The following is a 72089-nucleotide window of genomic DNA, read 5'->3' as shown; positions in this document are numbered from 1 at the left end:
AATTTGGGCTGCACCCAACAATATATAACAACCATTTATGGATGTCCCTTCTCATTTAATATATTTATATGTATAATTGTAAAACAATGTGAAAAAAGTATGTAAATGTTTGGACTAAGAAGAGGACATGGATTCAGAGTGTGTGGAGGAGAAGCTTCTTGGGGAAATAACTAAAATCAACAGTGGCATTTAATTTTCCACCCATATCTATGTTGAATCAAAGGAAAATTTGGTATATACATTAAAAATACATATGCGAGACAGGATTATAGAATTCCTACTCAAGTGGGACATGTTGGCTCTGGTCAATAAACAAGAAGAAATTAGGAAAGAAAAATGAGGAAAAAATCTCGCAAGGGAGGAGGGCAAGAAGAATTATAGTGTGGAAGTAGATAGAGAAAAATAGAGAAAAAAAGAGAGGTAGTGTGTAGGTGTGCTCAAGAACACATAATAATACCCAAGCATGATGATAGTGTTGTAGCAAGAAAAATTGTGCATTAGTAGTGACTGTGAAGAACTAGAAAAAGTTGAGGCTTGAAAGTTGGATGAGTAACATTGAAGAAAGGAGAAGTTGTGGTGTTAAAAATGTATAGAAACAGTGGACTTTGTACTCATCCTTAGTAGGTGGAGACACCAGGAACTCTAGGACTTCTCTTGATGTTCAACAAGTTGAGACCATGTACTTTGGACCCTTGTGGTGAATATCAAGAGGGGACATGGTGTGCTATGCATTCCTATGGATGTAACCGGTGAAGGCACCATAGGCCCTGGAATCTTGAAGGGTGAAGTGGGTGGAGATACACTATTCTCTATATTGTTGTAATGATTGTTGGTTGGAGCAATCTATGCTCTAGATTCCTTGAAGTGTTGTTTCGGTGGAGACATTGGGCATTCTTGAATCTTGGGTGTCATGTGGAGGTTGTTCGGATGAGGTCCCCTGGGTCAGTTTTGGGGTTAAAAACCAAAGTTTTGATGTAAATTTTGGTAAAATATGTAAATTCTACATGATTTGTGGATGCGAAGCACATAGTTAATTAGGATTAAATGGGGTTTTTATCCCCTTGTCTGTGTAAAGTTGATTCAGTTTTGAGATCCACCCTTGGTCCCCATACCATGGGATTGTATTTAAAAATCTATAAATAGATGTGTCTTAGAGAGTCTAAGGCATGTTTATGTTTGAAAGAGGAAAAAGGGCAAGTAAGAAGCGGGTAGATAGAAGGAGAAAGGCTCCACGCTAAGTGCACGGAGGCCTAGAGTAGAATCCGTAGCTGAGTGTGTAGGGCAGTTTTGAGTCTGTAACCCCATATTGAAGATCAATAAAGCAGATTGTTGAAGAATTCTTGTGTTTATCTATTTACTTATGTTTAATTATGAATGTGATATATATTGTGATTTAATAATTTCTTTATGAGATACTGATCCATTGATGCGTGAATCTATGGGATACATCTTGATAACTATACGCAATGCGTGTTAAGTACTTTCATGAAGATTATAATACATTCTATCATGTTTATTAAATTCTTAAGTAGATCTGTGTGAGCCCAGATCTAAGGTTAATTTAAGGTGTTTGTAAGTGGATGATTCATCTATTAAGGGTCCACAAAGACCCATCATAGGCCTTCATGAAGGTCTAGAAGCCGCTTAAAGGAAGTTGCAGTACCAAGCCCTATGGGCTTATAGATCTACGCAAAGGTAGATCTAGGGAAATAAGAGACATCACACTGATCTCTTGATGTGGAAACTCGGTTCTAGCATCCCCCCATACTACTTCGGGTGAGACTTCAGCCTAAGCTATGTGGGTTGATGCCAAAAGGGCTAGTAGTGTAAGGTTTTGTTTGGCTCAATTAACTTTGAACGTGGGTCAGAACGCCCTAATCCAACAAATTGTTCTGTTTTTGAGACCAAGATCTGCTTAAGGAGATGTGTGATGTCGCATCATTGGAATCTGGCCAAGAAGGAAATTAAGAAGTGGTTGGATAGAAAAATTCATGAATTCTTGGCACAGGAGAACATGAATCCACACTTGTCAAAGGAGCAGCAGTTGGAAATATATTTGTATACAGAAATACATGAAATTTTCTTCTACACCTTCCCAATCAAACTATATGAGTGGATAGCTATGTTGGTAGTTGGCCAAGGAAGGTGGAGGCTTGACAATCCAATAGTGTGGACTCTAGAGTTGGTGCGACACTTAAAATCCTCTGAAGACAAGATCACATGCGCTGTCAACCACTGGCTTGATCGGATGATACGAGGATTTGTTACAGAGTTCGTGGTTGATACCTTGGCCAGCTACAACGAAGTAGAGCGACACTTCTTCAAGGAACCGGGAGGTAAGTACCTGAGATCTTTATACCTGGATTAAGATGCTCTTGTTTGAGAAATGGGTTATGCCATTGCCTCGATGTTTGGAGCTATGCGAAGTGGAAAACTCTTTAGAAATCGAGAGAAAGTAGGTATTGAATATAACCCGTTGATTGCACCTCCTTCGAGTGAGGACGAGGGAACGGTACATGCCTCACCGTGGAGTGTTGTCTAGCTGATAAAATAAGGTTTTCCATGGATACATGATCCATCCACTCCACCTCAAACTTCACCTCCACAACATACACCTTCACGCACACCTCCGCCACCACCATCGCCATTCAACATGTCAAAATCAATAAAGCTATTGATTTTCAAGGGTATAGGGAGCGAACATATAGATTAGTTCTGGTTTGCTCCAAATGTTGTGTGGACCATGCAGCAGATCATTGATGATAACATAAAGAAGGCATAGTTAATTATTGCTCTGCAAGATCATGCATTGACGTGGTATATTAAGTATTGTGCTGAGCATCCTATAGCAACGCTAACAGAGACTAAGGATGCTTTAAACAAAGAGTTTAGTAAGCCTAAGTCTGGCTCATAGTCAGTAGTTGGATTTAAGGAAATCACGATGAGGGTTGATGAAATTACTTGGGAGTTAGATCAAAGGTTTAAGTGTGTGATCCGTGAAGTTAATATGTAGCTCACAAATGGTCAGCACCGCGAGTTGTTCATAGCCTCGCTTCTGTCCAACCTAAGGATTGCTTTGTCACAACAAAAGATAGGAAATTAGGTAGAAGCCTTGGAAATCGCGATGAGATTGCATGCGGCACCTATTCAGTATGTGACCTTGGGAGTCCAACGAATTCACTCGCAATTGTAGAACATCCGCTTGGAATTGTAGAGCTTGAAGAAAGAGAAGGCGACTAAACCAGAGGTGCACGAGGAATTTTGGTGCCTAAAATGTAAAAGCAAGGGGCATCATAAACACCACTACCCTGTCTTCACAAATTATATTACAGGAGGAGGACCATTTCCCCTGAGGCCAGAAGATCCAGCAGGACCAAGTGCAGGGGCCACGCTATGGTGCGCTATTTGTTAGGTGTCTTGAAAACATGCAACAGATAATTTCCATTTACTTCAAAATTTCAATTAGATGCCACAACAGCTGTTCTGTAACTTCTGCAAATTAGCAGGCCATGATGAGCGCCATTGTCACAGATATGAACTAATGATGGAAAGAACGCCTACCTACCGAATGCAAGCAGAAACTCGGCCTCTGGATCAGGGTGTAGGAGGAGTACGTGGGGGTTATCAATGAAGAGGAAAAGGCCAAGGAGGAGGAGGGCTTGGTAGAGGTCGTAGACAGGTTATTTGCTATAACTTTGGGAAACTAGGGCACTACGCACGGGAGTGTCAGAATGAGACAGGCGCATCCTGTCAATATTGTAGCTAGTTTGACCGCACTATAGAAGAATTCCCTGTGTTGATAGCCAAGATGCAAGAGAAGAAGGCGTAGCCTTAGCAACATACGCAGAACTTACAAATGATGAGAATAGAGCCTCGCAAGGAAGATCCGAATGTGAATATTGTACTCAGAAGTGGGATAACAACTAGGGACGATAAGGAAAAATAGTCTGAAGAGAACAAATGGGTCCATAAGGCCCTGAAAAAGGAAGTTGGGTTTGATCTGGAGCACATGAAGGAGACATTTATGGAAGCCAGGAAAGGCTTCGTTGAGGCCTCCACCTCAAGAATCTAGAACAAGGTACCAGAAACCAGTGTGCCTATAGAAGTTGATTCCTCTATGCTTACCATGTTCTTAGAGACCTGCATGAAACTTCTGCGTGATAGTAAGGTTGTGAAAGGCTTGCAGGAATTGATATACAAATGTGCTGGTAAAGAAAACACCCCTAATGGACACTGCGTGGGTCAAAAAATTGGCAACAATGTGACAAGAACAGGGCGTGAGATGAGGCTCACCGTGCAGATAGGAGAATATGAGATGGACCAAGCCATTCTGGACCTAGGGTTTGACACGAATGTTTTCTGAAACAGACATGGGAGAGAATGGGGAGACCCGTGCTGTAGTGGTATCTGATCTAGCTTAGAATGGAAAACCAATAGAATATCATCCCTATGGGACAACTACATGGAGTGATAGTTGATATAGAAGGAGCAAGTGCACTGGCTAATTTTGAAGTAACAGAGATCATTAACGACATCAATCCATATCCTGCGCTCCTTGGAATTGACTAGGCCATAGATATGAATGGAGTCATCAACTTGAAGAAGAGGACAATGCCATTTGAAAGGAAATTGCTTCGAGTTGTAGTACCATTGGACCCTGTAGAAGGACCGCACTATACTGAACTAGTGCACTATACTGAACTAGTGCATGACTATGAAGAAATTGATGATGACTTGGATCAGATCTACAAAATAACAATGTGAGATCTAGACTAGATTAATACAACAGATGATGGACAGATTGCATGGGACCGGGAAAGTTATTGTACTTCAAATTAAGATGAAAAGTTGGAGAATTGGTAGAATATAGTACATGAAGTATCTACATTGTGTTGTGTGCCATCGAAGGTAAGAAATGTACCCTATTATGATGGTTTAACTGACATATATAAGTTTTTGGATGCCTTTGAATGAGAAGCCCCTCAGGATCATCGCTTCCAAGCACTAGATTTAGCATTGTATGCTACACCCGCATGATGGTGGGGTACGCACAAGGATAGATTCGATGAATTGTGGGATTACAAAAGGATGATGAGGTTGAAATTTGGTCATCCTAGAATTTGATTGACTGAGAAATATGATGGGAGAAATGATCCACGTGATCATTTAGTGGATTGGGTTAACACTTGTGGAACAAAGCCAAAACTAGAGTGGGCACACTTATTCTGTTCTACTTTGGATACAATTCCTATCAATTGGTATCTAGAAATGGAGCTCTACCATGGCACCGTGGAGTGGGATATATTAAGGGAAGGATTCTTATTGACGTTCAGTTTTCAAGATGGGTTCTAGAGCATCAATGAAGCTCTGTAGGAGGCTAAGGTGATGATATTCATAATCTGCCAAGAACCTTTGGAGTGGGTTCAACTAGATTGGGGCACTAGCTGCACCATGTGCTAGAATGCTACCATGTGACTGCGGAGAGGGAGGATGAGGTTCCAAGAAATATTAATATTCCAGAGGCTGATGGGCATCGCAAAGTTGAAGGTCCAAAAATAGAGAACCCAAACATCATTGTGCCATTGAAAACCAAGCATGTGAATAGTGGTACTAAAGCAGAGCCAAAATTTGCAAAGATTCGGGATTACTGGGATGATACCATAGTGGATAAAGTTACTGAGATACTCTGTGGGTACCAGGATATTTTTCTTACCAAGTTTTTGGACCTGAAGGGCATCATAGGAAACTTGGGTGTGATGAAAATCACTTTGAAACTGGATGCAAACCCTATTAAGAAGAGGTCATATCACCTTAATCCCAAATACAAGGAAAAGGTTCACTTGGAGTTGGATAAGATGCTAGAAGCAGGAATCATCCAACCTATGGAAGAATTTGATTGGGTGAGCCCAATGGTGGTTCAGGAGAGGAAACAGAAGGAAGAAATAAAGATTTTCATAGATCTAAGGAAGCTTAATGATGCTTGCGTCCATGATCCTTTTCTAACACCATTTACTGATGAGGTACTGGACAACGTTGGAGGGAAGGAGGCATACTCATTCATTGATGGGTTTTCAAGGTACCATCAGATCAAGATCGAACTAGAGGATAAGAGAAAAACAACCTTCGTGTCGAAATGGGGTTGTTTCCAATACACTATGATGCCATTTGGGCTTAAGAATTCACTTGTGATATTTTCTCACGTGGTCATCGAAACATTTAAGGATTTCATTCATAAGTTCTTGGAAGTGTACTTTTATGATTGGACAGTCGTTGGGTTAGTGAAGTGCCATATAGAAAGCTTGCGCTTGATTTTGGATACATGTCGTAGGTACCAGTTCATGTTGAATCTGAAGAATTGTGTATTCTTTGTCCCCTTTGGGATCTTGCTGGGTCATGTGGTGTGCAACCAAGGGCTAATGGTAGACCCATCCAATATCATGGTTATAGTGAATTTGGAAGCCCCAAGAAGTGTCAAACAGTTGCGTGCAATGCCCGGTCATACAGGATATTATAGGAAGTTCATCAAGGATTATGCTAAAATTACCATGCCCATGGAGAAACTGCTGAGGAAGGATGCTACACTCTGTTGGTATGAATAATGCCAACGTAGTTTGGATGTATTAAAGGAGAATATGGTCACCAGATCGATTTTGGTCTTCCACGATTAGAAGAAGGAATTCCATGTACATGTCGATGCCTCTTGCATTGTGTTGGGAGCAGTGCTAATACAGGCCGGGGAAGGAGAGATGGACCACCCTATATCCTTCACAAGCAGGAAATTATCAAAGGTCGAGAAGAATTACTCAACGATAGATCGCAAAGGATTGGATATGGTGTACGCACTTCAAAACTTCAGGCACTATCTATTGGGTGGACATTTCAAAATGTACACATATCATTCTACCTTGAAATACTTGGTCAATAAGCCTGTGTTGGGGGGGAATATCTACCGATGGTTTCTGCTATTCCAGGAGTATGACTTTGAGGTGATTGTGAAGCTAGGAAGGTTGAATGTAGGACCTGACCATATGTCACGGATCTAAAGAGGATAGGAGCCTCTAATTTGGAGGAAGGGTTGCCTGATATGAAGCTCTTCGTGGTGCACATAGCAGATAACCACTTTGCATATATTATTTAGTTTTTGACTACAGGGACAGCCTTGGAAGGGTATACAAGTCAGCAAAAAAAGGAACTAGTAGTACATGTGGTGTATCTCTTAGTTACTGCAAGACATTTATATAAGATGCATGCAGAAGAGGTATTGCGACAATATGTGCCATATTTTGAGTTGAATAACATCCTCGCCGAAGCTCATGGAGGGGATGCGGGAGGATATTATGTAGGAAAGGTGACAGAATAGAAGATTTTGTGTGCAGGTTTATGGTGGCCTACGCTACATAAATATTCTAAAGTGTATTGTTGGGCATACAATGCATGTCAAAGAATGGGCAAACCATCGTGGCGAGACGAGTTTCCACTAAATCCTCAAATATCATTGCAGCTATTTGAAAAATGGGAAGTTGATTTCATTGGGCCAATTCAGCCCTAGGAAAGAAAAATGGTGCGCGCTACATCATCACCACGATGGAGTATCTAACCAGATGGGCAGAGGTACAATCGGTTAAGGATTGCACAGGGGCTATATCAACAAATTCTTTGTTTGAATATTTGTTAACTAGATTTAGCTACCCAAAAGTGTTGATGAGTGATCAAGGAACACACTTCCTAAATGAGAGAATCAACGTGTTGACTGAGGGGTTCCAGGTCTATCATTAGAAGAGCACACCATATCATCCCCAAGCTAATGGAAAAGTTCAGGATTTGAATAAGATTTTGGAGAGCGTGTTAATGAAGATTTGTAACTTGCAATGGAATGACTGGGATATGCACGTATGTGTAGTGCTATGGGCATACAGGACTACTTGTAAAAATTTGACAAGACAGACACCTTTTAGATTGCTCTATGGTGTAAAATCTCTGATGCCTATGGAATACATCATGCTTAGTCCATGCATAGCAGCTTTCATGGGTATGGAAGATCGGGAAGCCTTGGAAGAACAGCTCACGCAACTGATGGAGATTGAAGAAGACAGATGCTTAACTAGATTCCATCAGCAAGTATAGAAGGAATGTGAAAAATCATGGCACAATCGACACATGAAGTTGCACAAGTTTAAGGTAAATGATCTAGTATTGTTGTATGATAGTAATTTCACTAAGTTTTGGGGGAAATTTTAGATGCATTGGCTGCGCCCATATATTATCAAAGAAATTATAGATGGAGGCGCAGTTTAGCCTGGAAAGTTGAATGGAGAGCCATTTCCAGGAAGGGTGAATAGAAGCCAATTGAAGCCATATATAGGGGATTCTACACAATGAGTATATGACGGCAGGACAATCTTAGTGCTTCAGGTAGTTGTAAGGGAGAGTGGGATAACAAACTACATTATCAAGGTTGGAGGACTATGTAGTAGGTGGGCTATGTGGAAAATGGTGAAGTTTCAGTATAAGAAGTTGTGCGCAAATAGTTGTGCTATAGAGGGAGGTGTCACAGAGCACAACATGAAAGTGACCATTGTAGTCACTGTTCACAATTTGACAATCATAAGAGGGTTAAAAGGAGTGGTCTGGTAGCATTTAAGGCCAAAATATTTGAATATCTTCCGCCAAAACAACATTAATGATCAAATTTGGGGGGGAACAGTCAGATTTGATTTCAAAAACCCTTATAAATTACACATGTCGATCCAATAGAGAACACTTTGCACCCTTAGAGTTTTTGAGTTGTGCTATCTGTTGCTTATGAGCCACTCATTTTTTGAGGATTTGGTTGGAGCCCTGCATTTACCAATTTACCGGAGTTGAATCAGAAATTCATCCTTGAAACCATGTTAGGACCAAACCCTGCTGAGACTATGAGCATTGGGGGAGATTTCATGTCTGAAGGAGCTGCTTTAGAGGTAGTGAGTATGGAAGCTTCGACTCCCGTGCTTATGGCGTCAAGGTCACCTAGGCCAAAGCCTACCCCTATTAGAGAAACCCACAAACCGAAGAAGTATAAACAGAAGAAGTCAGTGTCAGTGTGTGAAGCGCCCAAAAAACACTCTGCAACTCAAAAACAAAAGAAAGACAAGCAACGTGAGAGGGTTTTCGATTTGGAGGCTGAGGAAGGACATGGCATTGAGGACATAGAGGTTGAGGGAATGAAGCCCCTTACCAAGTTTCTTAACTATATCCCTCCACACAAGGGGAAGGTGAAGGTCACCAAGGACCCAGACTTAGACAAATTTGTCATTTCTATGCTCCTACTGCCGAAGCAGGTTCCCTTCGAAGGTCTATGCCTTGCATGGATCCCGTGGATGAAGATGGAATATTGGGACCTGGAAAATCATGAGTGTTTCCCTCACCTACCAACAACCAACTATATGAAGTGAATCTACTACCTAGACTCAAGTGTTGCCAAGCTAGAGATGGTGGAATGGATCCATCGTGTAGAGAATTCAAGATTGTTAAACCTGTTATGGGTGCTCCACTATCACCACACCACTATCAACACCACCTGTGTGCATCAATTACTTACTCTAGTTCATGATGGGTTCTTATGGATAGGAGGTCCTATACCCATCACTGACATGCTCATCCATAGGATCAATCAAGCCAAGGATTTTGGTGGAAAAATAGGGGAAAAGGATTTGGTGGACAAGATGAGGAAGGAATTTTCCCTCATGAAAAAGTCATGTAGATACTCATTCACTTCCATAACCACCCCCGCGTTGAAAATTTCCACACAAATCTTAGACAGGAAGGTAATAAGGAAGTGTCACAGGGATGAAGTTTCGGTGCCCCTGGTTTCTGTAGCTGCAAAATGCACGAAGGGTGTGTAGTTCAATTGGTCTAGGTACCTGTGCAGTGAATTCCTCATGAGTTTCCATGAGGTCTAGGATGAGACCAAGACATTCCATTATGGTTGGTTGCTTCTCTCCATCATGTTGGTCGCATGGGAGCTATAGGAGGATAGCCAGTTTCCTCTGTTGAAAGAAGGATTACCAGAGGCTGCGCAATTTACCTCCCTATTGGCCACAAAGGATCACACGCGGGGTCACAGAAACAAAAATATTCTCGGCTTTGATGGAAGCAAGCATCCACATGGCCATCAACCAATGCCCATGGTTGTCCCTGACTTTGTATGAGTAGTTGTCCACTTATGCCGGATTCAAGGCTGACTTCCACCAAATTTACATTCGGGTATAGAAGGATCTACAGCAGAAGTGGCATGACTTGCCATATTTGATCATAGATACAAATATATAGGAGGTAATCAAGTGATGGCTAGTAGAGTGGTTTACCCCCTTAGACTTGGATGCCAGAACCTGTAAGGGCACAAAAAGCTCATCAGTAAAGAAAAGGGAGGATGCAGTCAAGAAGGTTACACAAAATTTAACCATGCAATGGAAAAAGGAAGCTCCAAAGAAGGCTCATATGGAGAAGGAGCACATTGCTAAGGATCAGGTTGAGCAAAAGCAATGTGAATTAGAGCGAAGTGGTGAATCACCTTTGCCTGTGACCGAGGAGGAAGAGAAGTGTGAACAGGGCGATGGAGGCGAGGAGGGGAATAACACCCCATTTCAGATAAAGAAGCACGGACAGGAGTAGCGGGAAGGTCCCCGGAAAAAAGAAAACATCAGAAAAGTCACAGTGTGATCCCATGATATTGACGGAGGGTGATCTCGATAAGATTGGCGAAAAAATATGGGACACTACCAGTGAAGTGCTGCAATAGTTCAAGCAATAGTATCTGTAGATGTTGGGGAGCATCCAAAAGGATTTGCATAAGTTGCAGATCCAGGCTAATAGAATACATTTGGGTGCAGGTCAAGCGAGCGCAACACAAGTGAGCCTGGCACTGAGGACGATTCAGGCTACAGAATTAGTAAGGACCTTGGACCTTCACACTATTTCTTTACTAGAAGGGTCCCTATGGACAGAGTCAGCTGATGATAATATAATCTTAAGTACCCTCAAGAACATCGGGATGAACATTGCAGCACTCCCCAGTAAGCTTCTTCATGTGCTGCAGATAGTGGTGACAGAAGAATTGAAAGCTCGGGAGCAACGTGCTCTCAATTTGATCAATGAATATAGGGTGAACAATGAGCAGATGTTCGCTGAGAAAACACAAGCCTTAAAGGAAACTAAAATGTTGCAGGCACATAATTCCAAGCTCTAGCTCACAATTACAGAGGCATGTAGAACAATGGCGAAGCTTCACATTCCAGAAGATACACAACCAGAAGCTAAGATCTGAACGTTAGCTACTGGTATCCACGATATAAAGGTAGAAGTTGGATGAGTTCAATTCAAAATCAACAAGAAAATAATGGAGATGTAGCTCAAATTACAACCTACGACTCTGCCCGAGGTCAGGGAGTACTGTGGAGCTACCATTAAAGAAGGGATGGTCACTTTGGATGCCACAGTTACAAACTACTCTGCCTTATTTGAGTAGGAAATGGAAGTGGTGATGACTCTACAGGAAGACCAAAACCTACAGATATTGAATACAAAGGTTCACGAGTTGTAAAAGTAGTACGATGAGGTCAGGGCGTCGATGTGCTCAATTGCTCGAGTACAGTGCCTAGCCAAGTTGTAGGAGGGGAAGCAACTTCTCACACAGGTAGAAGCAACCCAGAATAAGGATGTCATCCTTAAGGCTAGGTTGGGGCCTTGGTTATAAGAATATTACCAAGTCCCAACCAACATTCAAAAGAAGATGACGAGCTTACAGCAGATCCAAAAAATGATAAAGCTGGTTGCGGAAGGACCCACTACCGAGTAGCTAGTGGAAGAAGTCAAGCATTTAGCTACGCAGGGTGTTGTCGAGGTTGCAGTAGTATAGGTGGAGCTAGGGGATATTCACAGCAATATCATCGCACTAGTCGAGTGACTCGAGGGTGAGTCACGATGTTTGTGTTGGGGGCCTATTGGGATGAGGTCCCCTAGGTCAGTTTTGGGGTTAAAAACACAAGATTTGATGTAAAGTTTCCGTGATTTGGGGATGTGGAGTGCGTCGGTAATTAGGAATAAAAGGGGTTTTCAGCCCCTTGTGTATGTAAATTTGAGTTGGTTTAGAGATCCACCCTTGGTCCGCGGACCATGGGATTGTATGTAAAAAGCTATAAATAGTTATGTCTTAGAGAGTCTAAGGCATGTCTATGTCTAAAAGAGGAAAAACAACAAGTAGGAATCAGGTAGATAGAAGTTGAAAGGCTCAACAACTAAGTGCACAGAGGCCTGGAGTAGAATCCGTAGTTGAGTGTGTGGATCCCTGTAGCTGAGTGTGCATGACAATTTTGAGTTTGTAACCCCATATTGAAGATCAAGAAATCATATTGTTGAAGAATTCTTGTGTTTATCTATTTAATTCTGTTTAATTATGATTGTGATATATGTTGTGATTTAATAATGTATTGATGAAATATTGTCCCATTGATGTGCGACTCTATGGGATATGTCTTGATAACTATACGCAATGCATGTTATGTACTTTCACGAAGATTACAATACATTTTATTATGTCTATTAAATACTTAAGTAGATCTGCACGAGCGAAGATCTAAGGTTATTTTATGGTGCACATAAGTGGATGATTCATCTGTAAAGGGTCCCAAAGACCCATCGTAGACCCTCACGAAGTTCTAGAATCCGCTTAAAGGAAGTTGCAATACCAAGCCCTAGCGGCTTATAGATCTATGTGAAGGCATATCTAGAGGAATAAGAGATATCACACTGATCTCTGGATGTCGAAACTTGGTTCCAGCATCCCCCCATACTGTTTTGGGTGAGACATCAGCTGGTGCCATGTGGGTTGATGCCGAAAGGGCTAGTATTGTAGGGTTTTGTTTGGTGCAATTAAGTCTGAACCTGGGTTAGGACCCCCTAAGCCAATAGGGGCAGTATGTGATCTAGATTCCCATGTTCTTTTAAATTGAATGGTGTGAATTTCCATTGAAGAATTTGCTCCATAGGCTCCAAATCTAGTTGAGGGGTGTTTAATTACAAGAAAGAATAATAGTGTGCTTTTCATATAGTTTGGAGTAGAGTTGAAGCCCTTCTCTTAGTTTCTAGTTAGTTAATTAATAACATAACTTGCTTAATTGTATATCTATGCATAGTTGTATAGTGTAAATGATAAATAACATTTTGTATTAAAACAAATGTATTAGCACCAATTATTAATGAATATGTATCACTACGTATTTGAGATGGGATGGTTTGTGTGATTATTCTCATGGTGTGAGGGACTGCAGATCCCTGTAGTTGTTGATCTACCTCTTGTTTTGTAGAGATACTTGCATGGTTAATGTTGACTATTAAATAATTGAGTTAAATTGCTATATTTTTTCTAATTTCCATGGTTTGGGAGCCATAACTATCAAATGATCTTTGTGTTTGAGAATTAAATATTTTTTCTATTTAAAGTGTTGTATATGGCTTTCTAATCATTATCATGGATTTATTTTGTGCATGGTCGATTGTTGTTTTGTTTAATCATGGAGCAATAAACGAATCAATACATCATATCTATATCTGGGGAGATGGTATAAATGTTTATATTCACTCTGTAGAAGAATTTGGTATTGTTTTGGCTAACATGACAAAGTGTTGCTGGCCATGGATTGGATTTTTATAATGTTAATTAATAGTTGGATTCATATTTCTATGAAATACATTCCATCATTGGATAGCGCTTCAAATGAGTTAAATTATTTACTTAAGGATGTATTCCTCTTATTGTTCCTAAAAAATATTCTGAGCTAACAAGGAAAGAATTCGCTTTTTATTTAGGTTGGATTCAGGCTATTCAGATATATCTGGACATCTAGGAGAAATGGGAAGCAATATGTCACCACGAGACCAAATATAGATGTGTCAGATACCACTGGATAAGGGACAGGGTAGATATATCTGAGGTGGGGTCTAGTTTGGGTAACCCCATGAGGCCGGATCAGTGGGACAAGTCATATATACCGAAGGTGGTATATATGGTTTGGAGCTGGATACGACAAATTAGTTGTCGAACAAGATATTTGGGGGTGTTAGAGATTGTTAGGCACTAGATGTATGGCATATCTAGAGATTAGTTGGTGGAATGGATGCATCTAGGAGTCCAGACTCTTTTGCTAAGTGATAATTTATGTGATTTCTAAATTTCCCCTATAAGCTATATATAATGTAAGTTAATGGATTTACATGCTATGGGATAGAATTTTGAGGCCATAGGTTAGGTTATGTGGTAGGTACCATGTGGACCTATCCATGGCCACGTTCACAACTGGGGTTATGTGGAACCACCTATGAGAGGTGAGGTTGCCATGTTTGTGCAACGCGAATTTCACATGGATGCCATGTGTTAGGTCCTTACCTATGTGGTAGGGATTAAGTGACTAAACTTCAAATAAGAATAAATTTTGATATGAGCATCGGATCGAGATAAATTTGTATAACAAGAAATCTCTTCACTAGATGAACATGATGGTTTTATACAAAGATAATTTTGCTAACTTTGGGAAAGGAGAAATTTTGTAACCCAATTTCCGTAATGAGACCATAGAGGTTGGAATAATAGAAATAAACACCTCCCATTCATCGAATAAGACTCTAAGGGGATGTGTGGGATAGTTACTCAAGGTCGGTCATTATTGTAGTATACTCTAAAATATACATGCCAATCTAGTTGGCTAGAATTTATGTTCCCTCAATACTACCAGTTTCCTTGTGCTCATCAAGTCAGTACTCCAAGCGCTTCCCATCTATATTTTCTCCACCTTAGTAGTCCCTAAAAATTTTCTTTGTTTTATTCACAACCATCAAAGAAGTTTCCTATGGGGGGAGTCAAAAATGATAGCAATTTTTCTTTGATGGCTTGGGACAACTTATGTCTACCCAAGATGAGAGGAAGATTATCACTATAGGATCTTGAGACATTCAACATGGTCCTATGTTTCAATATGTACTGGAGATTGATTTAGGGTGGTAAAAATCCATGGAGACAAATATGGAATAAGAAATATTGAATTGGAGTAAGCCCCAACAAACGATTCACACATAAATGATACAAGTTGGTTTTTCAAATGGAATTTAGATAACAAGGGTACTAATCTAATATACTATCATTGTTTATGGGAAATAAGGAATGGAAAATAGGCTCTACTTTGGGAGGATTCATAACAATAAATCTTGAATCTTGGCATTTAGATAAAGTTAAGGGAACTCAAAGACTTCATGAAAACAACTAAATAACACTTTATTTTAAGCTTGTGGACTACTAACAAAAGTGAAAATCAATGGAGATGTTAGTTCCTTAAAGCCAATTGGGATTATCAGCTCAAAGGAGAAAATTGGAAGGGCTTTCAGATGAATTCTCAACAATCACTCATTCCACAAGAGACTAGCCAAGACATACTATGATGGGGATACATATCACATGGCTCTTTCATAGTTAAACATGCTTATGTTTGGGAAGAAATACATGGGAATTACCTAACAAATGACATCTAAATCATTATATGGACATAAAATCTATGTCGAAAGGTCTTTAACTCCTTATGGATTTTGGCACATGGGAAAACAAAAAATTGCAATAATCTTATCATATGAGGATACCATGGGCCCTCACTCCACCACATATGCAGGGAATTGATGGAGGATGTTATGCATCTATCAAGTGCTTTCCATTTTATGGATTACATATGGTCATAGGAAGATATCACCATGCAATAATATGATAGAAGAAGGGACATTGTTCTACTAATTCTAGTGAATTGGAGGAAAGGTATATTTTCAAACCTCATCCCCAATGGAATTTTTGGACTATTCTTCCACATTTTGTGCTACAAGAAATTTGTAAGGAGTGAATTTGCCACATTTTCCATAGAAGAAGTCAAGGCATGGAAAAAATTTGGACAAAAATTAAATAATATTTGCAAATTAGTCATTGCACATCCATGGAAAGAAAAATATTGGAAATCCCAAGTAATGAAGCGATCATCCTCCAAAATTTGGTGATATTCCCCTCATTGATCCCCCTGTGCCCTATCAGAATAGAAACCTCCACCATAACACTATTTCAAGTTCAACGTTAAAGTGGCATCCAAAGGAAACATAAGATTTATTAGATACAACAATTTTTTTAGAGACCATATAGGTTGTATCCTCCACCACTTTCTAAGATCCCTTCATCGCAACAAAAATAATGCCACTAAACTCCTTGCACTATAATTTGATATGTGAATGGACATCACTCTCAATTTTCTAACTCGATGGTGGAAGGACACTGATAGTTAATTTCTAAAATGATACGAAAAATCCTTCATGGTACAACCACTAGAAGAGTCTCCAAAAATTATAGACTAAATGTTGGTGTCTCCAAATTTGTTGATATTCTTCCCAACATCCTAGTGATAATTATATTGCACATTAGTTGCTCCATAAAAAAATTGGTAGAAAACAATTCCAAGGATGGATATGAATAGTCATTAGTAAGACTCTAAGTTTATTGGGATGATCTTCTAGCCTTAGCTCTAAAAACCAATTTTGAAAATGTTAGACAAGAAGATATGTTCTCCTAGCCAATTGAGTTCAATCCTTCCAACTCATCCTAACATTTATGTATAATTTTAGTTTTTATAGTGTTTATTCCTAGTCTTTTAATTATAAGCATGTCATAAATATATGAGTGGTTAGCCTTGGTCACGAGACTGAAACTATTATAAATTTTGATTTTGAAGGTTTTAAAATTATACAGAAATGACCTACAAACAAATTCTTAAAAAATAGAAAATATACAATGGAAAAAATAGAAAATATACACGAAGATTTTTCTCATGGAACCCAAAACCATGAAAAACAGATTTATTTTTTATTATATTCTATTACAATACATTATATACATATATAAGAATTCATAAAACCCCAATCCATTAACCTACTACCCCCCTACAACCCCCCCCCCCGACTACCTACTGCAAGTCGTGAAAACAATGTAACACATACCAAATAGATTTTGATTTTGGATGTCATACTCACATGGTTACAATTATGGTTTTTCCATTGGTGTGCATTACCTAGTATCAAACCAAAGTATAAGAAATCAATGAAATCTATATAACTTTGGGAGAAAAAATAACTAACTACTGCCAATACCAATATATTTTTTAAAATAGAAAAACCCACCTCTAATAAGTAATATAAAAATGTTATTGATTAATAATAAAAACATTAGTGAGCCCCAAGGGTTATCTCAACTGGACGAGTTCCCATTGCTAAGTACCTCACCAATTGGGAGGTCACAAAGTCAATTCTCCTCAATGCCCTTGGGGTTAGGCCCTGCTAGTTTGGTTGGTGGCATTTGATTCCATTTGGGGTTAATCTACCCAAATTTTCACGTGGATGTAGCGGCCACCCAGTGTCCATGAGCCACCATAAAAGAATAATAATAAAAACATTAGATAACATAATCTAAAACCAATTGACATCTAACATGTATCTTACAATTCTTGTACTTCGCTTTGAAATACATTAGTGTCACTTATTTTTTTTAAATGCATCAAATGCATTAAATATAATGTAACAAGATAACAACACATCATGTTACATATAAAAGTGGTTCTTTTTTTTTTAATCACAAGGATCATTAGTGGGTTTCATACAATATTTTTTGAAATAAAATAATGTAAATATTTCTTTCATAATATGGTTTAACTTTCTACATTAATATATTTATTGTGTCTACAGATGTTACATTCTCGAAAGATGTTGTAGTATTTATAAATGAGTGTAAATATTTAAATATTAAACTAATATGGAATAGGTGTTATAGTGTATATAAAATAAAGTATTAAATCAAAAAATAATAATTAAAAACATAATGTAAGTTCAATTTAAATATTAATAAAAAAATAAAAAGATAAAAATAATAAATTGATTCAATTTAATTTGCTGTATTGTAATTTTGATTTTATTAATAAGGTTATAAATAATTATTTCCGAAAAAACATTATAATATACATTTCAGGTTAAAATAAGTTTAAATAATAATAATTTATATTTATTCATAATTTATAACATATAAATAATAAGCATATAAAAACTTAATAAATTTAATTAATAAAATTATAATTAAAATATACATATATTTCTAAATATGAAAATGTAACATATATAAAGCAGTTATAAAGTAAGATTAGTTTGACCATATAAATTAAAAGAATGATTCATAGTCATCTGATTATTATATTTCATAATATGATATTTAAATTTAATTAAGAAACATATGAAAGTTCAATATGTATTGCACCTAGAGGCACTCTACAACCCAATATAAGGGAGATGTGTAGTTGTAATGTAAGAAAGTATGTAAATAATTTTAGATGTCAACTCAATATATCTGTAATAATTAAAAAAATGTTAGCTCAACATATTTATAATAATCAAATCAATATACAGGTATGTATATGTCAGTGGAACATTCAAAAAATCACAAATGGAATGACAATAAGGATAAAGGAAGACCAAGATTTTTTCAAGGAAACTGGAACTTACATCTTGACTATAGCCAGGTTAGCAGATTCTTGAAGGTGGGTATTGGTACAACGCTAAGAAAAACACCAATCAAGAGTTATGTAGTAGCTATGCAAGGGTCACCAAGAAAATCCAATGATCCCATGGTGTGCCCAACACTTCCTCCTTAAAGAAATTAAAGGTACATAAAGGTACATAAGCATGGACACCTCTACTTAAAGAGAAGACTCAAGAGATAACATATCAATAAAATCTAGTTGACGGATAAGAAAAACTGAAGGAAAATGTTTGAATTAATCTTTGATCCTTTCCATTAAACAAAGTCCCGTGTAATTGTTGTGGGTCTAAAGAGACATCGGGAAGTTTATAGTGCCCTTTTCCCTCTTCACATTGGAATTTGTGCAAGAAAATTCCTAGAATGATAATACTTAAAAGTTGTGGATCCCTCGTGAGTTATCAAATACATTCTTGAATTCCTTAAGCCCACCAATGAAAAAAAAGCTTATGGGTTGTATTTTTTCAGTTATGCTATTAGATGGGAATATTTTTATGTGTAAGAAGAGCCAAAATAAAGCCATGAACCTCTATGGATATCAATTTGGTGTCTTGTAAACCCTCAAATATTACTAGGTACCACTACTTCAGTGAGTTAACCATTTGTTGAATGTAATTAATCATGCTCTAAGTTGAACCCTATGTGTGACAAAGAGTCGAAGCTCAGCTATGAGTGTTTTTGGTGCACAAGATACTGACAGACACAAGATTTTCGACATGGTGGCAAATAAAGGCCCCCTTAGCATTGACCGTTTTGGAAACACCCATAGAGTGAGTGAAGTCTCATCCGAGATGCTAATGGGTAACTCTTAGAACCTGGTTTTCGCATTCTAACAGGATTGTATTGCAGCTGAGATGTGTTTTTCTTAACTGACACATAATAGAAAGTTATATCATTATTACATACCGAGTAGAGTTTCAAACATCGATTATTCCATCTAAAATACAATCTCATAATGATCATGAGTGGTGTGTGACCTTTGACATGGAATAAATATGATAGGACCTAGTCAATCCTAAACACTGACATGCCCATTACTATTACACAACTACAAGTAACACATGAGACCAACCAACACTTCATACTTTAACAGTCAAGTAATACTTGAATTCATTTGGCAAGGTTTAAAAGCATAATACTAAAAATCAATACCACACCAGATCATCACTATACATCATGCTCTGAAACATATCAACGATATGAACACTACAATTAATTAACAGAAGTGAAAACTAGTAACAACATTATAAACCATCAACAGAAAATGAAGTAAACATATTTTAATTTAATACATTCCCATAAACGTGAGATTATAGAAAATTCTACACCCAAATAAGCATAAAAAAGACCGCAACGGTTTCTCCAAACAATAATTCACATGTATGTTAGCAAGAAAGGATAAATATCCAGAGTTACATACACTAGTTTACCAAGTTCTCCAACCATCCATGGTAACATTAAAAAACATCAATAACCCAACCATAAACCATTTATAAAAAACTAATATAATCAACATTTAAACCCATTATAATTATGTTGTCAAGCAGCAACAGACTCAACTATGGCTCATAGATTACATCCAAACCACACTGGTACAAAGACCAACTCTAGACTCCTCCATGTCTTCAGTGCGTCATCTTATAACTATGTCAAAGCCTCTTAAATCATCTTTCCTTCCCACTCATTCAACTCGGTTGTTCTAGAAGCTATTAAGATATTTCCTTTGATTCCCGTGAGTTATCCCATGAATGACACGATTGTCCAAAATATCACCTGCCTTATTTGGCTCCACTCTACCTTGTATTTACCTTCTCCAAAATATCTCCAATTGTTTGATAACCATGATACCCCTGTTCAACTCCCTTCCTTATAAGATCATAAGGGTTGATATTCTCTATGCATATGCTTCTCTCCCACTTATGTTTTCCTCCTACTATAGAACATCCATCATCATTGTGCCTCATCCATTTCGGTAGACATGTGTTATGCTCATCTTCTTGCGCTACCTTTCCACTACACTTGACCTTATCCTTTCTATGCTCCTCATTTATATCACATAGTCCCATTATGCCAAAAATTAAAAAAATTAAAAATTGGGCTCCAACAAGCCCCCAACACAAAAACATCACTCATATTGGAGCCACTTAGTCATTCTCCAAAGTAATATTCTCCTTGACAATGTTTTGAAAGGTTTCCAAATTTCCTTCATATGCTTCAACCTCGGCTTTTATGAGCTCCATTCCAATGTTCGGTTCCCCAATGACAACATTGACACCCTTAGTGTTTAGAGTTTGCACAGTCTTCAATAGTTCACTAAACTCATCCATAATCACCATAAATTTGTCCTCAAGATATTTCCAAGGATTTTTTTCTCAAAAATTTTCCTCATAGATTCGCTAAGTCTCACTTTATCATGCATTGCTTTCCTTCTATCAATGGGGTTCATCTTCCCCACAATTTGATCATTTTGCGGATTTGATCTTCCGCTGCCTATATTTTCTCAGTGAATATTTGTACCATTGGAATCTAAAACAACATGTTCCATAACTGATCACTTTTATCTACCACCTCCTAGCATTTCCTCTCATAGTTAGTCAATCACTTTCTCCTTTGTCGATACTGTTAGCTACCTATACCAATAGGTTTCATATCTCATGATTGGCTAGGAAAAGGACCAAATATGCTCTGCTTTGATGATTCAAAGATCACATATTTCCGAGAAAATCCAATCTGTGTTTATAGCTTGGTATGGACTCAAATTTTGATGGATGGTCCAACAGCCTAATCTAGACCATGTCATGGTTTAAATTTTCAGTTGTAGAATAGAGGAAGGAGTCTGTCCAAACTGTTTAATCTTGGCAGACAAATAGTTCAGGTAGAGAAGAAAGGGCTCCAACAGCTTAATCTGGGACCTTGGAAGAAATAAGGGTAGAAGTAGATAGAAAAAACAAGAGAAAAGCCAGAGAAAAGAAAAGGCAGGTAAGGGTCTACAAGTCCAAGTGCACCCTCCAAGAAGAAATAAAAAATGCTAGGCAAGTAGCTGGGTAAGTAGTTGGGGTTGCAGAAAGGTTATCTTTACCATTGCAGGTGTGTTAACTTTGTTTACCAAAGCAAAGTCAAATCAATTGAGAAGGTGCTATTCTTCATCAAGTTGCAGCAAGCAGGAAGCATGTCTAACCTCCCTTCTTCCCCTTTCCACTTCATTACTAACACTCCCTCATCAGCTGAGATTCATGGAAGAAGATTATGGTTTCATGGTGGTTTTTAATCTTTTAGAAGCCACATTTCTTGTCTAAAATTTCTTTTCATTTTGATCTACTCCCTAAACTAAGTTAGTCTCAAACAAACTTAGTGATTTTCCCCCCTCATTCACATCTCCCCCATATTAACTCTAACTTTACTATGTAAATCCCTTATATTACCTTTCCCCTAATATTATTAACACCATGGTGTATAAACCCCAAATTTTGTATAAATACCCCCTCCCCTTGGCATTATAGCCAATAAGTCCTATGTTAGGGATCAAATGACACCTGGTCATCTTGATAAACCTAAGCCAAACCCTCTTCCCCCTTTCCAAATCCATTTTTTAACTCATTACCCCCCGTTTGCACATAAACTTTGTAAAAACCTTGTTCTACCCTTACCCGCTCCAAATTGCCAAGTAATGCATCAAAACCCACTTTTTCCTTTATCCAAAGTCTGAAGGCTGGGTGCATTTTTGCAAATTATTCATGAAAAATCCATAATCAAATGTTTTTTGCCAAAGCGCATACCCCAACATACATTAACTCAACCCTGCCCCCTTCCATATGGACCGATCATTTTATTGACCCCGACAGCCGTCCGATCGGAGCTTGAACATCCAACGGCTCTTATCACATCGGAGCGGCTCCGACGTCCACTGTTTACCCGCCATATCCGCCGATCACATCACTCCCCCGACAGCCGTCGGATTGGGCCCCCCAGATCCGACGGTCATCGTTGATATCGGAGCGAGTCTCACATCCGACGGATATCTTCCGATGTCCGTAAAAGGGTTACGTCACTCGGCAACCACGCGTCTCCACCACAGCTTGTCGGAGGTACGCCTGAAAGATACCTCCCCTGTACCATAAGCGGTGTGATATGAAACCGCTGGTTGTTTCCGGTTTCGGTTATCCCGCCTATACTACGTCACCTCCACATCATCCCACGTCACTGCCACCATGCAGTCACGTCAACCGTTGCGCCCGACCGTCTGCCGATCTGTCCTGCCACTTCACCATCCCCGTGGACCAATCAGAGCCCGCCACCTCACCTATGACGTCAGCCGGTCCCGACCCCACCCATGATATCATGTTGACGTCAGCAGAAAAACGCACCAAAAGTCCAAAAAACCAATATTATGATGAAATTTCGTGTTTTTTCCCATTTTTCTTACAAAAGACTTTGTTGCGCCTGCATGCGATTTTCACGTCCAAAGTCCACCAACCTGCAGAACCTGACCAGGAGACCGGCGACGCACCATTTCCACAGTCATCCGTGACCATTGCCTACTCCTCACCAGGTATTTTCCACTATAAATCCTTCACGTACCTGCTTTGTCTGTTATTTCCCTCAAAAGAGCTTATAACAGAAAAAACTCTTGAATTCACCAGCAGAAATCCTTGCACCTGGCCCTTTTACAGTTGTGAACTCGAACAACACTAGCCGAGCCTTGTTTGCCTGCATTTTCATTGAAAAATCAAGCTTTGTTCGCGCAATCGCGGCAGACTCATTTAAACTAAGTTTAACCACTGAGAAAGACAGAGTGAGGCCAGGCATTGGTCTTATTTTAGCTTTAAACAGTATTTCAATTGCTGTTTATTAGAACTACTCTCTGTTCCTTGTAAATTCACCTTCCCTGGTAAAAAGACACTCCTCTATACTGTCCTGCTCAATTGAAACCACTTTACACCTAATTCAGAATCCTCTTAGGCAATGGAGACACCTGTAGTACTAAATGTTCAGCCTCTAAATGCCCCTCAAAGGAACTTGTAATGGCAAGCCTTGGCAGATATGGATTATCAGATTGCAGAAGAGATGTTGATGAGGACCAAGTTCCATATCCACCTGCTCAATGAACTTAAGGCCAAGCATGAAACTGGAGCAGATGTATTGGGTATATGGGATTCTTTTCTTCCTATTTTTAAGTTGCCTCAAGTTAATCAATTCCCTGATTTGATCCATCTTTGTGCTGAATACTATGACCCTACCCAGAGGTCTGTGTTGGATCCTTCTGGTTCTGCTCTCTTTTACATCACTCCTGAAGCCATCAGGAACATGCTTTGCTTCAAAACTCAGAGAAAATTGGTCCCCTTGTCACTAGTAGACTTGATAAAACAAGGGAATAGATTGACAGATGCCCAAATCACTAAGCTAAATCAGTTATACATTGACTCTGATTCTGTGCAATATCCTCCTCTGAATCAAGTATACCTTAACCAGTTGGGCAGGGACTTGGTAGATATGATTAGTCCGATTTTGGGCTATAGCTCAATAGAATTGGTAGACCAAACTGTGCTGGTGATGATGCTGATGTTCGCTCCGGGCAGACTTCCAGTTTGCTATGATTATGCCACCTACATCTCTGACAAAATGCATGAGCAGCTAATGAATTTATCCAGAGAAAAGATGTTCAGATACACCTCCTACATTTACCATTTGATCTTGTACCATCAATATGAGAGATTTCATTTTCCAATCAAAAGAATGGATGCCCAAGGCAATCCCAGATCAGTGGTCTATTGGTCCTCTGTCTTCCACACTACACCTGAGTCTCCATACACTTACTGTGAATTCATAGATCTGTTCATCCATCCAGCTATGGCAATGCTGATGAGCTCACCTCCTCCGAGACTCACTGATGACATGCAGAGAATTCTTCAGCTATCCAAAGCTTACAGCATTGGGGATTGGTACTTCTAGCAAAACCACACTGTCATCAGGATATATGGGTGTGATTTGCCTCCATTCAGATTACCTAAGTATGTGCCTATGAGGCTATTTGCCCTAGACTACTTTAGGCAATTTGGCAGGGTTGATGTGCTTCACTTTTCAGGAAAAGGCAAAAAAGCACAGTTGAAGGTGAAAAGCCAACTTGGCCATTTTATCTATAACGAGAGGGAGTAAGGATGGAGGGAAGCAGATAGAATGCTTGAGTCCCTTGGCCTGCAAACCAGTTTCCTATGGGCACCCTATGACCCTAATCATTTTATAACTATGAGGAGGCTCAAATATAAGTTATCTGCCTATGATCACCATAGTATCTCTCACATTGAAAAATATGCAAACCAAGACAAATGGAGGAGAGGGACCTTAGAAGAGCCCATGTCACAAGAAGAGCTAAACCAGAGGGCACTAAGGAATCTAAGGAAGATGGCTGACCTTGAACTTTGTTCACAGGTATTCACACTTCCGAGCACACAAGTGGGAGCAGCTGCATCCTCCTCAAATGCCAAACAGCAAACTACCAAGGCCACTGAAAATATATCCAGCAAAGGCAAAGAAAAGGAAATGGAGGCAGAACAATCACTCCATGGCAAGGAGCAGCCACCTCCAGTGACTCAGCAGCAGGTGGATAAAGAAGTGCAGCAGCAGACAGAGCAACAACAACAACAACAGGAACTGCATCAAGAAGAAGGGCCACATGAGGGACAGCAGCCCTTACAGCAAGAAAGAGTAGTTGATACTCCAACTTCCACTGAGCAACAGGCTCAAAACATAGTGCCTCCTAGGCCAGAAACTACCTTTGATGCCTCGGTCCTCCAAACTCCGCAGAAAGAGGACATAAACAGAAAAAGGGATAGAGAAACTCCCTTGACATCATCTGTAAACCAGGGAGAGAAAAGGCAAAGGTTGAATGACTTTTCTGAGGATGACATAGCAGTAAGGCAAGCAATGGGCATGGGCCCACCCAGCAGAGAAGCTTCGGCAAGTTCCTTCCAGCAGGAACAAGAGAGAACAATGGGAGGAGAAGTCAGCTCCTCCAGCCAGCAGAAAGAAGGTGGAGTTAGTATCAAACAACAGTTCATCGACATTAATAGGAGAAATGAGCCCATCAAGAGACAGCTGTACAATCATCTGTTAAACATGGCTCCCACCAATCAGCATGGCTCCCACCAATCAGCAAAGACTCATGTCTGCCTTTGATGTAAATGAAGGCAAAATGATCATGAGTCATTTTATGCCAACAGCATTGCAGCCCCAATCTTCCTCTGACTACTTAAGGACTAACCTGGAAGTCCTTGCTAAGGATATCCACCCATTGGACAAGATAGAACTGCATAAGCAAACGGGTGAGATGGTCTATGCTTCCCTAGCAGACCAAACATTGGATAACTATAGGCTACATAACAGCCTTAACAATACAGCCTCTCAGCTAGAGTTGGAGAGAGCATCATCCCAAGCAAAGGGTAACAGGATCAAGGCCCTAAAAGACATAATCATAGAGATTGGGCATAATCCCAAAGACATCAATGGCATTCAAGAGATATTGAAACTGAGGGATGCAGATATGGCAGCTCTAAAGAGAAAAATCAAGCTCCCAGCCACTATTCACCCTCAGACAGATGAGGTGGCCCAACAAAGAACTGAAAAAGATGCCACTGATCTGTTGATATCTCTATATAAGCAGCTCCTCCACACACAAGAGCTGCTGGGAGAATCAGAGGCTGCAAAGGCAGCATTACAGGCATCTCTGAAACAGAGAGAAGAAGGGCAGACTTCCCAGCCTCCTCCTCAAATCATAAATCTTGAGGAAGCTGCCACAACTACTGTTCCTCCTCCTCAACAGAGCAGGCCCCTAGCTTGGACATGCAAAAGCTAAAGAATGAAATTCAAATCCTGGAAGCTCAAATGTCTGAGTTAAATGAGACCAGGGATAAGTTGGCCAAGGTAAATGATAGGTATGATAAATCCAAACAAACTGTGGCAGAGAAGGACAGGGAGGTGAAAGCCCTAAAAAATAGGATAAAAGAGCTAGAAAATGAGCTTAGATTAGACAAAGTCATAGCTGGGCTTAAGGCAATGCTATGGGCCAACATTGGCCAGTCTATTACTGACCAATGGCAGTATATAGAGACAATCCATGAGCAGGTAGAGCTCATCCCAAAAGCACAAGCTGAAATTCACAAGTCAAGGGCTGCTCTAGGCAACATGCCTGAAATTGCCACCAGAATGATCAATGTGCTAAATAATAAAACAAGTACTCAGCTGGCAAACATGGGAATTCCCAATAGGACTGAGACCATTCAGTTGATCAAAAGGGTTCTCACATTAAGAAATTTGGTGCAGACACTAGAGAGAAGAACCCAAGACATGCAGACTGAGGTAAAAAGATTCATGGACAGATTCCTGGTGCTGGAAAACAGAGGACTCCCTAGCTTACTGAACAGCACAGGGAGACTGCTCATTCATGAGCAGTATGCTAAAAGAGTGAATGCATTTGCCACAAACAACATCAATGAGAAGCCCAACAGCTCAGAAGAAACAGGGCCAGCTACAGGACAGACTATCTACAACAAGGTAGAAAATTTGTTTTTTATAATCAACGAGATCAATCACCTGTTTGATGTGGCACCCAATTTTTTCAAGTATACAGAGGCAGAGGAGACTATGGATGCAATTCTCAGGCATCAACTCCCTACACAGGACTGGTGGACAAATACAATACAGAAAATTTTGTAAACAATGGGCCATTCACCAAATTTTGTTCTTAAAAATATGAATTGTTATGCAAAGCACAGTTTAACAAAATCAGCATGCATTATGGATTAAAGCTGAGCCAACTCAGCAGATGTATCGACCAACAAAGCAAAAATAGAAAACTACAGGTGGCAGGGCCGAGAAGATGCAGCGCAGCAAAAAATAAAGACACATTATTCAGCGTTAAAGCAAAGCGGTTCAACCGACTCAATGACCTCCAAAGGTCAAATTATCCTCTGACAGACTTAAAGAGCATTTATGCTGCATTCAAAGTTGTAATAACTTCTTTTCTACTTTCAGTACGAATTTATGAAGATATTTTCTCTCTCAGATGACTCAATGCCTGAGATATTTTGTATAAGCATTCCTATAAAGTCCCCTTCGCATGAGCTTGCAAGGGTGGTTGTTGATTTCTCTTGAAGAAGTTCTTATGTTGTAATCCTTTCAGAAGTTTAATAAAGAAAGTGATGGAATTTCTCGGATTTCTGGAGTGTTGAATGCGTTCTGGTGTTTGTTGAAAAACTGCTGGATCCCTGTGTATTACACAATACAATAAGTCTCTGTAACTCTCTCTGTTATGTTTTTGATTTGTTAAAATCCATATATGTTTTCTAATTCTGAATATTTAGCAACAAGGAAAAAGACTAACTTCCAGGATTTATTCAAGAAATACCCTGGGTTCAATCCATGTTGTTAATAAATGTTTTTTCTTCAGCTGTAATCTTGATAAGTGTAATTCTTAATTGCTGCACTTTCAGAATACATCTTTCACAGTGGCCTTTGTCTCAGGAATTCAAGTGTGCTCCTGTGCAACGTGTTTCACTTTCATCTCAACAACTTAATAGAGAATTCTTAATTTCTTTCTGTTGGCTGACATGCTTCACCATTCAAGTTAATTTTGTTTGTCTGAGATACACAATAGGCCCTGCAGTTAGAACACCACCAATCCTGCATTTCAAAGCATTTCACAACTCCAGACTCCATTGCCCAATGATATATTACTCTCAAAACACTACATCTTAAGTCCTGAAAGAAATCCTTCAACCAAAACATAAACCAAAACCTGAGCATAATACCTAGCCTAAAACACTATCATAGCAGAGACAAATCATAAAGAGAGAGCCCTCTCTGATTACAGTTTGGCTAGAAACTGTGATCCAAAGATTGGTTAGTGGTTACCCCGGCCGTATTCCCTTGGGAGTCATAGGGAACAACCTGGGTGTTAACATAATTGGCGACTCCGCTGGGGAATGCTTGAGATTTTTCAATTACTATATATTTTCCATAGCTACTATCAAGCCTGAAATCAGTCAAGAGGCCTTTAATCTGTTTCTGTATCACATTAACAGCTTTAAGGAGGAGCTTGTTTAGGGAATCTTCATCTTAGCTCTGAGAATATATAGCCATTCCAAAATCCTCATCCAGTCCTTTTAGATATAAAAATTTCCTACAAAATCCTAAAAAACAGTTAGAAACTGGCTCCTAAGAAAAATCCACGGCATACTAGGGCAAATCCTGACCCTAATCCACCTATCATTGTTGATAATCCAAATACCATCCCAAGAAACATTAGGAGGCAGAAAAAGCAGGAGCAGCCTGCTGACTTAACCTCAGATTCAGGTCAGCCTAACCTTATCTCTACCCCATGCAAGGTCCTTTTCCGGTCTACCCCTAGTTCCCCTAGTTCACCATCCACATCTCAAAGTCCCCCTCTTACATCTTCTTCCACTGCACATATCCCCTTAACCAACACTCTAGGTTCACCCCTACTTGTTACCCCTGTAATACCTACTGTTCCTATTATCCTAGCTGCCCCTGTTAATCCTCTAAATCCTGTAAATATGGCTAACAGATATGCACCCTTGCAGATACCAGCTAATGCTGCAGCTCTACCCCAAGATTACCAAACCAAAATTTCATATTTTGACTCCAATGGCCCTCTGACAGCTGCCCAGCATGCCAAGAGGATGCAAGACCATTTTGAGACCTATGAAATAGATGATGACAGTGTCAGAATGAGGATGTTTGTTCAAAGCCTAACTGGGGATGTAAGAACTTGGTTTAGATCCCTGAATGCAAACTCTATTACAACTCCTGCTGAACTGTATCAAGCCTTTACTAGTAGATGGGAGAAGAAGAAAGATCCTCTGCACATACTTGGGGAATATGACACTATCAAAAGAGGTCCCCAAGAGACTGTTTTGGAGTATTGTGCAAGATTTAACAATGTATATAACTCAATTCCACAAAATTTAAGGCCTCCTCCTGATTTAGCCTTGTACAAATTCCCTGATGGTTTTGACCCTGATATGGCCTATCAGTTGAAGGAAAGAGACTGTCAATCCCTTGAAGAGGCCCAAAGGGTTGCTGTCACAGTGGAAGCCAACCTAATTGCCAAAAGAAACAGGGCAAGGTTGGAAAAGAGGACTGTTTTCAAAGAGGAACCCTCTGCCTTTGACCAGAAGCTAGATGCAATACTCAATGGAATGAAAAGATTAGGGGATAGAGTGGAATCGGTTGAGAGAAAATCATCATGGGAAGCACCACAAAACAACCCTCCTAGGAATCCAAATTTTAGGAGAACTCAAAACCCAGGCCTTGGCAAAACCAGTGTTGATCAAGACATAAGACCCCCTTTCCAAGAAAATTATGCAGAAACTTCCACATCAGCAGAGCCCAATGAAGATCCTGAGATTAATTTAATGGGTCTAGATGGTGAAAGTCAAGTTTTCTTAACACAAGAAGATCATGAGGATGATGAAATCAAACTATTCCAAACTAAATCAGGTGAATCCTTTGACTTTAAACAAGGCTATGACACTGCTGTTTATGAAGTCCATAAACAATACAAGCTAAGGAGTAGAACTGTGAATGTAAACCAGCCTGAAAAAATAAAGGATAATCAGCACCCTGAAAGAATTATAGTCACAGAACCTAATGACAAAACAAAGTTACCTACAGAAGAAGTAATTGTTGAGGAGATCACTGAACCACCCTCCTCAAAATAGCAGCCTATGGTCACTCCCCCTTCTCATCTTTATCCAACTATTCCTCCTCAAGAGATGAGTAAAAAGGATAAGTCCCAAAGTCAAGATAAAAATCAAGAAGAAGATTTAATGAACAAGGAAAGGACAGTTATCTATAACCCCAAGACCCAATCTGAAAAATCCTTTGACCTAGAGACTGAAATGGGTAAATTAAAGATAGCTGTTCCTCTCTTAGAACTAGCCAAGCATGACATCTATAAGCTACAGATCAAGAAATCCCTTCAACTCACTAACAGCAAAGATGATGTCAATGTGTTGGATGACACTCCAGAATTATTGTTTGGCCCAGAAGTGGATGGAAAAAAAATAGTCATAGGGGTACTACCTTTTTATGTCATCTTACATATTCATGACAAAATACTACACAATGCAATGTTTGACTCAGGTGCTTCTCACAACCTCATGCCAAAAGCAGTCATGGAAAGATTGAATTTAGACATAACAAGACCATACAAAGACCTGTTTTCTTTTGACTCCAGCCAAGTCAAGTGTCTAGGTCTCATAAAAGACTTATGTGTGTCCCTGGTTCAATACCCAAACAAGACAATCCTAATGGATGTTGTGGTTGCTGATATCCCACCTAAGTATGGAATGAGGTTATCAAGATCATGGGGAGCTAAACTCCAAGGTTCCCTACAATTAGACATGTCATATGCCACCATCTCTGTTTTTGGGCAACCAAAAAGACTGTACAGAGAAACACTAATGAAATACATGGTCAGCAGCGAAGAAAAACCTCAAAACTTTCCCATATATGCTATCCATTCAGACATAGATTCATACATTCTCTTCAATGACACCATTACTCCCTCAAGAAGTGAGGTTGAGACCAAAATATTCATACAAGACGAAGACTCAAATGAAAGCATTACCACCCATGAAACAACAGTCAGTCAAACACTAGATGTTGCTGATGCCCTGGTTGTCAAGAATAGCCAATCAAACGATGAGACTGTCCTAGAAGACAAGCTAGAGAAAAAACCACAACTGCTACTCACATTGCCAGCTCATGAACAGATCAGTAAGTCTCCTTCCCAACAGGATATTCTATGGTTCCTTGAATTTGATGGCTCAGTCAACAAGTTAGGGGCAGGAGCTGGAGTTTGGATACACAATAAAGAAAATAGTCATGTAGAGGGAAGAGCTTATAGATTGAATTTCAGATGTACTAACAACATGGCAGAATATGAAGCCCTTTTGCTAGGCCTCAAGTTAGTAAAATTCTTACAAGCTGCCAGGGTTTCAATCATGGGTGATTCAGATTTAGTAATTAAACAAGTGAAGGGAAACTTTGTCACCAATGACAGAAGACTAAGGACTTATAGGTCTGCTGTTGTTGAGGTACTAAACTTTTTCTCTGAATTCCAAATCACTAAAATTCCTAGATCCCACAATCTGCACGCTCATAGTTTAGCCACCTTTGCAAGTACCTGCAAGCTACCTTTTGAGCCCCATCATTGTTTTACAGCTGAGGTAAAACACGGACCCTCCGTTCCAAACAATGTTAATGATTGGCAAGTATTTGAGGATGACAAGCAAATAAACCATTTTTTAACTCTGCAGCAAGAATTTGCAGGATTAAATATTGACATGGAGACAGCAAGTCAATCACAAATACTTGAGACAGCGAGTCAATCACAAATACAGTTCCAAAAGATTACTCACCCAATATCACCTAGAACAGCAAAACAAATGCTAAATCCAACTATTTTCAACAAGGACAGCATTCGGCAAATTCAATCAATCAATTGTGAGGAATTGCCCAATGCTGAAACTGAAATCATAGAGCTGAAAGACAATTTCCTACCAACAGGCCTAACTCCCCTAGAGGACATCTTTGATTCAAATGATATTCCCAGAAAACCAAAAATGCAGCCCCTAAACGCAGCCATTGAAGAATGCAACATAGGTACAATTGACAAACCCAAAATAATTAAAATGTCTGCATCTTTACCTCCTGATCAAAAGCCAAAATACATTGACCTTTTTAATGAGTTCCAGGATGTCTTTGCATGGAGTTATGAGGACCTAAAGTCCTATGATACCTCTGTTATCCAGCATACAATCCCTCTCAAACCTGATCAAAAGCCCTTTAAACAAAAACTGAGGAGAATCAATCCTATGCTTCTCCCAGCAATGGAACAAGAGGTACAGAAAATGTTTAAGGCAGGCATCATAGCACCAATCAGATTCTCTGAATGGATATCCAACTTAGTCCCTACAAGGAAGAAGACTGGTGAAATTAGGCTGTGTGTGGACCTAAGGAATCTGAACCAAGTATCCCTCAAAGACAACTATCCCTTACCCAAAATGGATGATATTCTCCAAAGAGTGGTAGGGGCCTCAAGGATCTCATTACTGGATGGATTTTCAGGCTTCAATCAAATCCTAGTTCACCCTGATGATCAGGACAAAACAACATTTACAACCCCATGGGGAACTTTCAAATATGTAAAGATGCCTTTTGGATTGAAAAATGCAGGGGCAACATTTCAAAGAGCAATGGACATTGCTTTTGCAAAGGAGATTCATGACTTTTTAGTCATTTACCTAGATGACCTTACACCTTTCTCAAAATCAGACCAAGAACATATAAAACATTTGAGACAGATCTTCCTAAAATGCAGAAAATATGGAATCTCCTTGAATCCTAAGAAGTCCCTCTTTGGTTTAGAAGAAGGCAAGCTATTGGGCCACATCATTTCTAAAGATGGCATTAGAATTGACCCAGATAGGATACAGGCTATCCTACAAATGCCTCACCCAAGAAATGTCAAAGAGTTGCAAGGATTCTTGGGAAAAATCAATTTCTTAAGAAGGTTTATCCCAAACCTAGCAGAACTAATCAGATTATTGAATAACATGCTAAAAAAGGATTCAAAAGTCAAATGGACTGTTGAAGCCAATCAAGCCTTTGAAGGTATAAAATTGGCCCTTACCCAAACCCCAGTCTTGACCAATCCTCAGTTTGACAGAGAATTTATCATTTTCTCTTTTGCCTCCCAACATACTATTGCTGCTGTTCTATTACAAAAAGATGACCAAGGAAATGAGAAGCCAATTGCTTTCTTTAGCAAAGCTCTCAGAGATGCACCTTTAAAATATCAAATCATGGAAAAGCAAGCTTATGCTTTAGTCAAAGCCATTAAAGACTTTAGGATTTATATCCTTTATTCCCATGTTATAGCATATGTGCCAAGTCCTATTGTCAAAGACATTCTCACCCAAGAAAATTTAGAGGGCAGAAGAGGAAAATGGATTGCCAGCATTTTGGAATTTGACATTGAGATAAAACCTACAAAACTAATAAAAGGGCAAGGCTTGGCCAAATTAATGACAGAAACAAATTTTCAAGCCTTAGACATTAACCAGCTGGACAGTGAACCGGAGCTGGCGACTCCAAAGATCAATGTAGCCTTTGAACAATCCCCTTGGTACTCTGATATCTGTTATGTGTTACAAAACCTGTGTGCTCCCCCAGGACTGTCCAGAACTAAGTGTAGATTCTTAAAAATGAAAACCTCAAGATTTTGTGTGATGGATGGCAATCTGCTTTGGAAAAACCATGAAGGTATATTGCTGCATTGTTTAATAGAAAATGAAACTAACAATATCATAAAGGAATTTCATGCAGGTGACTGTGGTGGGCACTTATACTGGAAGTCCACTGTGGATAAGATACTAAGGGCTGGGTACTACTGGCCTACCATGTTCTCTGATGTCAAGAAATTCATCACATCATGTCATAAATGCCAAGTGTTTGAGGGAAAAAGACAGTTGTTGCCACTCCCCTTAAGGCCTATTGCAACAGAGAGACCTTTTCAACAATGGGGCTTGGATTTCATTGGGGAAATTCATCCCTCATCTTCAGGACAGCACAGATGGATTCTAACAGCAACAAACTATTTCACCAAGTGGATTGAATCTGCCCCATGTAGACAAGCAAATGATTCAATAATCATTCAGTTCTTGGAGAACAACATATTGGATAGATTTGGCTGCCCTGATAAAATAATCACAGACAATGCTGCAGCTTTCAGATCCAAGAAAATGGTGAACTTCTACCATAAATTTCACATCACTTTGGGCCATTCCACTGCTTACTATCCCCAAGGAAATGGCCTTGCTGAGTCATCAAACAAAAGTCTGGTAAACATCATAAAGAAAGTGCTAGAAGAGAACAAAAAGAATTGGCATAAGAAACTAGTCAATGCCCTATGGGCAGACAGACTAACAACCAAAAGATCAATTGGGACCAGCCCATATGAACTGGTTTATGGAATAGAGGCCAAATTTCCTTCATCACTAGGGGTGCCTGTTTTCAAACTTCTTCAAGAAAGCCAAGCTGAACCAAATGATATGCAAAGAAGAATCAATCAGATCATATGTTTGCAGCAAACTAGAGACCAAGTTTTCAGCAGAGTTCAAGTTCTACAAGAAAAACTAAAGAAGGCCTTTGACAGAAGAACCAAGGCAGAAGATTTCAACATGGGAGACAAAGTCCTCAAGTGGGATGCAAGAAGAGAAGACAAAGGAAAACATGGAAAATTTGATTCTTTATGGAGAGGACCATTTGTTGTCCAAGCAGTGCAAGGTAACAACACTTACTTTCTAAGAAGTCTTAATGAAACTGACTTGGATGAAGGTCCTGTCAATGGCAGGATGCTGAAGCACTATTTTGAATATCACCCATAAGTGCAGCCTGAGGTTCCCTTGTATATATGCAGATGTATATATTATTTTCTGTTTAGATGGTAAAAATGCAGTTTTCCAAGTTTATTGACTGTCAGCAAAAGGTAAATAGAATCAGAGGTCTACCAAGAAGAGAAGCACACAACTTTGACATCTCAAAGCAGCAAACTTCAAGATTGGCAAGAGCAGTCAAGGAGCAAGGAAATCTGACCTGCTGTTCTTGGTCTTTCAAATGAAACACCATCACCATGTGGAGCCACTGTTAGCTACCTATACCAATAGGTTTCATATCTCATGATTGGCTAGGAAAAGGACCAAATATGCTCTGCTTTGATGATTCAAAGATCACATATTTCCGAGAAAATCCAATCTGTGTTTATAGCTTGGTATGGACTCAAATTTTGATGGATGGTCCAACAGCCTAATATGGACCATGTCATGGTTTAAATTTTTAGTTGTAGAATAGAGGAAGGAGTCTGTCCAAACTGTTTAATCTTGGCAGACAAATAGTTCAGGTAGAGAAGAAAGGGCTCCAACAGCTTAATCTAGGACCTTGGAAGAAATAAGGGTAGAAGTAGATAGAAAAAACAAGAGAAAAGCCAGAGAAAAGAAAAGGCAGGTATGTTATAGACAATTTTGTGCCTTACAGCAACAGGCATGAATTGTCAATAATCCAAGGGATCCAAAGTTCCCTAAACATGATGTTCCTACCCCTAGAGGAACAAGGTCAGCAAACCAACAGCTCTCAGATCAGTTCTCCACCTGAAAACACTCAAAAACAAGCAATCCTGAAATCAAAGCAGGTGCTCCACTAGGCTTCTGTACTGAAACACAAGTCCTCCATGGTGTACCTGCGTTGCAAAGCAGGTAGAACAAAGGCCACCTGCGTTGAGCGAGATTGGACAAGTGGCACACTGAGTCATTGCTCTGGAATCTTCCAAAAATGACACTTGGATCAGGGATTTCGCCTTGTGATGAGTCAGAGGCTCTGTTTCTCCAAGTGGAAGCAAGGTTCTCCAAGTGGACTCAAGAACTGAAGATCAACTGAAGAGAGAGAGGACACAAGGCAGTTACACATCAGTTGCAAGCTGACTCATCCTTTCTCAATTCATCTATATATTGAGCTCTCTCCTATGAGCTCAGGAGGCTGGAATTTTGTGCAAAGTAATGCTATGCTGTTGGTTTCACTATAGAGCTATTGGGTGATTGCTTGAGGGAGGTGAAGAGGAGAAATTATTTCTGCTAGGAGGTGTTGCTGGATTGGGGCCTTCAATGGTTGTAACTCTCTCAGAACTTTACTTCTTCATTAATAAAAGCTATTGAGGTTCTTCTATATGCTCTTGTTTCAATGATATATTGTGATAATTGTATATTTGATTTACACTAATCCTTGAATCAGTTATGATTGCATGTTGCTTGTAGTTTCCTTCTTTGCTATTTTGTAGGATCTCATTGTAGCTGGGCCAGCAATAGAGCAAGGAGCTGGGAGCAAGCAGCCTTAGAGAAGAGTTTGGATTCGACATTAAGCGCAAGGCAACGGTTAGTGCATTCTTTCATTCTCTTTTGCTTTCATAAAGAAGTAAACCTTCAGTAGTTTCCTTTACAGTTGTTGCTGAGGTACTATCACCCTTAGAGTGGGATAGGGTCATCCGAGTCGGATACTTTTCCCTACAACAAACTGGCGACTCCGTTGGGGATCGTATCTGTTTGATTGTTTGTAGTATTTTGCTATTCATTTCCTGAACAAAAGAGTACCAAATCGAAAAGCTTTTGACTATATCAAAAGCGAAGTAGAGGGCAGCTACTCTAGCTCATTTCTGAGCATGTTCATGATTTGAAGAGCTGATCTACAAGGATCCTTGTAAGCTCTTAGTGATAGCTTTTCATCTTCCGTGTCATCCCTTTGAGTGTGCTTGACTGATTGCTTCTGATTTGAGCAAAAACTGTGCATTTTTGAGAAAATTGTGACCTGGAAACTGTGAAAACGCAACTTTCGTTTTCCAAAGCAGGTAGTACACAGGCTACCTGCTTTGCAACGCAGGTCCCGAAGGGGCTACCTGCGCTGAGAGCCAGACTGGCTGAGCAGCACCTGCGTTGGCCCAATTTTGCCTAGTGCAGTTGGGGTTTCCTCCCTTTCTCTTGCCTGTTTTCACTATAGATTTGGCAGCCAGTTACCAGTCTTGTACCAGTTCTGAAACCAACCTTACTTGCCATCATTCCGCCTCTGTTATATAACGAAATTGTACTTGTTATTTTGTATTTCTTACTTCATTTACAATTTCCCATAACGAAGAGTAAACTAGTCTTGCTTTGGCCTCTTAGATCTGAACCTGTGTTAGGCATTTTGCTGGTCTAAAGAGTTAGCTTGTTTGCTGTCCATAGCTGATTAGTCATTTTACTTTCGTCATTATGGTTTGATTTCATGCATTTCCAGTGATTGAACAAGTAAATCTTAAGGTGTCTTTTGATTTTGGACAAACTTGTTTGTTTTCGCTTTAAATCGAAATCAAAGTTATATAACAACTTTCTTTTTGTAACCAATCAACATTAAGAAAGGGAAAAGAAAATACATGCATTGTGCATTTTGCATTTGACTGCTTGCATGACGATTTAGGAAATTTTGCATTAGTGTGTGCTCTATGATCTGTGAGAAAAGATTTGCCTTTCTTCTCCCTCAGTAGTTAAGATTTTCAAAGTTGAAAGATTGAAAAGTTTGCTTCTCATCTTAGACTGCATTCAGGAATTTGTTATATACATCTCGTGGTGATCCTTAAAGGCAAACTGCTAAACAAGATCAACATTAAAATAAATTCAATTTACATAACAACGCTTTGAAACATAACGCAAACACATAGAGGTCTAGGTAGAGACGTGTTCCGGCGTCGTTAAACATAGTGACTGTCGATCTCTACGAAGGTGGGTGATTCCTCCTGAGAGTCGGTGGCACTAATACGGACTTGTGCTCCCACGTACCGTCGCGTATATATTGGGAGACCCCTATAGGAACAAAGCCTTTATCCCTAGGAAGCCGTGTCGGCCGCCCTGCTGATCGCGATGCAGTGAACACAGCATTCACGAAGATCGACCACCCGTACCGTAAAACGTATTCTGTGGTTTCGCGAAAAGTTTGGCACACCCTCTGCCTAGAACTCCAGAGCAGTTTCTTTTGGCCTTTTTCAAACTCTATAACTGAAAAAGTCCATCCGAGCATTTGTCACTTCGGGCTTGTTAATACATCGAAGGAGACTAGAGTCATCTTTAGCTTTTTCTCGACTCTTAAAACATGAAAAAGCAAAGTTGTGTCTAAAGCGTCGTTAATAAAATTTATTTTAATCAGAACATAATCACATGTTATTCCCACGTTGATCTTTCAGTTGAAAAGTATGGAGCCCACCAACCAAGGAAGTCACTTTGGTGGAAGTCCTAATCCCTTCTCCTCTTGGGGAGATGTTGGTGCGCCTCATATGGCCACATTGTCACTTCCAGGATTGACAATTGGCCTACCTGTATGGCTCTTTTCAACTAATGTAGTTCAAATCGCCACTAATCCTGAGCAGTCGAATCAACAGTCAGACCAGTCTCGAGCTACCCACCAGCCTTCCACCTCTTACAATTCTTCCTCTGATCCTTCATCTTCGCAGGGTAGAGCCGGCAGAAGTCAGCCTCCCATGGAGAAGAAGGAAAAGAAGAAGAGAGAAAAGAAGCAGAAGGGGCCTATGGCGAAGGCGACTGGGGGCAAGCAAAAGACATCTGACAAAAATCCACACACTACACCGACCGGGCCTAAATCGTCATGTGTCATTTGCAAAGGGACCCACTTCCATCGTGATTATCCTTGTATTCCCCGGATACTAAGGGACTGGTCCCCCAGGTTGCACAATCCGATAGCATCAACCTCTGGTAGTCATGTTGATTGTAGTCCATCAACTAGCGAGAGTGAAGGACGAAAAGGGAGACCAAGATCACCCTGTATGTTGTGTGAAGGTGATCACGCCATCCACCGATGTCCATTCTTAGATGAGGCGAAGAGAGTTTTGGAAGATCGTCCGGTATCACCGTTACGACTTCCTCCTGGATACCAAAAACTCGTGCCTAATCCCTCAATAGTTGAAAATCCAGCTGGCCCGCTCAAGTGGTCAGCTGAAGTGTCCGTCATTGAGAATGAACCTACTGAATCCAGACCAGACGAAAGTCTAAAGGTTGAAACGGCAGTTGACCCGGTTCTTCCTTCAGAGGTTTCATCCTCAAATGACACCGTCGTTGAAGATTCATCTTCGAATGACACCCTCACTGAAGAGAATAAGGATGACACCATCCAGATTCTTTTCATCAACACACACTCTGATGAGCATCAGGGCAACGCGCCCATTCCTTTATCGCAGGAAGGAACATCGTCAGGGTCGTATCCGGCCGTGTATTCGGTCCCACCACCAAGCAACCTAGTTGTATCCTTTGATTGGAATCCACTAGGCAGACCCCGGTTACCAGCTAGTATCCCATTCAGAATCATCGTCCAAATCTACAGAATGGTGATGGCTGGAACTATCATTGATGAAGGGGCATCTGTGAGTATCCTTTCCTCTATTGCTTGGAAAGCACTGGGTTCCCCGACGCTTTTACCTGAGATAAGAAATCTATCAGGTTTTGATAAAGGAACCAGTCACCCGTTAGGGATTCTTCCCAATGTTCCAGTTACATTGAAAGGGAAGACAGTTCATATGAACATCATGGTCGTCCAGGGACCCTTGGTTTATAACTTACTCCTTGGACGAGACTATATATATTGCATGGAGGCGATAGTGTCCTCACTCTTTAGAGTTATGTGTTTTCCGCACGAAGGAAGAATGGTCAAACTCGTAGACCAACTTTCATTTCCAGGATCACGCATCGCAAATAGTCAAATACCATCCCTTAACGGTTTATTCACTCAAGGAATGCCTCCACCCCCGGTTCTACTTCCCGATGAATGCGAGTGATTCGGAAGAAAGAACTGGGACCCAGGGGGCATGCACCCTGGCCTGCCTTGGGCAGAGGAAACCTTGGTTATAAAGTTAATTTCCGCAGAAGAATATGACTAGTCCGTACCCCGTCCGAAGGAAGGAAGAGAGGGTTGTTCTAGGATAAAATTCTTTTGTCAAAGTTATGTGAGCAAAATAATCGGCTCCCTTTGTCTAGAAATTAGGCTCTCCTGAGGAAGGAGATCCATTTGTGGCAGCAAGTAGCCACCATCTTTAGAGTTCAAGCCTCACCCATTAAAACATATGTTTTAAAGGATAAGTAGGGGCAGCCTCCAAAGAAAGAGATGAAGTTGCTGCAACAAGTAGTCACCATCCTTAGCAACCTAGTAATAGAGATCGCCGGAAAAAGAGTTTAGTTTGCGGCAGCAAACAAAACCATTTTTCGGATAATAAGTAAGAGGACGAACCTATAAATTATACTTTATACCTGGGGGCATGCGAACCTTTTGGAATGCAAGCACAGGACGACTATTTATTTTTTTAAATTTTTAGGTCCTCCCTTTAAACCTGTAGGTCTAACCCGTTAAACTCGTAGGATTAGCCGTTTCCAGCTTGCATAAAGAAAGGATGTGGGGCAAAAGTCAAAACTTGCCAAATTGGAGTAGCTAGTGAGGTATAGCTCCTTAAATAAGAATACCTCACCTGAGGCGTTCCTTGTATTATGACTGGTATATTCAAGCAGTTTTAGCACACAGTTCATGCTCGTTAAAAAATAAACGCAAGATCCGAGCAGTTTTAGCACATAGTTCATGCTCGTTAAAAAATAAACATAAGTTGTGAGCAATCTTCCCCTAGAGTTCAAGCTCACCCAGAAAAAATGAACCGGTAAATAACCTTGGTAAATGTAACCTTTGACAGCCATATTAAAGCCCTTGGTCATGTTTATATGCCATCACCTCCATCCGTTCGTTTGGCCAATCGTTCATCTCCATATGTTTATTTACCCATTTTGAGGAACAGCTGCGAAGAGTGATTTCACTAAGCCATCCTTGTGACACTGCCGTGATTGGAATATTCCAACCTGTACCTGGAATCTGCTGCTGCCCTGTTCATCACTCGTTCCTCAAAAGACGAGTCTTCTTTGAGCTCTTTTCACTGACTCGTAAAATATGAAAAGTTTGCCGAGTTTTGGCCTTCCAGCTCGTTAAAGCAACCGGAAAGCTATCCCTCCTCTAGATTTTAATCTTTTTGGACCTGAGGGATTATTGCACAAAAAGATCGAGCGCTTGTTTTGTTCGGCTCATTAAAGCAATCGAAAATTCATCCCTTCTGTATTGTTTTATATTTTTTCGGACTTAAGGGATTAGATGACGAAAAAGGAATTCAGGAGTTGACTTTATGTACCTTTTCAGACTCTCTAAAAATGAAAAGGACCGAGTTATCCTTGTCGTTAGACTCGTTAAATTCATTAAATAGCGACAAACTTGTCTTTAGACGAGAACGAGTTTCCCTATCGCTAGGCTCGTTAAAACATAGCGATGGGCTTGCCCGAAGGGCAGGTTATAGAACAAGCATATGTTATCCTCCTCAAGCTTGACAAAAATAAAGAGGTACTGGTCAGCAATTACTGGGGAAAAATTGGGAGAACCTCACAGCTTTAATGGTAGCAAGTCGCTCTTGAACATGACACTTTGTCCTCCGTATCACATCGGGTTGGGTTGTTTCATTCACCGGTCTCATAACCATGGTCCTCGCCACACCATCCACATTTTGGGGTAATGCTACCAATCCATCACATCAGTGTCATTATATGTTTAAGAGATGTTGTTCTGCAAAGAGTCAACCGTGTCCCATCCACTGCCATACATTGTCCTTCATCCATTTCATGACCGCCACCCTGAATCATACATCACAGTTTGTTTTCGCCTCATCACAATCACTAGCTCCATTCCGTGTCACTGATGTGGGATTCATTAAGGCCCTCCTTTGACGGATCGCTCCTTGTCGACATCAGCTCATTATCCAAGGAGTTGATCTAGGAACAACCCCTTCAGTACTTTGAAGCTTACATGCCTCAATGGCAAGTTTCTCACTTCTGGCGACAGGTATACATCAATGACCTTCGACCAGAAGATTTTGCATGGTGGTCGACGCCAAGTCCTTTATTCCCACCATGTGAATTGTACTGCCGTACCTTGAGGGTCATCATCCTTATCGGTGATTCCTCTCGCGCTTGTTAACGGTTTACATCATTGACCGGTAATCAACCGATGTCTTTCCATGTTCGACTTCAAGAAATTCTCACATGGATCGACTTTTACATCGAGTGAAGATCGGAAGAGATTGAAGACCCTGGATCTAGTTTCATCCATCCGGGCTGCGATATATATTCAGGACATAAAGACATTTGATATGTACATCATTACCGCAGATGATCATCCTTCTCAAAGGATGATAATTTCAGCAGAGAATTATCGGTCTATAATCAGACGATCGTCTCTTCTATGTACGAAAATGTATTTATAAAGCTGAGCATGGGAATGCCCGCCTCAGCTAGATCATGAAAATCTATGAAAAATAATGTATTGTATTGTATCTTATTACAGGACACTTCTCAGCAGATTGAATGAACTTCGGATCCTCTCAATAAAGCATTTCACCCGATAAACGACCTCATACTTTAGGGGGCATCTGTTATAGACAATTTTGTGCCTTACAGCAACAGGCATGAATTGTCAATAATCCAAGGGATCCAAAGTTCCCTAAACATGATGTTCCTACCCCTAGAGGAACAAGGTCAGCAAACCAACAGCTCTCAGATCAGTTCTCCACCTGAAAACACTCAAAAACAAGCAATCCTGAAATCAAAGCAGGTGCTTCACTAGGCTTCTGCGCTGAAACACAACTCCTCCATGGTGTACCTGCGTTGCAAAGCAGGTAGAACAAAGGCCACCTGCGTTGAGCGAGATTGGACAAGTGGCACACTGAGTCATTGCTCTGGAATCTTCCAAAAATGACACTTGGATCAGGGATTTCGCCTTGTGATGAGTCAGAGGCTCTGTTTCTCCAAGTGGAAGCAAGGTTCTCCAAGTGGACTCAAGAACTGAAGATCAACTGAAGAGAGAGAGGACACAAGGCAGCTACACATCAGTTGCAAGCTGACTCATCCTTTCTCAATTCATCTATATATTGAGCTCTCTGCTATGAGCTCAGGAGGCTGGAATTTTGTGCAAAGTAATGCTATGCTGTTGGTTTCACTATAGAGCTATTGGGTGATTGCTTGAGGGAGGTGAAGAGGAGAAATTCTTTCTGCTGGGAGGTGTTGCTGGATTGGGGCCTTCAATGGTTGTAACTCTCTCAGAACTTTACTTCTTCATTAATAAAAGCTATTGAGGTTCTTCTATATGCTCTTGTTTCAATGATATATTGTGATAATTGTATATTTGATTTACACTAATCCTTGAATCAGTTATGATTGCATGTTGCTTGTAGTTTCCTTCTTTGCTATTTTGCAGGATCTCATTGTAGCTGGGCCAGCAATAGAGCAAGGAGCTGGGAGCAAGCAGCCTTAGAGAAGAGTTTGGATTCGACATTAAGCGCAAGGCAACGGTTAGTGCATTCTTTCATTCTCTTTTGCTTTCATAAAGAAGTAAACCTTCAGTAGTTTCCTTTACAGTTGTTGCTGAGGTACTATCACCCTTAGAGTGGGATAGGGTCATTCGAGTAAGATACTTTTCCCTACAACAAGGTAAGGGTCTGCAAGTCCAAGTGCACCCTCCAAGAAGAAATAAAAAATGCTAGGCAAGTAGCTGGGTAAGTAGTTGGGGTTGCAGAAAGGTTATCTTTACCATTGCAGGTGTGTTAACTTTGTTTACCAAAGCAAAGTCAAATCAATTGAGAAGGTGCTCTTCTTCATCAAGTTGCAGCAAGCAGGAAGCATGTCTAACCTCCCTTCTTCCCCTTTCCACTTCATTACTAACACCCCCTCATCAGCTGAGATTCATGGAAGAAGATTATGGTTTCATGGTGGTTTTTAATCTTTTAGAAGCCACATTTCTTGTCTAAAAATTCTTTTCATTTTGATCTACTCCCTAAACTAAGTTAGTCTAAAACAAACTTAGTGACTTTCCCCCCTCATTCACATCTCCCCCATATTAACTCTAACTTTACTATGTAAATCCCTTATATTACCTTTCCCCTAATATTATTAACACCATGGTGTATAAACCCCAAATTTTGTATAAATACCCCCTCCCCTCGGCATTATAGCCAATAAGTCCTATGTTAGGGATCAAATGACACCTGGTCATCTTGATAAACCTAAGCCAAACCCTCTTCCCCCTTTCCAAATCCATTTTTTAACTCATTACCCCCCGTTTGCACATAAACCTTGTAAAAACCTTGTTCTACCCTTACCCGCTCCAAACTGCCAAGTAATGCATCAAAACCCACTTTTTCCTTTATCCAAAGTCTGAAGGCCGGGTGCATTTTTGCAAATTATTCATGAAAAATCCATAATCTAATGTTTTTTGCCAAAGCGCATACCCCGACATACATTAACTCAACCCTGCCCCCTTCCATATGGACCGATCGTTTTATTGACCCCGACAGCCGTCCGATCGGAGCTTGAACATCCAACGGCTCTTATCACATCGGAGCGGCTCCGACGTCCACTGTTTACCCGCCATATCCGCCGATCACATCACTCCCCCGACAGCCGTCGGATTGGGCCCCCCAGATCCGACGGTCATCGTTGATATCGGAGCGGGTCTCACATCCGACGGATATCTTCCGATGTCCGTAAAAGGGTTACGTCACTCGGCAACCACGCGTCTCCACCACAGCTCGTCGGAGGTACGCCTGAAAGATACCTCCCCCGTACCATAAGCGGTGCGATATGAAACCGCTGGCTGTTTCCGGTTTCGGTTATCCCGCCTATACTACGTCACCTCCACATCATCCCACATCACTGCCACCATGCCGTCACGTCAACCGTTGCGCCCGACCGTCTGTCGATCTGTCCTGCCACTTCACCATCCCCGTGGACCAATCAGAGCCCGCCACCTCACCTATGACGTCAGCCGGCCCCGACCCCACCCATGACATCATGCTGACGTCAGCAGAAAAACGCGCCAAAAGTCCAAGAAACCAATATTATGATGAAATTTCGTGTTTTTTCCCATTTTTCTTACAAAAGACTTTGTTGCGCCTGCATGCGATTTTCACGTCCAAAGTCCACCAACCTGCAGAACCTGACCAGGAGACCGGCGGCGCACCATTTCCACAGTCATCCGTGACCATTGCCTACTCCTCACCAGGTATTTTCCACTATAAATCCTTCACGTACCTGCTTTGTCTGTTATTTCCCTCAAAAGAGCTTATAACAGAAAAAACTCTTGAATTCACCAGCAGAAATCCTTGCACCTGGCCCTTTTACAGTTGTGAACTCGAACAACACTAGCCGAGCCTTGTTTGCCTGCATTTTCATTGAAAAATCAAGCTCTGTTCGCGCAATCGCGGCAGACTCATTTAAACTAAGTTTAACCACTGAGAAAGACAGAGTGAGGCCAGGCATTGGTCTTATTTTAGCTTTAAACAGTATTTCAATTGCTGTTTATTAGAACTACTCTCTGTTCCTTGTAAATTCACCTTCCCTGGTCAAAAGACACTCCTCTATACTGTCCTGCTCAATTGAAACCACTTTACACCTAATTCAGAATCCTCTTAGGCAATGGAGACACCTGTAGTACTAAATGTTCAGCCTCTAAATGCCCCTCAAAGGAACTTGTAATGGCAAGCCTTGGCAGATATGGATTATCAGATTGCAGAAGAGATGTTGATGAGGACCAAGTTCCATATCCACCTGCTCAATGAACTTAAGGCCAAGCATGAAACTGGAGCAGATGTATTGGGTATATGGGATTCTTTTCTTCCTATTTTTAAGTTGCCTCAAGTCAATCAATTCCCTGATTTGATCCATCTTTGTGCTGAATACTATGACCCTACCCAGAGGTCTGTGTTGGATCCTTCTGGTTCTGCTCTCTTTTACATCACTCCTGAAGCCATCAGGAACATGCTTTGCTTCAAAACTCAGAGAAAATTGGTCCCCTTGTCACTAGTAGACTTGATAAAACAAGGGAATAGATTGACAGATGCCCAAATCACTAAGCTAAATCAGTTATACATTGACTCTGATTCTGTGCAATATCCTCCTCTGAATCAAGTATACCTTAACCAGTTGGGCAGGGACTTGGTAGATATGATTAGTCCGATTTTGGGCTATAGCTCAATAGAGTTGGTAGACCAAACTGTGCTGGTGATGATGCTGATGTTCGCCCCGGGCAGACTTCCAGTTTGCTATGATTATGCCACCTACATCTCTGACAAAATGCATGAGCAGCTAATGAATTTATCCAGAGAAAAGATGTTCAGATACACCTCCTACATTTACCATTTGATCTTGTACCATCAATATGAGAGATTTCATTTTCCAATCAAAAGAATGGATGCCCAAGGCAATCCCAGATCAGTGGTCTATTGGTCCTTTGTCTTCCACACTACACCTGAGTCTCCATACACTTACTGTGAATTCATAGATCTATTCATCCATCCAGCTATGGCAATGCTGATGAGCTCACCTCCTCCGAGACTCACTGATGACATGCAGAGAATTCTTCAGCTATCCAAAGCTTATAGCATTGGGGATTGGTACTTCTACCAAAACCACACTGTCATTAGGATATATGGATGTGATTTTCCTCCATTCAGATTACCTAAGTATGTGCCTATGAGGCTATTTGCCCTAGAGTACTTTAGGCAATTTGGCAGGGTTGATGTGCTTCACTTTTCAGGAAAAGGCAAAAAAGCACAGTTGAAGGTGAAAAGCCAACTTGGCCATTTTATCTATAACGAGAGGGAGCAAGGATGGAGGGAAGCAGATAGAATGCTTGAGTCCCTTGGCCTGCAAACCAGTTTCCTATGGGCACCCTATGACCCTAATCATTTTATAACTATGAGGAGGCTCAAATATAAGTTATCTGCCTATGATCACCATAGTATCCCTCACATTGAAAAATATGCAAACCAAGACAAATGGAGGAGAGGGACCTTAGAAGAGCCCATGTCACAAGAAGAGCTAAACCAGAGGGCACTAAGGAATCTAAGGAAGATGGCTGACCTTGAACTTTGTTCACAGGTATTCACACTTCCGAGCACACAAGTGGGAGCAGCTGCATCCTCCTCAACTGCCAAACAGCAAACTACCAAGGCCAATGAAAATATATCCAGCAAAGGCAAAGAAAAGGAAATGGAGGCAGAACAATCACTCCATGGCAAGGAGCAGCCACCTCCAGTGACTCAGCAACAGGTGGATAAAGAAGTGCAGCAGCAGACAGAGCAACAACAACAACAACAGGAACTACATCAAGAAGAAGGGCCACATGAGGGACAACAGCCCTTACAGCAAGAAAGAGTAGTTGATACTCCAACTTCCACTGAGCAACAGGCTCAAAACATAGTGCCTCCTAGGCCAGAAACTACCTTTGATGCCTCGGTCCTCCAAACTCCGCAGAAAGAGGACATAAACAGAAAAAGGGATAGAGAAACTCCCCTGACATCATCTGTAAACCAGGGAGAGAAAAGGCAAAGGTTGAATGACTTTTCTGAGGATGACATAGCAGTAAGGCAAGCAATGGGCATGGGCCCACCCATCAGAGAAGCTTCGGCAAGTTCCTTCCAGTAGGAACAAGAGAGAACAATGGGAGGAGAAGTCAGCTCCTCCGGCCAGCAGAAAGAAGGTGGACTCAGTATCAAACAACAGTTCATCGACATTAAGAGGAGAAATGAGCCCATCAAGAGACAGCTGTACAATCATCTGTTAAACATGGCTCCCACCAATCAGCAAAGACTCATGTCTGCCTTTGATGTAAATTAAGGCAAAATGATCATGAGTCATTTTATGCCAACAGCAGTGCAGCCCCAATCTTCCTCTGACTACTTAAGGACTAACCTGGAAGTCCTTGCTAAGGATATCCACCCATTGGACAAGATAGAACTGCATAAGAAAACGGGTGAGATGGTCTATGCTTCCCTAGCATACCAAACATTGGATAACTACAGGCTACATAACAGCCTTAACAATACAGCCTCTCAGCTAGAGTTGGAGAGAGCATCATCCCAGGCAAAGGATAACAGGATCAGGGCCCTAGAAGACATAATCATAGAGATTGGGCATAATCCCAAAGACATCAAGGGCATTCAGGAGATATTGAAATTGAGGGATGCAGATATGGCAGCTCTAAAGGGAAAAATCAAGCTCCCGGCCACTATTCACCCTCAGACAGATGAGGTGGCCCAACAAAGAACTGAAAAAGATGCCACTGATCTGTTGATATCTCTATATAAGCAGCTCCTCCAGACACAAGAGCTGCTGGGAGAATCAGAGGCTGCAAAGGCAGCATTACAGGCATCTCTGAAATAGAGAGAAGAAGGGCAGACTTCCCAGCCTCCTCCTCAAATCATAAATCTTGAGGAAGCTGCCACAACTACTGTTCCTCCTCCTCAACAGACTGATCAAGCAGCACCTCCACCAACAGAGCAGGCCCCTAGCTTGGACATGCAAAAGCTAAAGAATGAAATTCAAATCCTGGAAGCTCAAATGTCTGAGTTAAATGAGACCAGGGATAAGTTGGCCAAGGTAAATGATAGGTATGATAAATCCAAACAAACTGTGGCAGAGAAGGACAGGGAGGTGAAAGCCCTAAAAAATAGGATAAAAGAGCTAGAAAATGAGCTCAGATTAGACAAAGTCATAGCTGGGCTTAAGGCAATGCTATGGGCCAACATTGGCCAGACTATTACTGACCAATGGCAGTATATAGAGACAATCCATGAGCAGGTAGAGCTCATCCCAAAAGCACAAGCTGAAATTCACAAGTCAAGGGCTGCTCTAGGCAACATGCCTGAAATTGCCACTAGAATGATCAATGTGCTAAATAATAAAACAAGTACTCAGCTGGCAAACATGGGAATTCCCAATAGGACTGAGACCATTCAGTTGATCAAAAGGGTTCTCACATTAAGAAATTTGGTGCAGACACTGGAGAGAAGAACCCAAGACATGCAGACTGAGGTAAAAAGATTCATGGACAGATTCCTGGTGCTGCAAAACAGAGGACTCCCTAGCTTACTGAACAGCGCAGGGAGACTGCTCATTCTTGAACAGTATGCTAAAAGAGTGAATGCATTTGCCACAAACAACATCAATGAGAAGCCCAGCAGCTCAGAAGAAACAGGGCTAGCTACAGGACAAACTATCTACAACAAGGTAGAAAATTTGTTTTTTATAATGAACGAGATCAATCACCTGTTTGATGTGGCACCCAATTTTTTCAAGTATACAGAGGCAGAGGAGACTATGGATGCAATTCTCAGGCATCAACTCCCTACACAGGACTGGTGGACAAATACAATACAGAAAATTTTGTAAACAACGGGCCATTCACCAAATTTTGTTCTAAAAAATATGAATTGTTATGCAAAGCACAGTTTAACAAAATCAGCATGCATTATGGATTAAAGCTGAGCCAACTCAGCAGATGTATCGGCCAACAAAGAAAAAATAGAAAACCACAGGTGGCAGGGCCGAGAAGATGCAGCGCAGCAAAAAATAAAGACACATTATTCAGCGTTAAAGCAAAGCGGTTCAACCGACTCAATGACCTCCAAAGGTCAAATTATCCTCTGACAGACTTAAAGAGCATTTATGCTACATTCAAAGTTGTAATAACTTCTTTTCTACTTTCTGTACGAATTTATGAAGATATTTTCTCTCTCAGATGACTCAATGCCTGAGATATTTTGTATAAGCATTCCTATAAAGTCCCCTTCGCATGAGCTTGCAAGGGTGGTTGTTGATTTCTCCTGAAGAAGTTCTTATGCTGTAATCCTTTCAGAAGTTTAATAAAGAAAGTGATGGAATTTCTCGGATTTCTGGAGTGTTGAATGCGTTTTGGTGTTTGTTGAAAAACTGCTGGATCCCTGTGTATTACACAATACAATAAGTCTCTGTAACTCTCTCTGTTATGTTTTTGATTTGTTAAAATCCATATATGTTTTCTAATTCTGAATATTTAGCAACAAGGAAAAAGACTAACTTCCAGGATTTATTCAAGAAAATACCCTGGGTTCAATCCGTGTTGTTAATAAATGTTTTTTCTTCAGCTGTAATCTTGATAAGTGTAATTCTTAATTGCTGCACTTTTAGAATACATCTTTCACAGTGGCCTTTGTCTCAGGAATTCAAGTGTGCTCCTGTGCAACGTGTTTCACTTTCATCTCAACAGCTTAATAGAGAATTCTTAATTGCTTTCTTTTGGCTGACATGCTTCACCATTCAAGTTAATTTTGTTTGTCTGAGATACACAATAGGCCCTGCAGTTAGAACACCACCAATCCTGCATTTCAAAGCATTTCACAACTCCAGACTCCATTGCCCAATGATATATTACTCTCAAAACACTACATCTTAAGTCTTGAAAGAAATCCTTCAACCGAAACATAAACCAAAACCTGAGCATAAAACCTAGCCTAAAACACTATCATAGCAGAGACAAATCATAAATAGAGAGCCCTCTCTGATTACAGTTTGGCTAGAAACTGTGATCCGAAGATTGGTTAGTGGTTACCCCGGCCGTATTCCCTTGGGAGTCATAGGGAACAACCTGGGTGTTAACAGATACAACTCCTCGTGTTGCTGGTCATCCAATGGCATTGGTGTTTATTGTCTAGATTGAGACTCCATGATTAATTCCTTCAATCCTTGGATGAAATTTATGACTCTAGTTTACATTTCCTGGGTAGGGGTTGTCTCATCTACTTTCCCTTCAAAACACTCCTCATAAATCTGGGTGAAGGAACTGTGTCATTCTAGGTTATAATATTTCAGCTTCTGCTACTCCTGGTTCTGTTATCACTCCATTTTGTGACTCTACTCCAAGTCAGTCTCTATGGAAAAGAGTGTGTCCTGTAAAAATTGAAAAACTTTGTGTTATAATTTCACTAAATCCTCTAAACTCAGCTCTGATAGAGTACTCAGTCTCCACACCAATAACTAATTTTTTTTGCACAAACGCTTCCCAAATTCCTTCCACAACGATTGAAATTATGTATACCATTTTCAGTTGCCAATATGGTGAGGTTTCATGGGTGTGTGGTCACTTCTAAGGCTGGAAACCTAGTGCCAAAGGAGGCATACCTCCTAAAATTTGCAAAAAAATGTCAGTTTAGAGTTCATCTCCTTTATAAGTTACTATAAGTGGTCATACCTGGTCATAAAAGCATCTACCACTTGATCCCCAATGTGCTCGAAGTCATATTATGTTAATACAATTTGAACTCAGGATGCGTGAGAAGCTTTTTGATTTTTCCTGACCCTGGTGGTGGAGGCACTTCCGTGCTTCTCTTTAACACTCTTTTCTTTCTCGACTGTCATTGTCCTCCTAAAGTAATAAGTTCCTCTCATGGTTCCATCTTTGGAATAACCGACGATTGGGCTTCCTATTGGTCTTGGCCTAAAGGGGTTTCATTTTTGTCTTATCTACTCAAGTTCATCTCAACTTCGAAATACTCTTCCTTTAGAATATTCCACAAAGGATCCCATACACTTCATATGGTGGGGTTCGAGCTTAATCTTCATTATTCATCCATACTTATCCACACTTTCAGCAAGTAGACATGAAGTTTCTTCAATTATCTTTTGTATCACATCCCCATATAGGAAAATGATATTAGTATTGAATTTTTTGCACTGAAGTTTATTGGAGGCCCACAAATTTTGAAATTCGACCACCGTGAGGGATTTTGTTGTATCCAACACAGGATGGAAATATTATGGTATTTCCCACTCAAATAGGGTTATCAACATTAATAACCAATTTAATGAAAGTCCTAAGTATCCAAGTAGTCTTGCTTGAATTCCTTCAATATAAACAAAGCCAAAACAAATAATTCTCCCCTAGCACATTGATCCACTACTACAATAACTCTGGCTAGCACTTTTTTCACCTGATATTTGTGCAATACATTATAGGGAATAGATTGCACTGCAAACCTCACTTCCCGGTCTCGTAAAATAAAAAAAATCCTCAGTTCCCCCTCTTAGCTTTTTACTTTTCTGCCATAGTTGTAGCAAGAGTCTTATGATTGATAATTAACCCTTGATCTTCTCCTTCCATAGAGAAACCATTGATTCTATGTATTAACTCAACAATAATTGGAATGGAGAAATCAAGACATAAGTATCCATCATGAAAATATGCTAATAAACATTTGGTAATAAAGGTTACCTCATCCTCTTGCCCAAAATGTGTAATAATAAATATATTCAAAATACATGTAGCCTCTAGTTTCTCATCCCATTTAAGGGGTTTTATCTATGGTACCTTATTCATATCCAACACCAACTACATGTAGTCCTAAAGGTCTGAGTCTGGGGAGCGATCACAGAGATCATGGACAAAATACTTAATTTGCATATTATTCCTTATTCTTCCTTGGTGGAACAATACAAGTGGTAGTGGTGGCACTCACACTATATATTTGATTCCTTTTCATGTCGTCATTTGTGTTGGATATCCTTACAGTGGTGTCATATACCTTGGCTTGTATCTTCAACTCACATCTACCGTTAAATCCATATCTTCTTCACTTGACTCTGCGCTTGCATCTTCTGGTAACAGCTTAGGGGTTTCCTTCTTTGGGGGTGCACCATATTTTACCGCCTTCTTTTTGGCTCTTCCGATGGGGATAGATGGTGTTTTACATGCATCTTCCACTCCTTTTTTGTTGGTTTTTATTCCTTCATCCTGGTATACCTAATTTATTTACTCATTTTTTCTCCCTTCTCTTGGCTCTTTCCTTTCCCTTTGATCTTTTTTCAATGTGGATCTTCCTTTTCAACTCTTTGTTTATGGCTTTATAAATGTCTACTAGTACCATCAACTCGTACACACTTCACCCACTTGTCTATATTTTCAATACAAGGAATCACATCCCTCTAATTCCATCACCTGAAATTATTTGTCATCATAATGGTTATTCGCCTGCAGTAGGCGAATAGGATGACCACCATTCCCTTCCATAATTGTGATACTTTAATAATAACATTCCTATACACCTTCGATTTGGTTCATAATTATCGGCCATTTACTCCAAAGTATGTTCACTAGATGGAAATCATGTCTTCTTTCCATTACATCTTTTTCCATAATTCCTCATCATCCATAACTAAATTGATGTGATTGGGACCCCTTCTGTCAATGATTCTTATGCCATTTTTCTAGCCAGAACATCATCTTCAGAAATCTACACACTTCCTAATTCTCCCCACCGCTTGTGAAACGCTTTGTTCATGTAAAGCTCCCCTTAACCAAGTACTTTCAGTCCTAATTTATTTCTTCTTCTAGATTTCCTAATCCCTACTCCGGTCTACCTCATTTATATGCAATGGTAGGCTCGTGCCCCTCACCTTTGATCCACAATGTGTTGGAACCAGGCTATCCTTGTGAAGTTTTAACCTACTCCCATTCATAAATCCCTCGCACGATGTACCATCTATATGTCTTAGTTTCACCATGCCACCATATGTCATGTGTTGAATCCCATACACTTGAAAGAAGTGCATCCATAATTTTCGTGGATGCCTCAAGAAGTTACTATTATAAAGAAGCACCAAGTCTCCCTCCTGAAAAGTTTTATGCTTAATCATTAGGTCATGTCATGCCTTATGTCGCATTTTTTTTAATTCTTGTGGAAACTTGGCTCCTAATTGATCTTCCTCCAGGAATATCAAATTATGTAATTACTTCGCCACATCTTCAAATTCTATCATCTGAGTGGCTAGCACAATCCCTAAACTCAGAACCAAAAACTCCATTGACATGACTGCTTCCATTCCATATACCAACTAGAATGGGGTTGGTCTAGTTAAACTCTTGCACATAGTTAGATAGGCCCATAAGACTGTAGGGTTCTCATGTCCCAGTCATCACGGTGTATATTGCATACCTTAGTAAGCGTTATTTCCAAAAAAAATTGAAAGCCTCTATTATCCCATTAGCCTGAGGATGATATGGGGTACTCTTTTGATGATAAATCTCAAATTCTTCTATCAATGCTGCTATAATCCGATTAAGAAAATGTTCCCCATGATCACTCATCTGAATTATAGAGCACCCAAAATATTGTGACGAATTGATCAAAAAAGAACCATGCAGTTCTCCGCACTACAATACTTCACCATCATGGCTTCAACCGACCTAGTTAGATAATCTATAGTGGTGGTAATATACCACACACTAGTTCTCCTTTCTTATGGGTCAATTGGACTCATAAAGTCAATAGCCCACTTATCAAATGGTTGTAGAGTGAGTTGGGGGTTTAGGGGAATATCATCTCACTAATATCGTCTTCTTACCCTTTGGAATATGTTGCAGGTCCTGTAGTATGCCTTGGCATTAGCATGTACATTGGGCCACCATAGTCTATCTTGTAAAATATTTTTTATCGTAACCTAGCCTGTGTAATGTCAATTGTGACTCTAGCATGCACTTCCACTAAAATCTTAGGTTGCACATGCTTTATGGCACACCACCCTAATATTTCGTTGTTCCCAGCTTACATAACACCCATGTGATCAACTGATAGTTTTCTGCATTGACCATGAGTTTCTTCTTCTATGCAATAGTGTATCCTTCCAATGCCACTCTGGTACTCAAAAGAATGTAATATCTGCAATGTGATCACCTACCATATTTACTGTGAACAATTTCACGTGTGAAAATTTTTCTTCCAAGTCTCATGCTTCCTCGACTGAATTCAAATGAAACAGGTGATCAAGTCCCAAATTCAATCTCCTTGGTTTAACTACTACTTGGAAATCATACTCCTAGAAGTATAACAACCATCAACAGATCCTCCCCCCAACATAGGCTTGTTAACTAATTACTTTAAAACTAAGTGATGTGTATATTTTAAACTTGTTGCCCAACAAGTAATGCCTAAAATTCTAGAGGGTGTATGTTATGAAACCAACTCAAGAAAAGATAGAAAAGATAGATAAACACCTTAGAATTCAGCCTCTTCGAGGGGGCATCCTCCTTTACATTACATAAATGAACAATTATTGGATGATACAAATGAAAAGACCTCCTTTCTATATATAGGAGTCTAAGGGGTCATAACATAATCAGAGCTGACATAACAATAATAATGTAAGGGCACAATAACAACAATAGTGGGCTTCTATGGGGCACAATAGTAACAATATGGGCACTACATGGGTACATCAATATAATAAGTGGGTTGTACTAATAATAATAAGGGGTTACACTAGTAGTATAAGGGCCTAACATGCCCCTCTCCTTCAAAAAGTGTTGTCCTCAACGCTTGAGTAGTTCTTGATGCTTCTGTATAAAATTCTTGTCCTCCCATGTGGAATCTTCAGCGAGTAAGTTCTTCCACTTGATGAGATACTCTAAAATTGATCGATTTTGTAGCTGTCGGGTTCTTGTTTCTGTGACTTCTCTAGGTTCCAATATGATTTTTCCTTCCTCTTCAATTTCTGGCAATATTGTTTGAATTGGGATCTTTTGAAACTTTTGAATAAGTGGCCATACTTTTTCATCCTTCTTCCATTCATCCCTTGCTTCGTTTATCCAATCTAGTTGGATAATAGAAATAGCACAAAACAATGCTTCCACATCCTCATCCTTGAAGAGTCTTCCCATTCGGTAAGGTCACCATTTTTTAAGTGCATGTAGTGTTGCCAACATTTCCTTCTCATAAATAGCTTGCTTGAGATGTAGCAGTAAAAATACCCGATCACCTACATCAAAACATTTTTCACTATGATGTTGATCTACCTGTTGTTTCATTTGATTTTGCACTGAAGTGGCGTTATCCTTTAAAATTTGGAGAACTTCTTGTTGATGCTCGATGTGATCTTTCACTGCTTGAACCTTCTCTCCTTGATATGTCCTTCTATTTCTAGAGTTTGAGGAGTGGTAATTTCTTCCAATCCTTTAGAAGATATGGTCGAATTCATTTCTTGATGCTCGATGTGATCTTTCACTTCTTGAACATTTTTCTTCTTGATATGTCCTTCTATCTTGATAGTTTGAGGAGTGGTAATTTCGACTAATGAATTACAAGATATGGTTGGATTCATTTCTTCTTTCTCGATGTGATCTATCACTTCTTGCACCTTTTTCTTCTTGATATGTCCTTCTATCTTGAGAGTTTTAGGAGTGGTAATTCTTGCCAATGCTTTACAAGATATGGTCTGATTCATTTCTTCTTTCTCTGTGGTGGGGTCCTGGCGTATATCTTCTTCTTTTGATGTTTCTTGATCATTTTCTTCCTCCTCTTCATATTCTATGTAAGATAATTTCTTCTCAACACACTTATGACCTTTAGTGCATTTGCTATCACAATTGTAACAAAGCCCTTTTTCTCTTTTTTCTTCCAATTGTTGTGGTGTAACCCTTGTAGGTTGTGGAAGGCTAGGAGAAATAACACTTCCATATTTATAGTTGTGAGGGGTATGCTTCCTGGTTTCCATAATTTTGCTTTCCACTATGTCACAACTCCCTTTTACTCTTTCCAATTGTTGTGGTGTTGCTCTAAAGAAGGTGTTTCTCTTTGTATCCTCGTAATGTGCTATCATTTCCTCCGTGAAAACTGACCACGTAACAAGTTTTTTACGAGAACAAAGCCCTTCATACCATAAAAATTGATCCGGTTCTAAATATGAAGATGCAATACATACCTTTTGTAACAGTGGTACACCATGTAGATCAAAATATTGCTCCATCTGAAGTATCCAATTTACCAGATCCTTGCCATCAAACTTCCTCATCTTGCGTTTTCTTGATTTTAGGAGCTCGATCTTGAAACGACTGTAACTCTGTACTTTCAGATCTTTAAGTTTTGAAATTGCGATCTATAGTATCCCTCTGTGTCCTCTTTCCAATTCCACCAGTCTGATCCAAATTGGATTCTCCAAGAAAGAGTTATGCACAATATCCCAAGATGACCGAATTATAGACTAGTTCAGTAGAGCGAACTTGTACGACATTCCACAAGTCGTTGTTTCGACCTCTGGATGTGAAAAATACATACAAGAAACTACAATCTGTCCTCTTTCTTTACCTTCTTATGAAATTTCAATCCAATCCCCAGAGAGAAAGTTATGACAATTTTCCCCAGGTCACCTGTTTGGAATGCAATTCAGGAGTCTGCAAAAAGACCAACTTCCTTAGATCATATCTCTACAAATATAGCGCTAAAAGCTCTGAAATTTAGACCCAAGGTTCAACGCGATTTATTCTCAAAATGGGTTTTTCTTGGAACTTCTGAAACGTCGCAGAAAAAATGTTATAGCTAAAATACCACGATGACCTATTTGGAGCAGGGAAACCCTAGAATCCAAAGCTCTGATACCAAATGTTATGAAACCAGCTCAAGTAAAGATAGAAAAGATATATCAATGCCTTAGAATTCAGCCTCTTCGAGGGGGAAACCTCCTTTACATTAAATAAATGAACAATTCTTGGATGATACAAATGAAAAGACCTCCTTTCTATATATAGGAGTCTAAGGGGTCATAACATAATCAGAGCCGACATAACAATAATAATGTATTCACACAATAATAACAATAGTGGGCTTCTATGGGGCACAATAGTAACAATATGGGCACTACATGGGTACATCAATTTAATAAGTGGGTTGTACTAATACTAATAAGGGGTTACACTAGTAGTATAAGGGACTAATAGTGTATACAGTCACTATCCATTCTCTTTCAATCTCAGTGTAATTATGTTAAACCCTCAATAGTTTGCAACTAGAAAAGGAAATAGGGTGGTCAACCTGTCCTTCTCTTGGCTACGCCAAAATTTCTCCTAGCACCATCAAAGAAGCATCGACATGTGCGTGTAACTCCTTGCTCCAATCTAAGGGGACGAAAATAGATGTCGAGACCATTATTTCCTTCAAAGTATCCAGGGATTGTTGGCACTCCTCAGTCCATTGAAAATATGCTCCCTTTCTAAACTTTTTATAGTATCTTGTGTGGAACATGGGGGACCTCAACTCTTATACTATAGTATGAGGCGACAGATCTGCAATGAAAAAAATATTCACTAGGTCTACTAGTAACCCTTGTTTGCACATGACATGTCCCAACAGGATACCAAAAGAAGCACAAAATCTAAATTTCTTAAGCTTTAGGGAAATCTACAATTACCTACACCTATGTAACATCAAGTGCAATACCTCAATGTGATTTTTTAGTAGACTAAACATTATCCAGTCATTTAAATAGACTTCCAAAAATTTACTCATGAATTCCTTAAATGTCGATACCACTATCCTAGAGAAAATGGTTGGTGCATTTTTCAAACTAATAGACATCACTGTGTATTGAAAACAACCCCACTCCATTGAAAAAGTGGCTTTATGCCGATCCTCTTTGGTGATGCCCCAAGAATACATTAGTGAAAGAGTATGAATCTTGTCTTGCTACATTCTCAAAAATTTCATCTGTGAACAAAGTACCGAAGGGGACATGCGCACAGGCTTCGTCCAACTTCCACATATATACACAAATACTAATTTCCCCTATATTCTTATTCTTAACCATCATTGGACTAATCTACTCTATTTCATCCACTCGTTCAATGATCCCTACCTTCAGCATCTTCTCCAATTTCTACTTGACCTTCTCCTTGTATATGGGATTCAGTCAATATGATTTTTTCTTTATTGGTTTCACATCAGGCTTAAGAGGCATCCTCATTTCCGCGAATTCCCCTACAATCCCCTTCATTTCTTCAAAAGTATTGGAGAATAGATCGTGATACTCATGTAACAATCTAGAACCTTTTTGACAGTATCCCTGTCTGAATAATCTGTGATGGCAGACATCTTGGGACGCTCCTTAGTCCTGATATTAACCTTTTTTGTCTTGATTGGTTGCGCATATTCCCTCAATTTCAATGGTGGTTTATCCATTGCATTCTCTCCTCCAACTTCCAAAATATGGATATTTTTGGAATTCTCATCATCATCTCCTCCCTTTTCTGCCACTTTGTAACATTCTAAGAACTCATGTACCTGTTGGAAGTGTTGATGGGTGCCGCATAGTGATCCATCCCTAATCATAATTAGAACATTATCCATAAATATTTTTTGTCACAACAACCTGTTGTCGTTCTTTATTTTTGAGGTTGAGGGAGTAAACGCATTGGACAACATCAAAATCACTTTGGAAGTTGGGATCTAGCCCTGCCAGATTCAGAGAGGGATCTCTCTATATGATTTAGCTTTGTTTTTATGTAAATTTTTGGGTTAGCTATGATTGTGCTTGTTTTTTTTGTTTGAAAGGTTTGTTTGATTTGAGTGGTATAATTCCGTTGGGCTATGGAGTCTATAAATAAAACTGGATTTTTGCATCAATTTTTAGAGGAGTTCTCACAGGGAAAGCTAGGTTGCACTAACTGGATCTTTTCAGAAATTAAATGAATTTTGGAATAACAGAACTATAAGGTTTGGTAGAAACCAAAAAAAAATTAACAATTCTTTGATCTGACTTCAGTGGAAAACATTAAAATTAACAACACCCAAAATAGGGCATTGTAGATTACGAATCCTATTTATCACAATTTTTGTTGACTAATTCAGAATTTCATAATAAGAGAGAAAGGAAAAACAATGTTTAAACAAATTGATAGAAGAGACACATCACCATTTAGTACACCACATGAATCTTGTGAAAGGTCCCTGTATTATTGATGCTGCAGTGCTTGAAAATTACAATATGCAGAAGAAATTACATTCGGAAATAAACACTTAATACTTAAAACAATGAAGTATTTATAATGAAAAATTACAAAAATGCTTTACAAAATCGTTGCCAAACCGACTTTGTATTATTAGCCTAATTACAAACTATATCATCTAATCCTGGCAGAAGGATAGGCCACATAGGCTGCTCAAGAGAACGGTAACCTTGTTTTGAGGGTTTCGGTTGCTGAGTCATCCTAAAACAATGTTGATACATTGAACTAACCATTCTACTGGCGGCTTCGCTGGAAAATTCGTTTAATTGTTCTTGAGTTATCATTCAATATAGTAAATCTACCAACTCCTCCCATCTCTTTTCATCTAGCACTGTCAACTTTGTTACCCTACGGTAAATTTAATCTACCTCTGTATATTTAGAAAAAGTTGGTTTTATGGTAAAAATATGTTTTACCTCATTCTACACATGGAAATCATTTGACATGGTCTCCAAGAATGCCTTTGCTATCATACTTCTTTTAATTCTACTGAACTTAACACTGCTTTTAGCCACTTCTTTCATCTTTAGGATATATTCTTCCTGAGTGATAAACTTGTCATTTATGACATAGATACTCGGCAGTCCCTTTTTCTTTAAGGCTTCAATCCTGTTTGTAAACCTATTTACCTACAACTCTAAGGTTTCACACCTTTCCTCTAACTAATCAATGAGATTTCTCTTTATCAAGACTTTATTGACTTCCAGAATGGTGGTAGTTCTGTCACCGGCTCCTAATTCCTCTAGCTCATATCTCAACTTTGAATTTAGGAGTTTAATTATATTAGTAGCCTCTATTGGCATCTCTCCCAGCTTTTCCCTTCCTTGCACAATAGTTTCCGTTTCCTTCTCTATTAGCTATTTTTGCTCAAATATAATTTGGATAGAAGGCAAAATATCATTCATAGAGTCTAATATGTTCATCCAAATAGCCTCCTTGGCTTGGGCCAAGGTTTGGCCAATTAAAGTGTCTCTCTCTACTTGGTGCAACTTTTCCAATAGTCTCTGGGATTTTTCCAATTCAGCAGTCCGAGCAACTTCAGCTTTGGCCTTTCAAACTTCCAAAGCTTTGAGTTGGCCTTGAAAAGTCTCAATTTCCTTTGACTACAATGACATGTTTTGAAGTTTCTGTGTAACCTATTTAGCACTAGGAGTCTGAGTTGAAGAAGTAGTTGCAGTATTTTCTCTCGTTGATGGCAGTTGAGAAAGAGGTACAACATTCAAGGGGACAATGACCATCTTAAAGCTATCTTCCTTCCCCTTTATCAGTTTCTCAAACTCTGGCTCCATTTTCCTAATCTGTATATTTTGGTCTATGATCACTTTCATCATATCTGCTTTCTGTGCTTCACCCTCTTCAATGTCCTTGGTCATTGGGTCTTCTGTGGCTGGAAGCTTGAGCTAATTCCTCAATGTTGTAATGTCAAATTTCTTCTTCCTAATAATCTCCTCAGCAGCATTAACATCTTTAGGGTCATAACCTATCTTGATCACCAAGTCTTCGAAACACTTGATCTTGTTATCTCTGGCCAAGAAGCATAACTAATCAATATTCAACTATGACTGGACATTCGCAAAAGAAACATATAATTTTGATAAGTACATGGCAGTGTTAGTCAAAGTGGAGGATATCATCTCACCAATTTTCTTGTGCATCTCCATTTGATCAATGGGATGTATGTCCTTTGTTCTGATTTCAAAGGGGGTGCTCTTGTAGTCCGCTATTGATTTGGGCTATGGAATTTGGGCCTCAAGAAATGCCATCTACATTTTACCATGCTGTGTGTCAAAAACTGACAGAAATATACTTTGTGAGCTGGAATTGTGCTTCTAGAATTGGTTATAAGTGTTGTTTTTTAGAATTTCATTGCTGAGCTTTATCTCCCTGTACCCGTCAAAAACTGTCTTTTCTTTATCTGTTTGTACAGTTTTTGATTCCAACTCAGTATCCTTATGACCTTGTGAAGATGAAGGTTCAGAAGGAGATTTAGTGAACTTGCTGGTTGTAGGTGGTGAATATGTGATGATGTTGGTTGCCTGCTCTTCAGTTTATTTCTCTACTTCTGGCTTGTGAGTTACCTTGGGTCTCTTTCTATAACTGATTCTAAATTCTCTAGCTTCACTTCCAGTAGTAGATGATGATCCTTCCTCCCTCCGCCTTTTGGTTGATTTTTCTTGAGGAACGGGGGTATGCAAACTGGAAGTAGAAATAAGATGCTATTTAGATTCCTGCAAGGTATTTTCTGACCACTCCAACTGATTATCATACTGCTCTATATCTAGCCTTGAAGTATGAATGTAAGGAGTGTTCTTGTTTTCCACTCTGAGCTTTGAGATGATGCCACAGGGGTCATAAGACCATGTGAAGCTCAAGCTAAACTTCATCTCCTTCAGTATTTTATTTTCCTCCTCACCTGTTGTCCTTGTGTTCCACACAAATGGGCCCACCTGTGTTATTATTCTGAATTGCACCTTCTTCTTGGCCACTACAAAGTGGGTTTCATCTAAGTTCAACATCTGCCTAATATACTCCAGAGCAAAGATCCTCATTGGGAGGTACTTTGGGAGTTTATAGGGGGCTAGTTCACATCCATAGACTCTAATCTCTGTGTAGTTTTGATATAGATACCAATCATCGGTCTTTGCTTGGTCTGAGAGATGCAAAATTCTCTTTATTTCCTCACTAATTCTGGGTTGTACTGCACTATTGAGAATATTCATGGTTGGATGAAAAACTTCTTCAATTAATTTCTTGTATGTGAATTCCTGTTGGTCTTTCATGCCCAATGAGGTCCAAAAGATCATTGGTTGCTAGTTCCCTGCATCATCTAACTTCTACAATGCAAAACTAAACTTTTCAGCATGATAATAGATGAAAATGTAAATCAAAACAGAGGTGTAATTTAACACCAGTTTTGTAGGAAATTTAATAAATTGCTCATGGATATTTTCAGCGAAGAACTGAATGAAATTGAAAATCATAGAGGGCTTGCTATCTGTGGAAAATGTGGAGAGGAATCCTAAGATGGGCACGTCTACCCATTGATCAGAATGATAGCTTAAAATTTAGGAAATGATGGAAATAATCTACTTGGCCTGATCATGGAAAATTGAAGGAGGATATGGAGGATTCTTCTAGGGTAATTGGGCATTCTTTGGCAAGAAAATCTCAAAAATTTTGGCTCTGGTGGCAAAGTCCAACTTTTGATAAAGCTGGCTAAGGGCTTATAGGGAGAAAGGGGTAGTGTTTTCCATAGTAGGGGCTAGCATCATTTGGTCAATGGATTTGGCTATTATTGTGAAAATATTGTCACATGTAGGGGAAATAATGGCTCTCTGGGTGGGGACATAGCATGCTTGACATCTTCTGGTAAATTTTGGGTCTTGCAATGTCAAGGGAAAAATATAATGGGGGAGGTTTGACTCCCAAATTCCAATCTCATCAATTTTATTTATGTGCTTCTCCTCTAACTAGAAATACAACTCCAGAAAATTATAGTCACACAGATTTTCACTTATCCTGTAATCCATGTCTACTAATGGTGCATTATCTAAATCTATGGAAGGAGGAATTAAAGTATTAATGATCATGTCTTGGGTCTTAGTATTTGGAGGCATGACTGTAAAATATTTATGAATAATATGAATATGTAGAGGAGGCTTATTGAGCTCAGAAATGATAACAGTTTGTCAAGCGAAAAGGAAAAGTAATGCCAGTGTATGTCACAATCCTAGTGGCGAAGAAGCTTTGATGGAGATCGCTACCGGAAAATAGCAGAAGCAATCAGGAGTGAAAGGTTGAGAATGACAGGCTCAAATTTATTTAAACACTGAGACAAAGTCCCATTGGAAATGGCATGGGATCGTTAGACTCAATAGTTACCTGGAAAAATGAAATAAATGAAGAACAAGTATATGGTCGGGAATGCATTCAATTGGCCCAATGGTCATGATAGGTGGCAGATAATGGATGGTGGAGGAAAAGTGGTGCGGTGCGGTGGGAAGGATGAAGGAAGGCAATTTCTGGAGGAGGTACTGGGTGATAAGTGGTATTGGTGGGGGGGTGTGAAATCACCACAGGGCACCACATAAGGGGTAGGGTTCGGTAGGAGAAAAGATGAGGTCCGTGGATGAAGTGGGGGATTGGATCTCGAGGCATTGAAAGTGACTATAATTTAATCACAATAGAAAAATAACATCTATCCCCATTCTCTTTTATCATTAGCTTTTTGAACCTAGGATAAGGATGGATTATGAAAAGTATGAAATAATTTACCCATAGCATGCACATTCAACTTTTCAAACTTAGGATAAGGGATATATAATGAAATATTTGAAATACATTATCCATAGCTTGCACATTTGCCTCTTTTTCCATGTCCTCAAACTTAGGATAAAATTTGTATATGTAGATATTTAGCAAACCACCTAATCTACCTACCCTTAGCTAGACTAGCATTTTTTATTTCTGTCTCTAGGGTGCACTTAGACTAGCAAACCCATTTTATTTTCTTTTATGAATAATGAAAAAAACTATCAAACTTATCCCTTATTTATCCCACTAACCCAAATTATACAGTTGGATCAATGTCATTTTCTACCTAACTAATGATTCACCTAGATTAAACTGTTGGGTAAATATTTATTCCTCTATCTAATTTACATAAATTTAAAAGAGTTCAATCATGATTAAACTGTATGATTAAACTAAAACTATTGATTGTGGCATTTTGAACATGTTGCACACAACTTTCATTTTACATAAACGAAGCAAAAACTATGTATGAGTAGTGGCGTTTAGACTTGCAACACTTTCAATATTTTTTTTTCTTTCTTTTGGTGGGGTTCAATTTTTCTTATTTTTCAATATTTTTGTTTTCGTTTTTTTTTTTCTTCTTTATACCCTCTTTTCACTTTTTATTCTATTTTTTTCTTTTATTTGGAAATCATTTCCATATTTAGAAGTATTTACAAAATATGATTTCTAAGATATAACACTCAATTACCTTGAGATCCTATAAATTATAGGACCCTAACACAACATTAGAGCTTCCTCTAACACTATTTCTTCTACTTGAAATATGAATGTCACCTTGAAGTTGTGTGCCACCTCATCCAAGTCTTGGGCTCCTATGTGAACCTCCAACTCAATATACCAATTAGCGAGGATGGCATCCACGATGTGAATAAATCAATGTGCCCACTCTTGTTGGGGTATTTGTTCTCTGGTTCATGTTACAATGCACTGTTTTAAATGGGTTATGAGGCATTCTATTCTTGAATATTTATCTCTCTAGACCCTAGACTTGGGTTTGAACCTAACTTTCAATAGTTCTTTCAATTTTTGTTAAACCATAATATCCTCCTTCTGTATGGCCCACCACCTAGTTGTTGTAGTGCGCAATTCAACATCCAACTTGGGAAACCTCTACCACTCTAACACCTACTCTTCATAATGCCACACGAATATTTCTAGCTCTGACAACCCATCAAATCAAGGTTTATTGTGCACTTCAGTCACTATCCAACGCATCATCCTTGTAATATGTGTGCATCTTTTGGTGCTTACCTCATGTAACTAGTTCTAAAAAAACCCCAAGGCTTCTTCTAAATTGAATGTGCATGACTCAATGATGCGGAAACTCAGTATGCCATAGACTGTCGGGTTTACATAGTCTTCCTATTGATTTATGACATTATAAATATTATCTAGGTCCTCCTAACTTAATTTACCTTTCACGGTCTCAACATATTGATCCCCTTCTTGTGGATCCAATGGTGCAATGACTCAAATTTCTCCTCGCTCAAAGATCATCTCTCTTCTCTCTAAATTTTTAATTACCTATTTATCAAAGGTCCTGCCAATCCCTAGAAGATCGGGGTAGGGATCGGTATCATCCACGATTTTTATTACCTAAAAATCGGTCATGCTTGATACTCCATCGATAGCCATAGGAACCCCTGACAACCATCTAATGGGAAAGATATGATGCTAATTAGCTAATATGAGCTAAATTGGGGAAAACGTTAGATTCGTTCTCCCCATCATTTCCAAGATACTTTTCATTAAAGTGTTTATGTTTGATCCCAAATACAAAATAATATTATTGATATTGTATTCACCAATTTGTGCACCAAATAAGAATTTTTTGCTAGTCTTATTCCTACAAGAAACTTGATTCATGACCTTTGGTGAAGTTCGTGCATCAGTCTCCTTTGTTCCACCAATACATTGTTCCACCAATTTTCTGAACGTATCAAAGATCTAGGGATCATTGACTAATTCCAAGCATCCTTGCAACAAACTCTAGACTTGTTCCACTACAGTCCTTTTCTCCCTACCTATGGTGGTATCAAATATCTCTGGCATAGCTGCTTCATACCTAGGTTCTGTCCTGTCCCATTCTTCTGTGATTATTTCTTGTGAAGCCTCCTTATGTGTGGTCTTCTCTCTAACCAGGTCAAACTTCAGAGGTAGTTCTAAAGATATCTGTATCCACTAAGGTTGCAGCATCTGGAGTATTGCTACACTAATCCTTGTCTTGGAACTTCCTTTTGTTATCACTTCCACCCACAATTGATTTCTCCGTGGCTCGACAACTATCATCTGGATGTTTTCCCCCTTCTTTTTCTGCCATTTAGAGATTGACTGAGTAAAATTTTTCACAAGATGATCTATGGATTTACAATATATAAACATGCAACATGGATTGGTACAATTCCAATCCAGGTGTCACTACTACCTGCAATTTTAACAAATTATGGTGCTCTTCCCATGATCAAATCCTCCTCTTACCCTACTAGGTATTCTAGGCCTTATAGCCGCCATACCTTGTCCCTGCCCTTGTTGATTATATTGTTTGCATTAATTTTACCCTAGCTGATTAAATTCAATTGTCATGGCTTTAGCCCCTTTAGGTCCCTACACTCAGAAGGAGTCAAAAGTAAATTTGTGCATTAAATCCAATGCACGTTAGTGATGAATATCATTCCCCAATAACTTGAAAAAGTATCAGAATAACGTTTGGGATATGGCCTCATATTTTTGCATCATCATGAAGCTAAATGCTATATGGAACCATATGCATCATATCTAACACCACATTCCCCTACACGGCACAAGGGGGTTTGTTGCACCTATAACCATATAATTAGTTAATAGTTTACATTCATTTCTATGGTGACCCTATATTCGATAGAAAGTACACCACAATTCTTCTACCTTTTCTTTCCCCTTTGACAGATCTTGGAGTTGAGAAGCTAACGCAGCCAGCTGGGACTACACCTTTTCCATCTCGTTTTTCTCATTCTCTCCCACTAACAAGGATTTTTTACTTCGGAAACATCTGCAAAGCCTCTAACTACATACCAATCCTATGTTGGATCAAAGGCATTATGATGTTTGGTAGAAATCCTACAATGAACCATTCCTTGTGTTGTGTGTCTGGAATTTTTAACACCAACCTATCCTTTAACACCTTGAACCACTATTCAAATTCCCATATTAATTCTCCTAGACTGTACTTGATCTCCTTAAGTTCCATGATGCATATGCACTCTGATATAGGCCCCTAAAACTCTTTGATTAGTGCCTTCTTAATATCCACCAAAGTTGTGATATATCCTAATAACATCATGCTTTTGAACTTCATGTACCACGTTAGTAAGAGATCCTTGAATGTGTCTTCTAGATGGGTAATACTTTTGGCCTTATCTTGGACCTTCTTATCTATCCAAACATCCTTGCACACAAACATATTTTATCCAGGGTCTTCGTTCCCAACATCGTGAAACATGGGCATTCTTAGATCTACACCTACTATGGTATTATGTGAGGTACTCCCTAATGAAGTACTTCCTCCTACACTCACTGTAAAACTAGAATATTGTGTGCTTGTCTATGCACCACCATGAGTCTAAGTATTTTGTGTCACCCCCCTACATGTGGACCAACTTTGCTACTACTACTATTTCCTCTCCCCGAACTATGATTACCTCCTACACTAGTTGAATAAGTGCATTGAGTGCTTACCTCCTAGTATGAAGATGCATGAGGAGTGGTGGGTTCGACCTTGGGTATCATCTAATCTTGATGTTCTAAATTTGAATCTTTCACAATGTGAAAACTCAATTTTTCTCTTTATCTGACCTCCATATGTTGTGTATCGAAATGCATTCCTTCATAACTCTTGTCATTGGCAGTACTCCACATTGTATTATGATCTCTCCTAGCCCCTCCCTCGGGCATCCTCCTTCTAGCAGGTATCGACGATGACCAACCTCTTCCCATGTCACCTTATTGATATTTTTTGCCTCTCCTCAGCATTTTTTCCTCGAATGTTCTCTTGCTCTTTCCTTTTCCTCTCTCTTTTTATATCCGGTTCCAGACCCACTCATAACTTCTACAATGATTTGTTTTCTACTTTCCCTTTTTCGATCCTTAGACCATCTCCTATGCCTTCCCCACTTCCTTTTCCACATGAGCTACCTAGCCACTCATGGTATTAGATTCTAGAGAGGAAACACCATGATCACACAACAACATTTTTATCAATAACTGTAGAGACCTTATAAATAGACCTCTCGGTCCCTTTAGAATTTTTTTCTCTGTTCTAGTATAAGGCATAATTAATTCCACTCTTTCAGTGTCCAATTCCTTTGCCTGTCATTCTGATATGTGGGGATGCTTTCCTTTAGCCTTTGTGCCCACTCCATCAAAATGTTATGGAATTCTAGAAAGATCTCATGAAAATCAATATACATATATTTCCGCAACCATTTCTCTATGCTTTGATCCCTTGTTTCCTATTTCTTTCACAGAAAAATCATGTTCCCTATGCATAAGCTAGCAGATGATCTCCTTTTCGATAGGATTCCATGGTTTCCACATCCTTAAGAGAGAATCCCATCACACAACTATCCCAATCCCAACAATGGAACCTTTTGTTAGTGCATGAGATATTGATAAACCCAGGATTTGTGACACAGTGGCCAACAAAGACTTGCTTAACATCACCCCTTTCAAAAACACCCACAAAATGAGTGAAGTCTAACCGAACATGCTAATGGTTGAATATTATTGTGATCATGTTTCTACACTCTGATAGGATTGTCTTCTGGATGAGACGCATTGTTCCTAACTGGCACATACTACAACATTTTGTCATTACTACAAACGACAAAAAGTGCCAAACATTAATTATTCCATCTACAATGCAAGCGCATAATGATCACGCCAGTATGTGACCTTCGACATGGAATCAATATGATAGAACCCAATGAATCCTAAACACTAATAGACCCGTGAATACTACATGGATACAACTAACACATGAGAGCGACCGACACTTCAGACTTTAAAAATCGAGCAACATTGTGCTCATTTGGTGAGGTTCAACAAGCATACTACTACATATCCATACCACACCAAATCATAACTATAGACCACCGCTCTGAAACATATCAAAAATATGAACATTAATATTAATTAACAGAAGTGAAAACAATTAACACCATTATAAACCATCAATTGAAAATGAAATAAACCATCTTTTAATGCAATACATTCACAAATGTGAGATTATAACAAAGTTTGTACCCAGACATACATAAAAAAGAATGCAATTGTTTCTCTAAATAACAGTTCATGTATATATTAATAGGAAAGGAAAAATATCCACAGTTACATATACTAGTTTAACAGACTCTCCAACCATCCATGATAACATTAAACAACATAAAAATCATCACCATAAACCATCTATAACACATTGGTGTAATCAGTGACTAAAACCATTACAATAATGTTGTGAAGAAATGATAGACTCAACTATGGATCACATGTTACATTCAAACCACGCTCGTATAGAGAGTGCCTCTAAAGTTAGCTTACAAAATACTTCTAATCAATAACCAAACCCCCCTTTGTCTTTTCCAGGTCATCTTATAGTTGTATCAAAGCCTCTCGAATCCTCTTTCCTTCCCATCCATTCAACCCGGCTATCCTAGAAGCCATTGATATATTTCCTTTAATTCCCCCTGAGTTATCCCATTTATGGCATGACTGTCCAAAATATCGGCTTCCCTGTTTGTCTCCACTCCGTCTTGTATTTCCCTTCTCCAAAATATCTCCAACCATCTACTAAAAATTATCCCCCTCATCGGCTTCTTTCCTTATAAGCTCATAAAAATTGATATTCTTTACATGTGTTCTTCTTACCTTTGTCCTCCTACTATGTGGTGTTCATATTTTCCATGCCCCATCCACTATGCCAGCCCTATGCTACGCTCTTCTTCTTGTGCTAGTTTTCCAATGCGCTCTACCTTATCCTTTTCGTGCTCCTCGATCTTGTTGCCCGTTGTGGTGGATGATAACCTTTGATAAATAAATGATAAGCCTTGATATTGATATAAAATTGCTAAAGGGGAAAAAACATTACACATATGTTGGAATTGATGTCATTATTAACAAATGAACATATGTCGCACTATTATTCCATCTTTTAGATAACCTTCAAGGGTTTCTTTTGTCAAATTCAATCTCTAGAATATGCACTAATAGATGATACAAGTATTAAGTACTAAATGGTAGCATAACAGAAATTGCTCATTTCAACAACTATATTGCATCCATAATGCAATTAAAGTTAATAATGATAGAATCTTGAATGTCTCAAAATTATCGGCTAGCAGATTTGTTAATGATAAGGTAATATACTTTTGAGTTCCACATTACTTAATATAATCCATAAAAGGAATGATATATTAATCTGCAACATTTGGCCTAATGTTCAAGTGATTTTAACATGTAACCATAAATTTTTATTGATGTGGATAGAATAAATGAACACTCGAATCCCTTATGATGATGTGTCATTACTCCCAGTTATAACTTTAATTCAATGAATGTGCAGTTAACTCACAAATTAATAAATAACATGAGAACAACCACGATTTGTCTATTTACAATGGTTACCTTATTGATTATTTTATACCTTTGTGTACATTATCTTACAACTTGTTTAACCACCACCTCAAAGGTAAGAGGTTAACCTTGTGGTCAGTTATGTGCAATGTAATAAAAATAAACAAAGTGCAGATATGTTAAGCCCTATAAGCATGAACAATGTAGATACAAAAATAGAATAATGATTACCCATAGTAGGAGCAAGCTACAATTATTCAAGCTAATACTATATTAAGTTTAATATACATTATATATGTATCAATATATTAGGATAAAGATATTTAATATAACATAATATATAGTATACTATATTATATATATTATGTAATTTCATAGTCTAAAAATGAAGTAAACTGGCCTAGAAAACAATGGATTTTCTGGTGAGATTTTGGTAAAATCCAACGATATTTTTTGGAAATCCTAGGTACCACTATCAGCTTCAATATTTTGGGTGCCCTTGTGGTTTTTTATGGTGCTAAATATATTTCCACCATCAAAAATAAGATTCAAGCACTCCTACTATCAGGTTTCTTAGCGAAAAACAATCACCATATTCCTATCTCCGAGCCAATTTACTTTGTCAATAGACAAATTCTTATGTAATGCATGAATATTAGGTTTTAAAATTATGGATATTAATATTATATTTCATAATAATTATTGGATAATATAACATAAAAACTAATATAATCTTATATTATATTAAACATAGTATTATAATATTATAATATTAAACATAATATAAGGGGGAGAGAGAGAGATAGAAGTGTAAGAAAGAGAGAGGGAGAGGAAGAGGGAAGGAGAGAGAGATCGGTAGATATGGAGGGAGAGTGTGTTTGTTTGGGGTTTGAGATAGATAGACGAAGAAATATATGGATGAAGATAAAGATATATATGGAGGGGAGAGAGAGGAGAGAGCAGAGAGATAGATAGATAGATATGAAAAGAGAGAGTGCATGTGTTTGGTGCATGAGGTAGGGAAATAAAGAATGATATATTGAGGCGGATATATATATATATATATATATATATATATATATATAGTGGGGGGCTGGTGGGGTAGAGAGGGAAGAATAAATACACAAAGAAAGGGGGAGAGGAAGGAAAAGAGAGAGGACTTGAGAGAGAGAAGGAGAGAGGGAGGGAGAGAGAGAGGCAGAGAGAG

Source organism: Pinus tabuliformis, chromosome 1_2 (assembly GCF_031772625.1).
Source record: "Pinus tabuliformis cultivar Carrire ecotype Pingquan chromosome 1_2, CPIR1, whole genome shotgun sequence".
NCBI classification, from domain to species: domain Eukaryota; kingdom Viridiplantae; phylum Streptophyta; class Pinopsida; order Pinales; family Pinaceae; genus Pinus; species Pinus tabuliformis.
This window is presented reverse-complemented; position numbering follows the sequence as displayed.